Consider the following 60,948-nt stretch of genomic DNA (forward strand, 5'->3'; position numbering starts at 1 on the left):
TTCGGTTTTCGTCCACCCAGATTTCTAGGGGTCCTCTCCACAGTAGTGGGCCCAGAGCAGGCTCTGGTCATGGAGCAGGAAGTACTGACGCTTCTTCAAAAGGGAGCTATAGAGAAGGTTTCTCCTACCAGCAGAGAGTCAGGGTTTTACAGCCGTTACTTCATCGTTCCGAAGAAGGATGGAGGGTTGCGTCCGATTCTAGACCTGCGTCATTTAAACAGCAGAGTTCAGAAACTCAAGTTCAAAATGCTTACGCTAAAACAGATTGTGTCACAGATTCAGTCCGAGGACTGGTTTGTCACAATAGACTTGAAGGACGCGTACTTCCATGTGTCTATCCATCCTCATCACAGGAAGTTCCTGAGGTTTGCTTTCGGGGGCGAAGCATACCAATTTCGGGTTCTTCCGTTCGGCCTAGGATTATCACCCCGCACATTTACAAAATGCGTGGATGCAGCTCTGGCTCCTCTGAGACTCCAGGGCATTCGCGTATTAAATTACATCGACGACTGGTTGATTCTAGCTCAGTCCGAGCAGTTGGCAGTTCGGCATCGAGATGTCGTTCTGTCTCATATAAAGTTGTTGGGGTTACGGTTAAACGCCAAGAAAAGTGTGCTCCTCCCAGCTCAGAGGACCACTTATCTAGGGGTGGTGTGGGATTCGACAACCATGCAAGCACGATTGTCTCCAGCACGTATCTCTGCGATTCTCACAGCCGTAAAAAGAGTAAAACTAGGCCAGTCACACACTGTGAAACAGTTTCAGAGATTGTTGGGTCTCATGGCAGCTGCGTCCAACGTGATAACTTTTGGCCTTCTGTACATGAGACCCCTGCAGTGGTGGCTCAGGACCAAGGGGTTTTCTCCGAGGGGAAATCCTTTCCGCATGATCAAGGTCACGCGGCGCTGCCTACGTGCCTTGGTCATGTGGAAGAAGCCTTGGTTCCTCGCCCAGGGCCCAGTGTTGGGGGCGTCTTGTCGACGCTTAACGCTATCGACGGATGCATCCCTCACAGGATGGGGGGCGGTCATGAGTGGCCGCTCGGCGACGGGTCTTTGGCAGGACCATCAGCTCTCTTGGCACATAAATCGGCTAGAAATGATGGCGGTATTTCATGCTCTCAAATACTTCCTGCCGGACCTGAAAGGCCACCATGTGCTTGTCCGGTCAGACAACATGTCGGTGGTTTCTTACATCAACCATCAGGGGGGTCTGAGGTCTCGTATACTGTGCAAACTGGCTCATCAGATCCTCCTATGGGCCCAGGGGAAATTGCTGTCTCTCAGGGCAGTTTATATTCCAGGGCATCTGAATGTGGGTGCAGATATCCTGTCGAGGCAGGGGCTGAGGCCCGGGGAGTGGAGACTTCACCCCGAAGTGGTGGAGCTCCTATGGGAGAACTTTGGTCGAGCAGAGATCGATCTTTTTGCATCGCACGATACAACCCATTGTCCGCTGTGGTTCTCCCTCACTCATCCAGCTCCTCTCGGACTGGATGCCATGGTACAGGTGTGGCCGAGGTCACACCTGTACGCCTTCCCCCCGGTATCAATGCTCCCGGGAGTTCTGGAGAGGGTTCGCCGGGAAGGGGCTCATCTATTGTTAGTAGCCCCGTATTGGCCGGCCCGAGTTTGGTTCTCGGATCTAGTGTCTCTTCTGGACGGCTCTCCATTGGAGATTCCTGTCAGGAGGGACCTGCTGTCCCAAGCAAGGGGCACAATATTTCACCCTCACCCAGAGTTGTGGAGACTGTGGGCTTGGCCTCTGAGGGGGCCCAGCTCATAGAATCCGGTCTCTCGACTGAGGTCGTGGAGACCATCCTGCAATCCAGAGCTCCCTCCACGAGAAAACTTTATGCTTTGAAATGGAAATTATTCTCTACCTGGTGTGGAGAACGTAATTTGGATCCTGTTAACTGCCCGGTTGGTACAGTTCTCGATTTCCTTCAAGACCGTTTCTCTGCTGGATTATCTCCTTCCACCTTAAAGGTGTACGTAGCAGCTATATCGGCATATCTCACCCCTCTGGGGGCTACTTCTCTGGGGAGAGATCCTTTGGTTAACCGTTTTCTCCGTGGCACATTGAGGCTGAGGCCTGCACTGCACTCTAGAGCACCGGCTTGGGATTTGGCCATTGTACTTGAGGGTCTGGCCCTGGCTCCCTTCGAGCCTATTGAAGAGGTTTCAGAAAAGTTCCTTACACTAAAAACTTTATTCCTTCTTGCCATTTCTTCAATTAAGAGAATTGGAGATTTGCAGGCCCTGTCGGTTGCTCCAACATGCCTAGAATTTGCACCTGGTATGGTTAAGGCATTTCTTCACCCTAGGCCGGGTTACATTCCTAAAATACTGACTAATGTTGCAGGCCCAATTGTGCTGCAGGCCTTCTGTCCTCCACCTTTTAATACCCCAGATCAGGAAAGACTAAATCTGTTGTGTCCAGTTCGGGCTTTGGATGCCTACGTTCACAGAGCTGCCCTGTGGCGTAGATCAGAGCAGTTATTTGTCTGCTTCGGTTCAACCAAGAAGGGTTGCCCTGCATCGAAACAGGTTATGAGCAAGTGGGTAGTCGAGGCTATCTCACTTGCTTATCAAGCGGTCGGACAGCCTTCACCTTTGGCTGTCCGTGCTCATTCTACAAGGAGTATGGCTGCCTCTACGGCTTTGATTTCGGGAGTTTCCCTTCATGACGTTTGTAATGCGGCAGGCTGGTCCTCACCGCATACATTTGTCAAATTTTATGATTTAGACCTCTCCACTCCGGGGGCGAGGTTGCTCGCTTCTTAGTGTGCGCAGGACTCACACAGAACGGGCACTTGTAATTATGGCGTAGTGGGTATGGGGTTCCCATTGCGTAAACGCAGCGGGAGTTCCCTTGATAGGGAACGTCTCTGGTTACGTATGTAACCTTAGTTCCCTGAGAGGGAACGAAACGCTGCGTTCGCCTGCCATACTTCCTGCATGCCCTGATCGACTTGCTTCAGGTTTTTCAGAAGCTGTCACGCTCTGCGTTAAGGGGTGATTTATAGTTTCCTGGTCTATGACGTCACCTGACGTCCCGCTCATTCATTGGATTGATTATACATGTGCTTCATGACGACACACTTGGAAGTGTTCCCATTGCGTAAACGCAGCGTTTCGTTCCCTCTCAGGGAACTAAGGTTACATACGTAACCAGAGACGTTCATTTTATGGTTACTATGGTTTTACTAAAAAAAACATGGTTCATTTTATGGTAACTATGGTTTTACTAAAAAAACATGGTTCATTTTATGGTAACTATGGTTTTACTAAAAAAAACATGGTTCATTTTATGGTTACTATGGTTTTACTAAAAAAAACATGGTTCATTTTATGGTAACTATGGTTTTACTTTAAAAAACATGGTTCATTTTATGGTTACTATGGTTTTACTAAAAAAAACATGGTTCATTTTATGGTAACTATGGTTTTACTTTAAAAAACATGGTTCATTTTATGTTTACTATGGTTTTACTAAAAAAAAAAAAAATCTGATATCGTGGCAGCTCGAATGACATCAAACTGCAATATCATGTTTACCAGACATTACTGGAGCTTTCAGAGGGACTGGGTTTGATGGTCAGATGAGACCAAAATAAAGCTTTACACCCAGTGAATAAACCCTTAACGTTTACATCAAAAGCTCCCTTCATTTATTATTTTGACTCAGTTAGATATTATTTAATATATAATAAAATCTTATTTTTCACAGAGTTTGTTTTGCTGTTAATATTCAGCTCATTTTGTTACTTGATATCAGTGTCAATATGCATTTCCCAAAAGCATTGTGTGCCCAGGTTGATCGGGAAGACCATTGACACCAGTGCTTACGGTGCTTTTGGGAAACGCCATGGCATGAGACCAAACCAAGAGAAAGGGCACGGGATCGCTGTGATTTGTTAAAAAAGAAAAAAATATATAAAGGCAATTCAATTCAAATGTATTTGTAGAGCGCTTTTCACAATACACATAATTTCAAAACAGGTTTACAGAAAGAGATTTTAAGTACTTTTGTACCTGGCTGAAACATTATTATCTTAAAAAATAAAATACAAATCAAAGCAGCAGATGGCAGAATTATGCATCCAACACCTAGTTTATTATTCATAAACAACATTAATGTTTTTTCATTTTTTTTTTCATAAAAATGTAATATTTAATATGCATGCTAATGGTGTAGTTGAGGAATTTTGCAGAAAATAATTTGTGTAATTACCATATACTTCCAGCAGAGGCCCCATAGAGATCCATTCATTTCTCTGGATGTGCCTAACTGCTCTCATAACAGCTTTATATATATATATATATATATATATATCACTGATTCTTGAGAGTCGGGACAAAACACGTTTTAAAAAACTTTTTTTTTAAATACACACTATATCAATTAGAGTTATACGTTTCTGCAGAGAAAGGTCTTAGCTATTTAACCATGTAAAGGAACAGGTTCTAAATAAAAACACATTTTAAACAAATTTACATTTTTCCCTTCAGAACTGGATTTGTGTCAACTCCGTCAGACACACTAAAAAGTAAACATTTAAATTCTTCCAATCCAACAAGAATCTAAAGTTATGAAGTATATTGTAATAGTGTTTAGTTACTCTGATATGTAAACAAAATACAATATATAAACTTAAGTTGTGATTTCACACTATTCTGAAAACTCAGATTTCTAAATATTTGCATTTTCAAACTTTGATTTTAATTTCAATATTGTAAAAACAAATTCCTTAAATAAATAAAACCTAAGAGGATGTAGATCAGATGGTCCTTTATTACAAAAACAACACCAACTGAGGGAAGAATACTTTTTTCCCAAAAAAATTAACAAAAACATACATCCAAACGTCGAAGATCTGACGGTGTTGACGAAAAACTGACGGTGTTGACGAAAAACTGACGGTGTTGACACAAAATGTGTGCATTGCTGATTATTGAACAGATGTGCTCTTTAAACACTACTACTAAAACTACTCCTTGTTATTAGAGTATTGAACTTACTGTAAAGCAAACTATAATAAACATATTGCACATACACTGTTTCCAACTATTTTAAATTAAACCGTTTCCAACTATAAAAAACAAAAAAAAACAATAAGGGAAACCAGGGGCTACCCTCTGCCGTGATAATTTTTTTTGGCCATATCGCCCAGCCCTACACTGGCTTCTCATTTGTCTATCTGTCTCTATATTTATAAATATATATATATTAAAGTGCTGGCAAAGTTACACGTTACACAATAATAAGCAGACCACTGCCTGCCCATTCTCTACAAGTCAGATGCGTATGGTTAAATAATGTAATGCATGCTATGTATGTGCATTTATGTGTAAATAAAACCCTGAAATAACAGTTTAACCCTTCCCTATATTCACACATAATATTATATTCGCACATTAAGAGGTTATTGGTGGATTTGTCAACTCCGTCATCGTACAGGTCAACTCTGTCAGACATAGAACCTGACGGAGTTGACGTCTGACGGAGTTGACGTAAGGGCATGTATTTTCCGCCAAAACATGTATTGTACACTGCAGCTAGGAAGTTTTTCCTCAGTTGCTAGCTGTCCCAATAACCTCACTAAAATGCTTAAATTCAATCCACTATGGTTTAAAAAAAGTATATTAACAGAAAGATGGTATTGACATGGTGCAGCTGTGACCATAGGAATATTGACATTGTTTGTCTAAAATATAAAAAAATGTAAAACGTACTAGAGCATGTGTGGTATTGCTGCATTCACCACAGGCAGGGAGATGAAAAGGAGTCCTCAGGGATATAGCTGACCATGCTATTTCCTGATTTAAAGATCTTTATGAAAATATCTGACGGAGTTGACAGAAACTGAGGACACAACTTTAATAGGCAGATTTCTATGGAAAATATTGTTTGATGTTCACTTCATGCATTGTTTTTTATATGTATACCCCTTATTTTGTATTTGATATATATGTTTTCACAATTGTAGAGCTTTTGTAAAGTTTTTTGGGATGGTTAATGTTGTGACCTCTTGCTGAGGACAAGTGTAATAACATGGACCTTCTACATGGACCTGTAGAAAACCTTCAAATTTTCTCCAAAAAGATAAAAAGTTTATTCTAAAAATCAGATAGGTATATACAAATCCTTTAGATTTAACTTTGTAAGTATGCCAATCATGATGAATTTCTTAATTTTTGCTATAAATTAGACTTTTCTATGTGGGACATGTTTTGTCCCGACTCTCAAGAATCAGTGATATATATATATATATATATATATATATATATATATATATATATATATATATATTAGGTACAGTATGAACTATATGAATATATAATTATATGAATATTGAAGTGCTGCTTTTATATTAATGAAACATATATATTATTTGTTCTGTACAAATTAATGTTAAGAAATGGTGACTTCTAAGTTATGATTCGGCTGGTTGCTGATGTATTGTGCTAGACTTTATTATTAATGTATTTATGTGAAATAAATACATAATTTATTGATTACATAATTGATTATGTATTGATTACAATTATGTATTGATACGATTATGTATTGATTATGATTATTGATTTTGTATTGATTACAAAATACATACATTATTGATGTTTATTTGCAGGCTCACACATATAATGCTCCAGTATATAATGTAAACCCACCATCTCCATCAATATAAGCAGTGAGGCAACTTCTTTCTCCTAAACTCTCATTCCATTACCATTGATTTTTGGATGAAATTTAAAAAGTATTTTAAAACTAATCGCGGGTGCAAATGTGATGTGCCCACATGTGCTGGTATCCACATATATGTAATATTTCCCCCCTGTCTACATACCCTTGAATTTAAAACCAAGATTTCATATAATGTTTCTTGATGACTACTAGCTTTTCCAGTCTTCATACTCATAAGAGCTGATACAGAGTCACTACATACTAGAATGTCTTTATACGCTGAAGAGTCGGCGTGAGCGAGCACTGACGTCATCGGCCTCCAGCGCATGCGCGCACGGGACACCCCTGCAGCCAATCAGGGCCACGCAGATTCAGCTTTACTAGTAGCCTTCCATTATTATTATTTTAGAACGGAAGTGACTCCAGTTACTAAAGGTGAAAGGAACTTTTTTAAAGTTTAAAAAGGTCTAAAATGTATCAAATTCACAAATAAATAGATTAAGACCTGCAAATGAATGTAAAGAGTTTCACACACACACACACACACACAAATCTAATTCACAAATAAATAGATTAAGATCAGCAAATGAATGTAAAGAGTTTCACACACACACACACACACACAAAAATCTAATTCACAAATAAATAGATTAAGATCCACAAATAAATGTAAAGAGTTTCACAAAAATGTATGAAATTCACAAATAAATTAAATGAGATAAAAAATTATAAATGTTTTATTATTTTACAAACACAACTCTGCCTGGCATTTATGAACCTGTGCATTTGTAAATCGCTGCATGCATTTGTGGATTTTGAAACACTTCTAGCGTCCACGTGAAGAGAAATCCACAAATAAGTGGACTCCACCCACCGCGTACTCAAGCCAATCAGATAACGGCCACATTGAGCTGGCCAATCGCAGCACGTTCTCGCTACAACCAATCACGTTTGGCTTTACACTCGGGGTGATCTTGCTCTGAAATAACTGCTTCCTCATCCATCTGCATTGGATTATTTTAGAATTAGACCATTAGACTGTGTATCAAGTCAAGCCACAATTTTAATGAGCCTTGGAAAAAGCCAGAGCAACAGCGCTTTACTTCTCTGTTATTATTTGACATTTCTTTATTGAAGAGGAATAACCCCTTGAGATGAACCATCTCGTTTTCGAGGGGGTCCTCAATTCCAAGTACAGAGATTAACATTGACCTTACAGCAGCAGTCAAATAAAACATAAAACAACAACAACTTACTTTACAAAAATAGTAAGTACAGAAATATATAATACATAATTCATACAAACAAGACATTCACTCATACAAGACTCTCCAAAGGTTGCTCACTCATCTCTCAACAGAGTAAACTCATATAGTATATATGTACCGAAACATACATCTAGATACCAGTAAACACATTAGCACACAAAAGTGTAAAGGATTAATGCAACATGCTTAAAATAGGTTTCATTTAATCCCGTTTCAGGGTATCACCTCTATCAGTGGTAACCACTGTAGAGCAATAGTGCAGTAGTGACCACCATTTTTTTTTTTCTCTCTTTCTTCTTTTTTTATAATAATGATAATTAAAGACAATTGTATGTATTCTGAAGATGTTGAGCTAGGGCATTTTTAAACATGGGAAAGGAGGTCAAAGAGCGAATTGAAATTGGAAGCTTATTCCAATCATATGGTGCTTCATGTTGAAATGCATATCTTCCTATTTCTTTATTGATTTGAGGAATGAGAAAATAGATTTGGTTATTGCGTCGCAAGTTATAAAATGAGCTAAATGGGATTAGATATTGTTTTAAATAGGAAGGATAGTCCATGTAAATACATTTATAAATAAATTGTAACCAATGAAAACGCCTTCTATCTGGTAGGGTCAGCCAGGACAGTTGATGGTACATTTCACAATGGTGTGTTCTGTAGGGGCAGCGGAGGATAAATCTGCACAGGCTATTGTAGGCAGTGTTAAGAGACTGAAGGCAGGATTTTTGGTATATGATGTCGACATAATCCAAGATTGGCAATAAAAGTTGGGAAACAATTATTTTTCTGACAGGAAGATTAAAACAGTTAATTGATTGGTAAAGAATTCTAAGTGAGCAATTGAGCTTATTAGTTATATTATGTACATGAGTGCTAAAAGAAAGATCAGAGTCAAGCCAAAGGCCAAGATATTTGACCTGCCTAGTAGGTTTTATGGGAGTTTGATCAAGAAATTTAATTTTTAGTGAATTTTCAGATAAATTTTCAGGCTTTTTTTGAAAAAGCATAGAATATGATTTGGATTTGTTAAGTAGAAGCTTGTTGGACAATAGCCACCGCTGGACTGAATCAAAACAACGTGTTATGGAAGCGCCACGTTATTCAAGATAACAGAAAAGCATCAATAGCCCTGTTTCCACTGTCGGGCCGGGCCGGGCCGGGCTAGTGCGTGCCAGGACCAGTCGCGTTTCCACTGCCACTTCCGGGGCTTGATCGGGGCTTACCCGAGGCCAGCGGCCAGGATTTCTGGCCCGTCGAATACCTTGGTCCAAAGCGGTCCATACCTTGGTCCCTGAGTCGGGAGACGGGAGCGCCTGATCATTCTGTCAGCATTAAAGACTTTTAAAATAATTTAACTCACTTTCATGATTGAATGCCTTCTGTTTGTGATCCGATGTGGATTCTGATCACCGTATAAGGTAGAAATATTTAATATAGTATAAATACGCGATGCAAAAGACTATGTGCGCTAACCATTACCATAGTAAACGCTTGAATATACGCATAGTAAAAAAACAGTTAACGCTTGAAATCAGACCAATCATGAAGGCCATCACAATCATGTTTTTATTTTATCTGTCAGTAGCCTACTCATCTCGTTATGCCGGACTATCATAAAATAAAATAAAATAAAATCATAAAATAAAGCAACATTTTTTTGGGGGAGCTTCCTCTGTTTCTCTGACTGGAGATATCTGTATCCTACTGGGAGAAAGTGCTAAAGCTCCTCAGCTCGTATTTTTGGTGGCATGTATTTGTAGAAATTATCATTCTTTCTAAATGTGACTGTAACTACCAAATAAACAGAAACAGACGCGACTGAAGAAGTAGCTAAGTGTGTCCTCTTTCTTTTGTGAAATAGACCAAACGGTAATTTATTTCTGTGTGACTATGTGCGATTTTGACAAATAAAGGCGAGACACTACAGGTGAATAGGGTACAATTTTAAAATAATAGATATCACCATGAAACTTCCTCAGTTGGTTACTTACACAAGTTCATAAAAAAAAATTATTACAAGTTTTTGAAATGTGTATGTTTAATTATGCAAATTAGGCATTATCTCATGAAATATGCGCAATTTTGCATATATTTTCACGGGATAGATCTGAACATATGAATAAGCCAGGTGCAAAATTATTTTTTCATTTTGATTACACACAAGATGCAAAAAGATGTTCTGGAGATATGCTTTCATTACCTAGGAAATCTAAATTTACTGTCCATAGCCTTTAAAAATAGATTTTCGACATATTGTTTTTATTAAAATGTCACATTAATCAGGCCAGGAATGATTTATTAACAAATCCCTCTGAACATATCTTCAGAATACTGCTAAGTGTATTACTGGAGAGTTTGGTGTACATCGGTGCTTCATAGGCTGAGATGTGTCACTGAAGAATGACAAAAAACTCATTTTGAGAAAAAGGCATTTAAAGATTTGTAATGTAAAAAATCATACTTTTTAAGTGGAAACAACTATTTACTGACACAATATCTTATCAAATCATTAGCAACAACAATACAAACCACCTAAATCACATCAAAACTTATAAACACAGCATTTATGGCCTTTAACTGAGCAGAAAAACAGTCAAAAACACACATCTGAATGTCAGAGCGCGTCACGTGATGCATCTGAACCAATCACGGTGTCAGAAATTGACATCAGCCAATGAGATTTCGCTTTTAGGGTTAAATGCCCATTATTCTTTCACGATTGGTTGCTGATAAAAAGGAAATTACCATATTTGGATCCGACAGCAGTGTACAGAAGAGAGAGAGCTTTCCAGATGTGTGTGTGACTAAAGGAAGAAGACAGAGATCGCGGAGCAGCGCGTTGATTTAGAACGCCAACTTTTGTTGAATTTCAGAGAAATCTACAGACACAAACAGACGAAGTGTAGTAAAATAAAGACCTAAATGTGTATTTTGGACTTTTTTTCACCACAAGTCTGAAAGAAGACATGTTATTGAAGACAAATAGGTCAAAATATCAAAATTGACCAGTGAAAAAAAACGATGTTTTTGCCTGCCGTGTCTCGCCTTAATTCATTATGAACAATGTATCACTTTTTATTGTAAACTTGTGGTAAAACATTAATGCTTGGGTTTTAAATATTCAAGTTAACAACAAAAACGCTTTTATCATGTTTGTTTTGCGATGCACGCGGTTTCCAGTGATTTCTTTCTGATTAGTTTTCTGATAAAACTTGCATTTGTTGGTGAAATGATGGGTTTGTGTGACGTTGTTCCAGAGAGGCGTGTTACGGGCGTGTTTTAGTGAAGCGCTGTGGAGCTTCTGGCCCGACAGTGGAAACGCAGGCCCGGTGCTACTGGCCCGAGGCTATTAGCCCGGCATCAGCCTTAAGGGGAAGCCTATGGTTAACAATGGGAATTTACATTCAGAGTTAACACCTTTTTGGGGGTAGGAGACCATTTTATCTAGAGACCACCTTCCTTTGTGTGCCAGTTATCTCGAAACTCTTAAAAACCTTATTACCTTTTGTTTACTTATTTGGAAATGGGACATTTGTATCAATCACTCTGAGAAATTTCAAATGATACTAAACATAATACTCAATGATAATCATCCACATTAAACCCTATTTATATTATTGTGTGAGTTTTAGATGTGTATGAGAGAGAATGAAATGTAGATTAGGTGAGACTGCATGAGGGGGAGTTCAAATGTTAATTTGCAGCAATGTCCTTCGTCTACTTGAGGAGTGGTATCTCCACTGGTTTTTCCAGTCTTACATATCCATACATATGGAGCGGCGGCGCAGCCAGTAAACCACGCGTGTGTGTGTGTGTGTGTGTGTGTGTGTGTGTGCGTGCGTGTGAGAGAGTGAGTGCAAAAGTGAGTTTTGTTTCATTATATACCAAAATCAAAGCTGACACTGTATGCTAATAGATAAAGGAGTCATAATAACGTATTAAATGCTTTGAATTCCTATATATAGCTAATCAGTGTTCTAAGCAGCCTGGATGGGCCGCTGTACGTGATGCAACACTTATTATAACCAGAGACTTCTTAAAATAAAGAAACTTGAGACTTGACTTGGACTCTAGCTCAGAGACTTGAGACTTGACTTGGACTCTAGCTCAGAGACTTGAGACTTGACTTGGACTCTAGCTCAGAGACTTGAACTTGACTTGGACTCTAGCTCAGAGACTTGAACTTGACTTGGACTCTAGCTCAGAGACTTGAACTTGACTTGGACTCTAGCTCAGAGACTTGAACTTGACTTGGACTCTAGCTCAGAGACTTGGACTTGACTTGGACTCTAGCTCTGAGACTTGAGACTTTAACTTGACTTGGACTCTAGCTCAGAGACTTGAGACTTGACTTGGACTCTAGCTCAGAGACTTGGACTCTAGCTCTGAGACTTGAGACTTTAACTTGACTTGGACTCTAGCTCAGAGACTTGAGACTTGACTTGGACTCTAGCTCAGAGACTTTAACTTGACTTGAACTCTAGCTCAGAGACTTGAGACTTGACTTGGACTCTAGCTCAGAGACTTGAGACTTGACTTGGACTCTAGCTCAGAGACTTTAACTTGACTTGGACTCTAGCTCAGAGACTTGAGACTTGACTTGGACTCTAGCTCAGAGACTTGAGACTTGACTTGGACTCTAGCTCAGAGACTTGAACTTGACTTGGACTCTAGCTCAGAGACTTGAACTTGACTTGGACTCTAGCTCAGAGACTTGTGAGCATCTCGACGGATAATGATGTATCTGATTTAAGGTCTAAGTCTGATAAGACCCAAGCAGCAGATTTGACAGCGGGCCCATTTGTCACTAGACGTAATCCAGCTCCTGAAATAACATCTATGCTAAGTTTCATGTATATTTCTGATGATGACGAAAAAAGTGATGAAGACGATGATGATGATGAAAGCTGTGGATTGAAGGTTAATGTTGTACAAACAATGCACACAGAAATTGATCAACTAAAGGTGGATTTATTGGCCCTTAGTTCAAAAGTACAGTCTAATGAACAGGATGTTAAACAGTCTGTGGAAAGTTCACTTAATCGTGAAACAAATTTCAGGGAAGCAGTGGACGCTGGTTTGGCAGATTTGCTAGATTATTTTTTTGTAATCCTTAAGGTGTCTTAAAAATTAATTTTGATGTTCCCCACGCAAATTATTGCCCCATATGTGATTTTCTGTATTTTTTTTGTCCGTGCTTAATTTTCGGCTGTAAAAAATTAAAACTTTAAACCTACATAGAATCTGAACAATACATCCTACAGACACAATCCACCCCATTTTATCTTCATCTTTGCATTGATAGATATGAGGAATGTCATGATTAGATGATGTATAGTGCATAAAAACTCAAATAAACACCAAACAATTTAAAAAAAATGGTGACATTGGATCACTGGAACTCCTCCCCTATGGACCCTATTAATATATGTTTTCTACCTTTTGTACTTTTAGTCTGTAAGATGTCTAATAAACAAACGTTGATAATCCCCACCTGAAATATTCTCACATGTATGTCTTTTCTGGCTATATTGTTTGCCTCCCTGGATTTCCAAAAAAGCAAAAAAGAACATTTACATAATCTTTACATAATTACATGCAGAGGCGGACAGAGTACACAGCTTCATTACTTGAGTAAAAGTACAGATACCCCTTGCTAAATTTTAAAGTACTACAGTCAGATGTCTACTTAAGTAAAAGTACTGAAGTACTTGTTTTTAAAAGTACTTGAGTATCAAGAGTACATTTTCTAAATATTGCATTACTACTACCACAGTGCTTACATTTATGTACAGAAACGTCCTACATGGAGTTATGAAAAATGTTAATACTTTGGAGAATGTAAAAGGAATTGAAAGTGAAAGTTCATATTTTTACCATGTTGCTTTATTTAACATTAAATAAAGGCAATACAAGGCAATAGCACAATGGCAACGCTCTGACAAACCTCTGCTAGAGTTTTAATGGATTTTTTGCACCCACATTTGAACCCGACTGTGTTAAACACACCGCATACTCAAGAACATCAAAGCAAATGCTCGGCTTACATTAATGTGTAATATCAGAAAAGAAAATTCAGCTAACAATTGTGTGTACATGTGAGTTTCTCTGTTTTTTCATCAATCAAATCAATAAACCTAAACAAGCAAAGAAGGCAATATAGCAATGTTCTGACACACCTCTGAAAGGTGATTGCTGATAGGCTGTCCCAATCAGTGGCGCCTGCACAATCCAGTCACGTTTGAGAGGGAACCAACAAATTGAGGGTTTCCGAGATTTTTCTTTTTTCCTTTTTTTAGAAGAAGTAGTAACGGGTACTCAGTACTCACAGTTATGGATAGATATGTAGTGGAGTAAATAGTACAATATTTGCTTCTCAAATATACTTGAGTAAAGTCATGAGTACTCCCCAAAAATGATACTCGAGTAAAGTACAGATCCCTCAAAATTGTACTTAAGTACTGTACTCAAGTAAATTTACTCCATTACTGTCCGGCTCTGATTACATGACTCTTAACTGTACATTATGTAATGACAAATGTCTTTCAAACTGTTATATATTTGTAATGCTTTAGGTGTCTGATAAACATATTCCCCACTTAAAAATATTGTGCCAAGTTTTTAATTTAGATTTGAATCAATTTGAAACTTAGAGCAATAAGTGTGGTCGAGTCAATAACACTGAAGGCCATCAGAAAGTCCAGACTTAGCAAGCCTGTTGTGGCAAAAACTTTGTCTTTAATCATCATCACTGCGTAAGAGACACTCCGAGTCAAATTGTCTTTTATAAAAGTATTTATTCTCGCAAGAAGTTCCCCGTTACCACACAGAAATTACCATGTGAAGTCAGTGAGACCCAAATAGCCTAAAGTATATACTCAACCCAAGATCCCTGTGTCAAAAGAGAACCTACTCACTCACCATGATCTTGAAAAATGGCCTTATTTGAATATCAGTTATTTGGCATTCAGCTGATTCATGAGATTCTCAGTGCAGAACGTCACCAAACTGCCTGGATCAAGAAAGACGTAAGTTTTGATGATCTTATTGCCTTTAGCAACTTTAACTTGGACTGGCACGATTTCTAGTGCACATTCCCAACTGGTCCCTGTTGCACGATCAGCTGATAATAGTGCACTATTGACTGGCGTTTCTTTTGGTTCTGTGAAGTTCGGGTTTGGCAAAATCTGCTTTTTTGAATTTCCATTGACAATGGTAAAGATGTATGTGCATAGATATACTGGTTTGTCAACATCTAATCCTCAACCTCGATCAGAAGGTTTGTAAGCAAGAAGAGTTCATGACAGCTTCAATTCCCACGCATTGATTTATTCCAATCAATCCACAAGTAGTTTCTTTCAAATGTAGATTTGTGTGTGTGTGTGTGTGTGTATTTTGCAGTCAGTTAGTGCATAGTTACCTTGGCAAAAACTACATGAGGTCAAAACAGCAACATGGGTGCCTGCTTGCAGCTACACTTTAGATGCCTCTCTGCTAGTTTGGTCATCGGCTCGTTTCACTGTAGTAACGAAGCTGCTGCCCCTTGTAGGTATCCTCAGGCTGGTTGCTCTGAATTTTACAACTGTACCTTTAGCAGGAGTAGGATCTTTGATATCTCCGAAGACTGGATGGCGTGAAAATCTCAGACTGAATTTCCAGAAATTATACAAGATTTCTAAATCTAATATGAGTATTCATTCTTTGGAATGACTCAAAAGTTACTGTCCGCCACCTTTGCGGAGCTTGTATGGGAGTTTGGATACAATCAATTTCAAGTTTGATACAAAGTCCAGTTCATCCATGTACAGGTGCTCCATCATCCATGTAACGCATCTGCACTCTTGAGTATTGAAAATTCTATAGACTACCTATGGTTAATAGATAGGCCTGTTGTTGTTTCAGCATGTTCCCCTCTATGTGAAACTGTCTGTAGCCTACAGGCTAATTTCTATTTCAAATTCTTTTTTTCTTCCTTCCCTACAGGAGAATCTGGGTCCATCCACGCTCTCAGGATTGGTGGCAACTTATCAATAATAACTGGACTGACAGAGAGTGGTTGCTGAATTTCAGAATGAAAAGAGCCACATTCATTCATCTCTGTGGTATTCTTCGGCCCTATTTGACCCGCCAACACACCAGATACAGAAGACCACTCCCTGTAGAGATTCGTTTAGCAATTTGTCTGTGGAGGCTAGCAACTAACCTAGAATACAGGTCGATTTCCCACCTCTTTGGTGTTGGTACGTCCACTTGCTGCCTCATCACCCAAGAAGTAGTCACAGCCATAAATACAATCCTGAAACCACTGTACATCAAAACACCCTCTGATGCCGATTTAAGAACAACAGTAAAAGGTTTTAGAGATAAGTGGGGATTCCCCCAAGTTGCTGGAGGCATTGATGGCTCCCATATACCTATCAAGGCTCCACCCATCACACCAGCAGACTACTTTAACCGGAAGGGGCAATATTCAGTCATCCTTCAGGCTGTGGTAGACAACAAAATGAAATTTTGGGACATAAATATTGGACAGCCAGGAAGAGTCCATGATGCTCGTGTGTTTGCCCTTTCGTCTCTTTTTGATCGGGGCCAGAGCGGCAGACTGTTGCCACAATGGACTGAAACATTTGAGGGAGTAAATGTACCTCTAATGCTCTTAGGAGATGCTGCCTATCCATTACTCCCCTGGCTTATGAAGCCATTCCGAGAAGGCAGAGGTGTGACTGCTGAACAGATCAACTTCAACCACTGCCTGAGTCAGGCAAGGATGACTGTTGAGAGAGCCTTTGGGCGCCTCAAAGGTCGATGGAGATGCCTCCTTAAGCAACATGAAGCACACATTTCTCTGGTCAGCCAAATCATTTCAGCATGTTGTGTATTACACAACTTTTGTGAAGTCAACAATGAAATATTCATTGACGAAAACTATGAAGAGGATGAAAGTGAAGAGAATTAATTGGGTGACAGACAGAATCGTGAGGAGACCGGAGATCAGAGTGGTCAAGATATTAGAAAGGCTGTAAGGGTAATGTTAAGGTACTTAAACAATTGTCAGTCAATTTGAAGAAATCATTTGCTTGTTATTGTTTTGATTCTGATTTAAATAGTTCAATTGTTGTTCATCAAAGCAAAAGATACTTAACCAGCAGCCAAGGTTGACCACTGACAATGTTTTATGTGGTGGTTGACTTTAATGACTACAACTGAGTTTTGTAACAAAAAAAATACTTTATTGCTGAGATAGCAAAGTGTTATACATGTTTTGTTATTTATTTTACACCACTTTTCATTCTCAAGAAAGGTTCTTTAAAGCATTTTAAATAAACATGTTTATTTTTTTACATCGAAAGTTTTCTTTACTGAGAAAAGATTTTTAGAAAAAATAAAATTCTTTGTTGATGAAAATTTAAATGCTAAAATGTCTCTTCTTTGCTCATCTTTTCATAAATGTAAAGATAATTATAACAATAAAACAGTTTTCAACACTATAGATTGCTGTGCAACTACACTCACAGTAACACATGCAGACTCCTTTACAACAATGAGCTTAACGAACAAATGCATGAGGTAGATAGCTGTGCACCTTCACCATCTACAAGTTGTAGAAATGCTCACTGTCATTCAGTTGATGAAGTACAGCAGATATAGGCAGGTTGCCATGTGATTCAACAGATGAAACATTTTGAGCCTCTTCACCTGGTCTGATCATAGATGGTCGCATGAGCTGCAGGGCCATGGGCTGCTGTGGTTGGGCCCTGGGTGGATGAGGAATGGACCATGCACTGGTAGGGGTTGAATTCATTGGAGCTGGTGGAATCAACTGGGTTGGGGGTGGAATAAAGTGGGTTGGGGGTGGCATCAAGTGAGTTGGGTGCTGCGAGGGTGGGTGCTGCGAGGGTGGGTGCTGTGACTGACCAGAAGACAATGCATTAGCGAGAGTGGCCACTAGCTGTGTAAACATTTGACGATTTGCCTCTTGCTGAGCTTGCATAGCTTGAAATCTCCTTTCCTCTGCCTCCTGATGTGCCCTCAGCAAATTCTCAAGGACTGCGTTCTCCTGTGCTTGCTGTTTTTGCTCAGCTTCAAACATTTCATGTAGCTGCTTGCTTTGCTGAGCCATATAAGCCTGCAGCCCACTATCATCCAGACAATCTTTGGCCTTACGCTTCCTTCCCAGGTGCTTCCTAGCTTGAGCCCCAGGAATGGCCAGCCTTCCACTGCTTTCTCCACACTGCTCATCACAACTGGGTGTGGCATCGCTGTCCTCTATGTCAGTGGATGTGGCAAGAGGAGAATCTGTGGGGCCATTAGATTCTGGATCGTTGGGTGTTATTCCCTTTTCTCCTGTCAGTAAAAAAAAATTGCATTAAACTCTCAAAAAGGCAACAACATGCTAGCATGTCAACAACAATTTCAGCCGTGATCATGAAGCTTCTGATGGCAACATCATGAATGGAATACGCATATTAACATATTCCATTAGTCTATATAGCCTAGTCTAGAGTCAGAGGTCAGCATTTGTTCACCCAGTTCAGCCAATTCTACTGCAGGCCTACAGCATGTAGAATTGTGTTGCTTCTAGGTATGTAATACAGTCGAGTAAATACATTTTGACAGATTTAATATTCATATAAAAAATAGGGCATTTGACAAAATCCTTAAATAACCTCACCCTGACCTGCAGAGGGAAATATAATAAAGGACAGATTATTGAAAATTATTACTGTCCTTTGCAAACTCATGCTCATCATCGAAGTGTTGTGACAATTTTTGCTGCTGCACCAAAAATGATTACTAGGGGACAGCAATGTTTTAATGATGATTCTGGCCAGTGACATTTTTAACAAAATAATTGTCACTACATTGTTCAAAAGCAAAACGGTGGTGGCAGGTAATATAATTTTTATGATGTGCATTATTCTCACAAATTATGGTTGTTTCTTTCTACATAATTTAATTCAAAACTGAAAAAACTCATGTATTCTATTAGACAATACCAATAATATATAGTTTGTAACGACTACTTCAGATAGTCTATCAAATGTAAAGATATATATATATATATATATATATATATATATATATATATATATATATATATATATATATATATGTATTATTCTGACAGTTTGCCCACCTATGGAACAGTGACAGTTAACAGATAATATTACTAATAATTCAAACTTTGTTAACGCCATTCATCCTCTGCATTTTACCCATCCCTCTCAGGCAGGGAAATGGCAAGTCATGAATGTAATGAATAATTGTCACTTTTCAACCAAAATCATAAATCGTGCCGTTGATTGCATGTGTGTGTAGCCATTCACTCACCATTTACATCAAGCTTGGTTTCTCCAGAGTAGCTGCTAGAAGATGGTTGAGTCATTAGGCTTGATGAGGTCTTGTCTGTAGGGCTATATGACTCGACAATGTCAACGGGGCAAACTGTTGGTCGCGTTCCTAGGATTTTGTCCAGTTCGTCGTACCATTGACACTTTTCTTTCTCTTCTCCTGAATTTCCACTCTTGTTTAGAGCATCGCGCACTTTCATGTAATGTTGTCGAAGTTTTTTAACTTTAACGCGGCACTGTGCGGGAGACCGCTCATATCCCCTCTCCTTCATCCTTTCAGTAAACATGTTAAACACATCAGTGTTTTTATGTGTCCTCTCCAGCAGCTGTGCTACATGGGCTTCTGCCCAGATGTTAATAAGGCAGCTCGTCTCTTCGACGCTCCAGGTCAAACCACGACTCATTTTATCAAATGGACATCAACAACAGCGCTCACTTTCTCATAACGAAACTCCGACTACGGAAGCCTGTTAACTCAAAGGCGCAGTGCTTTCTTGCAATTGGGTCGGTTCATGTTCACACCGTAAACGAACCGTACCAGAGTTCGTTTGGAACCGTACCGAGACCACCTCTTCAGCTGGGTCTCGGTTCAGTTGTTTGGTCCGCACCCGAGTTCGATTGCTGTATTCACACCTGCCCAAAAGGTCTGCACCAAGGGGGGAAACGAACTAGAGTTCGATTCAATCGAACCAAACAAGGCAGGTGTGAATACACCCTAATATATTATATTCATTACATGCAAAGTGAGATATTTCAAGCCTTTATTTGTTATCATTTTGATGATTATGGCTTACAGCTTATGAAACCCACGAAATGAAAATCCCAGAAAATTTTAATATAACATGAAATCACACAGTACTTACACAGTAATACCATGGTCATTGAACCAGGTTTTGGTTCTTTGGGCAGGTGCAAATCCTGCTGTAAAATGAAGGAAGCATGAAGTGCTCTGAAAATGTCCTGGTTGACGGCTGTGTTGACTGCGTTGATTTAATAAAGCACAGTGGACCAAAGTCCTCTTTTCTGATGAGAGCAAATTTTGCATTTCATTTGGAAACCAAGGTCCCAGAGTCTGGAGGAAGAATAGAGAGGCACACAATCAACATTGTTTGAAGTCCAGTGTAAAGTTTCCACAGTCAGTGACTGTGACTGTTCCTGCACACAGTGCCAAAGCTACCAGTACCTGATGGTTTAAGGACCATGGTATCCCTGTTCTAAATTGGCCAGCAAACTCGCCTGACCTTAACCCTATAGAAAATCTATGGGGTATTGTGAAGAGGCAGATGCGATACGCCAGACCCAACAATGCAGAAGAGCTGAATGCCACTATCAGAGCAACCTGGGCTCTCCGAACACCTGAGCAGTGCCACAGACCGATCTACCCCATGCCACAGCGCATTACTGCAGTAATTCAGGCAAAAGGAGCCCCAACTAAGTATTGAGTGCTGTACATACTCATACTTTTCAGTTGGCCAGCATTTCTAAAAATCCTTTTTTTTTTTGTATTGGTCTTAAGTAATATTCTAATTTTCTGAGATACTGAATTTGGGATTTTCATTAGTTGTCAGTTAAAATCATCAAAATTAAAATAAACATTTGAAATGTATCATAGTCTGTGTGTAATGAATGAATGAATGAATATAATACAAGTTTCACTTTTTGAATGGAATAATAATAAATTAAAATATAGCTGCAAGCAGCGATTACGGGCCCAAGCCGGTGGCACCGCCACCCTGGTGCCTTTAGTTACACTAAAGCTGGCGCTGCCACCGGCTTGGGCCCTCCATCGCTGCTTGCAGCTATATTTATTTATTTATTTATTTATATTTATATATATATAAAGCCGCCACCCCCGTTGCCTTTCGGGTTCCTGTGCACGACGGGCAATAACGTAACCCCGCTTTGACTGTCGAGAAGAAGTCTGCTTTAGAGCTTGTATCAGTGCGAGTCTTTCTGCTCCCCTCCAAACACACACAGAAAAGGGGGGGCTGTCTGTGTGTGTGCCCTCCCTCCCTCCCTCCCTCCCCACACACACACACACACACACACACACACACACACACAGAGAGAGAATGGCAGGGGGAACTCTGTCAGAGAGAGACAGAACCACATTAAAGATTGCAATAATCCTTTCACAGGTCTACATCTGCCGTGTGTTTACATTATACAGATGAAGTTTGAAGCAAATAACTTTGACTCACAATAGTCACATCCATGTGATCGCCCTCTTACAACAAACACACTGCTGAAGTTTCATCAAGATCAATAAATGTATGAAGACGTTATAACACATTGTGTTTTTCTTTTCTCGCCATAACTTCGTTTCCTCGCCACGGCCAAACCATTCGAGATATCAAAAATCCGTCCGCAATTTAGCGTCCTCAATGTCTTTACTTCATGCATATCAAATTCCAGGGGCATGCGTTTTCATACAACCCATAATAGCCGACTTCCTGTTGGACTGGCGTAAAACTTAGAGCACGAAAGTTGTTCGGCCCGATGATATCTAAATGTGTACCGAGTTTCATACTTATTCATGCAAGCGTGTTTGATATATGGACAAGTGTTCGAATCCCATTCCAGGGGGCGCTGTCGAGCCCCCATGCCAGCTTCAACCCGGCCCTGATGGCCGTGGGTTCTGACCTGTGTGCAAAGTTTCAAGAGTTTTTGAGCACGTCAAGGGCCCCATAAGTGCCCGAGAAGTCGCACACAGCAGAGAAAGGGTTAACACAAAGCCCCCCTCCTCTCACACACACAGACACTGAGAGAGACTGGCAAAATTCTCAGATCTTCTCCCATTCAAACCAAAATATCTGACTTCCTGTTGGTCGGGGCTAATGAGTGTAAATTAGAAAGTTGTCCGGCTCGAGGAGAACAATATCCATACTGATTTTTGTTACTGTAGGTAAAACTAATACCCCATTTTTGACTAAAGGTGGCGCTACTGAGCCCCTCACCACGGCCGTTTCTGAAACGTTGCACGTATCTACTAGCTTAAAAATGTAAAGTGTCTGTCGAGTTTCATCCAATTTCAAGCATGCTAAGAGTCTCAAAAACATCAGGAAAAAATATTAAAGTTTGATGCGTTGCCATGGCAACAGTATTTAAGATATCAATAATCCTTTCACAGGTCCACATCTGCCGTGTGTTTACATTATACAGATGAAGTTTGAAGCAAATCGGGTAAAAATAAGAGGGTGATTTTAAAGCATTTTGAAAGTGACACACTTCCTGCTGCCAGTTGGTGGCGCTATAACTTTGACTCACAATAGTCACATCCATGTGATCGGCCTCTTACAACAAACACACTGCTGAAGTTTCATCAAGATCAGTTAATGTATGCAGAAGTTATAACACACTTCCTGTTTCCAATATTCGCCATAAATTCGTTTCCTCGCCACGGCCAAACCGTTCGAGATATCAAAAATCCCCTGGCAATTTATCATCCTCCATGTCTTGACTTCATGCTGACCGAGTTTCGTGGTGTTTGGATTAATTCTCTAGGAGGAGTATTTCAAATGCCAGAACATGCGTTTTTAAACTACCCTAAATAGCCGACTTCCTGTTGGGCTGGCGTAAAAAGTAAAAGCACGAAGGATATATGAACCGATGAGATCTATAAGTATATCGATTTTCATATTATTACATGCAAGCGTGTTTGATTTATGGACCAAGTTTTCGGACCCCGTTCCAGGGGGCGCTGTCGAGCCCCCCTGCCACGCCCGGGTCCCAACTTCCGCCCGGCCCTAATGGCCGCGGGTTCTGACCCATGTGCAAAGTTTCAAGAGTTTTTGAGCACGTTAAGAGACCCAAAAGTGCCCGAATAGTCGTAAGAAAAATAATAATAATAATAATCCGAAGGAAAACAATAGGGCCTTCGCCTTTTCAAGGCTTGGGCCCTAATAATAATAGTTAAGAAGAATAATCCTTTGGAAAACAATAGGGCCATCGCCTTTTCAAGGCTTGGGCCCTAATAATAAAGAAGAAGAAGAATAAATATATATATATATATAAATATAGCTGCAAGCAGCGATTACGGGCCCAAGCCGGTGCCCCCGGCTTGGGCCCTCCATCGCTGCTTGCAGCTATATTATATATATATATATATAAAGCCGCCACCCCCGTTGCCTTTCGGGTTCCTGTGCACGACGGGCAATAACGTAACCCGCTTTGACTGTCGAGAGGGCAATATAGCCCTATGTATCACTCGATTTTATTTAACCAAATATTTTTTTAACAAAATATGTTATTTATCTGATTCATCCAACCCTATACTGCACTCTTTTACTAATACTATATTATATTTCATCGTTTTCATGTCTTGCCCTCAAACATATCTGTTTAATCTGCTTATTTTTAAGTTACACAATACATTAAATGAAAAAGAAACTCAAACTTTTTGTTTATGGTAATATGATTTGATACAGAAATAAATAAGTGAGACTGTGGGAGTGAGGGGAGGGTAATGACAGCCAAAGGGAGACAGAGACAGATAACTTTTGAAACTAAAAAAATGACATCCTAACTTTGATAATGTTTAAATATACATAAAATGCAGCATATCATTAATTGAAATTAGTGTACTTTAAAACACTTGTTTAAAATAAAAAACACATTTATACATAGTATAAAACACTAGATGGCACAATTGTTCATAGTCTTTCTGCTCCCCTCCCCACACACACAGACAGGGGGGGCTGTAACTTCACACATGCCTAGTACCTAATAAATCTGATATGCATGTTGAGTTTCATGCAATTTGAAGCATGTTAAGAGCCTCAAATGCACCCAAAAAGAATATAAAAGTTTAAAGCGTTGCCATGGCAACAGTATTTAAGATATCAATAATTCTTTCACAGGTCTACATCTGCCGTGTGTTTACATTATACACATAAAGTTTGAAGCAAATCGGGTAAAAATAAGAGGGTGAATTCAAAGCATTTTGAAAGTGACACACTTCCTGCTGCCAGTTGGTGGCGCTATAACTTTGACTCACAATAGTCACATCCATGTGATCGGCCTCTTACAACGAACACACTGCTGAAGTTTCATCAAGATCAATTAATGTATACAGAAGTTATAACACACTTCCTGTTTCCAATATTCGCCATAAATTCGTTTCCTCGCCACGGCCAAACCGTTCGAGATATCAAAAATCCCCTGGCAATTTTTCATCCTCCATGTCTTGACTTCATGCACACCGAGTTTCGTGGCGATTGGTTGAATCGTCTAGGAGGAGTATTTTAAATTCCATTGCATGTGTTTTTTAAACTACGCCAAATAGCCGACTTCCTGTTGGGCTGGGGTAAAAAGTCAGAGCATGAAGGATATATGAACCGGTGAGATCTATAAGTGTACCGAGTTTCATATTATTCCACGCAAGCGTGTTTGATTTATGGACCAAGTTTTCGGACCCCGTTCCAGGGGGCGCTGTCGAGCCCCCCTGCCACGCCCGGGTACCAGCTTCAGTCCGGCTCTAATGGCCGCGGGTTCTGACATTTGTGCAAAGTTTCAAGAGTTTTTGAGCACGTTAAGGCCCCCAAAAGTGCCCAAAAGGTAGTAATATAATAATAATAATAGTTAAGAAGAATAATCCTTTGGAAAACAATAGGGCCTTCGCCTTTTCAAGGCTTGGGCCCTAAATATAGCTGCAAGCAGCGATTACGGGCCCAAGCCGGTGGCACCGCCACCCTGGTGCCTTTAGTTACACTAAAGGCACCGGGCTGGCGCTGCCACCGGCTTGGGCCCTCCATCGCTGCTTGCAGCTATATTTATTTATATATATATAAAGCCGCCACCCCGTTGCCTTTCGGGTTCCTGTGCACGACGGGCAATAACGTAACCCCGCTTTGACTGTCGAGAAGAAGTCTGCTTTAGAGCTTGTATCAGTGTGAGTCTTTCTGCTCCCCTCCAAACACACACAGAAAAGGGGGGGCTGTCTGTGTGTGTGCCCTCCCTCCCTCCACACACACACACACACACACACACACACACACACACACACACACACACACACAGAGAGAGAGAGAGAGAATGGCAGGGGGAACTCTGTCAGAGAGAGACAAAACCACATTCAAACCAAAATATCTGACTTCCTGTTGGTCGGAGCTAATGACTGTAAATGATAAAGTTGTCCGGATCGATAAGCACAATATACAGACCGAGTTTTGTGACTGTAGGTAAAAACAACCCCCCCACTTTAGTCAAAAGTATCTTGAAAGTAACACACTTCCTGCTGCCAGTTGGTGGCGCTATAACTTTGACTCAAATTAGTTACATCCATGTGATCGGCCTCTTACAAAAAACACGCTACTGAAGTTTCATCAAGATCAGTTAATGTATGAAGACGTTATAACACATCGTGTTTCTCTTTTCTCGCCATAAATTTGTTTCCTCGCCACGGCCAAACCGTTCGAGATATCAAAAATCCGTCCGCAATTTAGCATCCTCAATGTCTTGACTTCATGCTGACCGAGTTTGGTGGCAATCGAAATAATTTTCTAGGAGGAGTATATAAAATTCCAGGGGGATTCGTTTTTAAACAACCCATTATAGCCGACTTCCTGTTGGACTGGCGTAAAACTTAGAGCACGAAAGTTGTTCGGCCCGATTAAATCTATATGTGTACCGAGTTTCATATTATTACATGCAAACGTGTTTGATATATGGACCAAGTTTTCGGACCACGTTCAAGGGGGCGCTGTTGAGCTCCCCTGCCACGCCCGGGTACCAGCTTCAGCCCGGCCCTCATGGCCGCAGGTTCTGACCTGTGTGCAAAGTTTCAAGAGTTTTCGAGCACGTTAAGGGCCCCAAAAGTTCTGCCTTTTCAAGGCTTGGGCCCTAATAAACTTTTTCATGATATTCGAATTATATGACCAGCACCTGTATTCTAGATCTTGCATTACATTGCAACATTCCCTAAGGTATAGAGCCTAGGCATGAAGAGATTTTCCATCATCAGCTTTTATGGCTGTCCAATTCAATGCCTTTTCTATGTAAGCATTTGCAATCATTTAATTGCCGAAATGTTACTTTAAAAGTTGCTGAGCTTCAGTATATCCTCTAGAAGCTTCCATGTGCAGACAGCTACGAACAAGATCTCTGGCTTGGCCAGCAGTGAACTGTTCAAGAAAGTAGAGTCTATCCTGACTGCTGCTAGTCTTGTCTTCAATCAGATATTTAAAATCATGAAAGAAAGACTGATAGGACAGTGGATCTCCATCAAAAACAGGTACTTCTCTCTTAGGCAACAGAGAAAGATTTTGCTGCATAATCATAAGATCAGTCATTTCCTTTTGCCTTTGAACCATTAAGCTTAAGCCTTTTGTCAGAGCCATTACTGACCTCCAACTGTGGACTTGATGGACTTGCGGCTGCTGCTACTCGAGAGCTTATTTGCACGTGACAAACTGCTCTCTGGAGTGGAGGTTTAGGTATTGTTGTCACAGGAGCGAATTCTATTGCAGAGGCATCAGTACAGGTGGGTTCAACATTATCTTCCATGTTTGCATCATAATAGTCATTCATAACATCACCTTGTGACTCAGCATTATTTGTCAGCACTTTGATCTTTGCATCTGCCGCTGCCATTTGTGTTTGCAGCTCTGCTCTTTCAATCTTTGATTTTATAATGGCTTCTTCCATCTGCAACGCTAAATAATAATAATAATAATAATTCATTACATTTATATAGCGCTTTTCTGGACACTCAAAGCGCTTTACATAGAAGGGGGAATCTCCTCAACCACCACCAATGTGCAGCATCCACCTGGATGATGCGACGGCAGCCATATTGCGCCAGAACGCCCACCACACACCAGCTTACTGGTGGAGAGGGACAGTGATGAAGCCAATTAATATATATATAGGAGGATGATTAGGAGGCCATGATGGACAGAGGCCACTGGGCAAATTTGGCCAGGACGCCGGGGTTACACCCCTACTCTTTCGAAAGACATCCTGGGATTTTTAATGACCACAGAGAGTCAGGACCTCGATTTAACGTCTCATCCGAAGGACGGCGCTCTTTGTCAGTATAGTGTCCCCGTCACTACACTGGGGCGTTAGGACCCACACAGACCACAGGGTGAGCACCCCCTGCTGGCCACACTAACACCTCTTCCAGCAGCAACCTGGTTTTTCTCAGGAGGTCTCCCATCCAAGTACTAACCAGGCTCAGCCCCGCTTAGCTTCAGTGGGAAACCACTCTTGGGCTACAGGGTGATATGGCTGCTGCTTGTATATCAGGAAGAGTTTTGGCACATGCTTCTAAAGCAGCCTTTTCAGCGGCAGCTATTTTAGCTGCAGAAGAGGCCTTAGATCAGGGATGGGCAACTTCGGTCGTGGAGGGCCACTATCCTGCAGAGTTTAGCTCCAACCCTAATTAAACACACCTGAACAAGGCAATCAATGTTTTTAGGATTACTAGATAGATACAGGCAGGTGAGTTTTAATCAGGGCTGAAGCTAAACTCTGCAAGACAGTGGCCCTCCAGGACCAGACTTGCCCATCCCTGCCTTAGATGATGTAGACTTTACAGACACACTAGAAATGTTTGAAATACTGTCTTTTGATTCCACTGCTATTGGCTGACTTTGTTGTTCTTTTTTCTACACTCACCTAAAGGATTATTAGGAACACCATACTAATACTGTGTTTGACCCCCTTTCGCCTTCAGAACTGCCTTAATTCTACATGGCATTGATTCAACAAGGCGCTGAAAGCATTCTTTAGAAATGTTGGCCCATATTGATAGGATAGCATCTTGCAGTTGATGGAGATTTGTGGGATGCACATCCAGAGCACGAAGCTGCCAGCTCACCACATCCCAAAGATGCTCTATAGGGTTGATCTGGTGACTGTGGGGGCCATTTTAGTACAGTGAACTCATTGTCATGTTCAAGAAACCAATTTGAAATGATTCGAGCTTTGTGACATGGTGCATTATCCTGCTGGAAGTAGCCATCAGAGGATGGGTACATGGTGGTCATAAAGGGATGGACATGGTCAGAAACAATGCTCAGGTAGGCCGTGGCATTTAAACGATGCCAAATTGGCACTAAGGGGCCTAAAGTGTGCCAAGAAAACATCCCCCACACCATTACACCACCACCACCAGCCTGCACAGTGGTAACAAGGCATGATGGATCCATGTTCTCATTCCGTTTACGCCAAATTCTGACTCTACCATCTGAATGTCTCAACAGAAATCGAGACTCATCAACATTTTCCAGTCTTCAACTACCCAATTTTGGTGCAAATTGTAGCCTCTTTTTCCTATTTGTAGTGGAGATGAGTGGTACCCGGTGGGGTCTTCTGCTGTTGTAGCCCATTCGCCTCAAGGTTGTGCGTGTTGTGGCTTCACCAATGCTTTGCTGCATACCTCGGTTGTAACAAGTGGTTATTTCAGTCAAAGTTGCTCTTCTATCAGCTTGAATCAGTCGGCCCATTCTCCTCTGACCTCTAATAATAATAATAATAATAATTCATTACATTTATATAGCGCCTTTCTGGACACTCAAAGCGCTTTACATAGTAGGGGGGATTCTCCTCAACCACCACCAATGTGCAGCATCCACTTGGATGATGCGACGGCAGCCATATTGCGCCAGAACGCCCACCACACACCAGCTTACTGGTGGAGAGGAGACAGTGATGAAGCCAATTAGTATATATAGCTTTTAAATTCTAGCATCAACAAGGCATTTTCGCCCACAGGACTGCCGCATACTGGATGTTTTTCCCTTTTCACACCATTCTTTGTAAACCCTAGAAATGGTTGTGCGTGAAAATCCCAGTAACTGAGCAGATACTCAGAATACTCAGACCGACCCGTCTGGCACCAACAACCATGCCACGCTCAAAATTGCTTAAATCACCTTTCTTTCCCATTCTGACATTCAGTTTGGAGTTCAGGAGATTGTCTTGACCAGGACCACACCCCTAAATGCATTGAAGCAACTGCCATGTGATTGGTTGCTTAGATAATCGCATTAATGAGAAATTGAACAGGTGTTCCTAAGTAATCAAAATTTATAATTCTAGGTTCAAACCAATCTACATGATCATTTTCTTCTTCGGCTAAGAGCTCTTGCACTGCTTTATGCACACATTTGAAGTCGCGAATAAAAAATAATAACGTTGACATGCAATCATCTACCTCTTCAATGTTTCCACCTTCAGCAAGCGGAACTTTAATTTCCTTTAATTTCCTTGTGCATACTCCTAATTTGCCTCTAAGCGTTGCAATACGTGAATTTAAAAGCTTTTCGGCCACAGCGGCTGTCTCAATCTCTTCATCCATCATTTAATACAGGCCACAAATACTAGCAGCTCTTTTAACATTTAAACGCACAATCCAAACCTCTGTTTGTCTGTTTGTTTACATGCGTTTACTCAAACATTCAATCTGACCTTAAGCCGCGTTTCCACCACAGGAACTTTCCCCAGGAACTAGGAACTTTGGGCTGGTACTCTGCGTGTTTACACCGCAGGAACCAGGGTCTAAATGAAGTTCCGGGTAAATATTTCCCCGTCTGAAAGTCCCTGCTGGCGAGGTATTACTTTTTCAAAGTTCAGGAACTTTCGGGGATGGGACTTGTGAGCTGAACATGCTGATTGGTTGTGTTCATGCCGTATTTTGATTGGATGACACCACGCAGCATTTAATTTTAACCGCCATTAAAATATATTGCGGTTCGTGGATTCGTGCAGTATGAGTGTCTGTCTGCATATATGGAATTTAAAAAATAAAAAAACGGCCGCTGGACCGACGACGAGGTTCAGGCTTTATTAAGCGTATTAGTGGAAGAGGAAATTTTCTGCGCGTTTGTCCCAGCCATCTCACGGTCAATGTCCACCATAGCTGATAACATTTTATATCTAGCATTACGAGCTTTCTGAACACGCTTTAGTATCAGTGCTCGTCTCTTTTCTGCCGTTTTATTACCTCGTTAGTAAACCAATAGATCACAAACAACTGCAGCACAGCTTGAATCTACTCCATACTTATTATAAATGTGGCGCTCAAAACTGATTACTGTCCGTGGCCGACTGGGAGGAGCAGTCGTGCGCAGTTTACACAATCTTCCCGTTACTTTAGACCGCGGTGTAAACGCAGAAAGCAACCGGTCTGGGGTAAAAAAAGTTCCTGGGACAAATTTCCGGGTAATTTCGGTGTAAACGCGGCTTAAGATTCATTGATCAGTTGTGCTGCTTGTTTACACTCTCGTACTCACAGCTGATGCGTTGTTTATTCATAAATCGTCCTCCATTCATTTCGGCTGTGAACAGCACAGCTTCCAAGATTTCTTGAGAAGATAAGTACAGTCCTTTCGATCTCGTCGATCGATCTCTAGTGCGAGTTTTCTTCAATAATTGTTGAGGCTTATCTTCTTTAAAAATGTATTTAGCCCTTTGAGGTTAGCGGAGGAGTCTCTCCCGATACAGATGTCCATAAAGCATGCACGGAGATGCAGTCATAACAAAAACCTGCGGTTTATTGATCACTATCTCCGGTTTACATTCAAGCAAATACAGTGGGGATTTTGCAGGCTTTCCTACTTACATAGCATGTAGAGGTTTGTAATTTTTATCATAGGTACTCTTCAACCGTGAGAGATGGAATCTAAAACAAAAATCCAGAAAATCACATTGTATTATTTTTAAATAATTAATTTGCATTTTATTGCATGACACAAGTATTTGATACATCAGAAAAGCAGAACTTAATATTTGTTACAGAAACCTTTGTTTGCAATTACAGAAATCATAGTTTCCTGTAGTTCTTAACCAGGTTGTAGTTCTTATGTGGTTTCTCCACTGTATGGATCTTCATGTGTCGCTTCAGGTGACTTTTAATAGAGAAACTCGTCCCGCACTGATCACACTTGTACGGTTTTCCTCCAGTGTGGATCATCTCATGTGTTTTCAGATATGATGACAGACTGAATCTATTGTCACAGTGTGAACACTTGTACGGTTTTCCTCCAGTGTGGATCATCTCATGTGTTTTCAGATATGATGACAGACTGAATCTCTCGTCACAGTGTGAACACTTGTAAGGTTTCTCTCCAGTGTGGATCCTCTCATGTGTTTTCAGAGATGATGATTGACTGAATCTCTTGTCACAGTGTGAACACTTGTAAGGTTTCTCTCCAGTGTGGATCCTCTCATGTGTTTTCAGATATGCTGACAGACTGAATCTCTCGTCACAGTGTGAACACTTGTAAGGTTTCTCTCCAGTGTGGATCCTCTCATGTGATTTCAGATATGATGATCGACTGAATCTCTTGTCACAGTGTGAACACTTGTAAGGTTTCTCTCCAGTGTGGATCATCTCATGTGATTTCAGATATGATGATCGACTGAATCTCTTGTCACAGTGTGAACACTTGTAAGGTTTCTCTCCAGTGTGGATCATCTCATGTGATTTCAGAGATGATGATTGACTGAATCTCTTGTCACAGTGTGAACACTTGTAAGGTTTTTCTCCAGTGTGGATCATCTCATGTGATTTCAGATTTGATGATTGACTGAATCTCTCGTCACAGTGTGAACACTTGTAAGGTTTTTCTCCAGTGTGAATTCTCTGGTGCAGTGTTAAACTGCCCGCTGTAGTAAAAGTCTTCTCACACTCAAAGCACATGTACTCTCTCACACCAGTGTGTGTTTTCTCATGTTTATGTAAATATGGCAGCTGTGAAAAACTCTTTCCACACACAGAACATGAATGCGGCTTCTCCTTCGTATGAACTGTCAGGTGTGTCTTCACGTGTGATGCCCTAAGAAATGTTTTGCCACATTGATCACATGAGAACGGCTTCTCTCCGGAGTGGATCATCTTGTGAACATTAAGGTGTGATGATTGACTGAAACTCTTCCCGCACTGATCACATGTGAACGGCTTCTCTCCGGTGTGGATCCTTATGTGAAGATCAAGGTGTGATGATTGACTGAAACTCTTCCCGCACTGATCACATGTGAATGGCTTCTCTCCGGTGTGGATCCTCATGTGAAGATCAAGGTTTGATGATTGACTGAAACTCTTCCCGCATTGATTACATGTGAACGGATTTTCTCCGGTGTGGATCCTCATGTGAAGATCAAGGTTTGATGATTGACTGAAACTCTTCCCGCATTGATCACATGTGAACGGCTTCTCTCCGGTGTGGATCCTCATGTGAAGATTAAGGTTTGATGATCGACTGAAACTCTTCCCGCACTGATCACAAGTGAACGGCTTCTCTCCGGTGTGGATCCTCATGTGAACATTAAGGGATGATGATCGACTGAAACTCTTCCCGCACTGATCACATGAGAACGGCTTCTCTCCAGTGTGAACTCTCATGTGAATCTCAAGATTATGTTTGGTTGTGAAACTGTTTCCACACTGATTGCAGGTGAAAGATTTCTTGGCTCTTCTTTTCTTTAAACATTTATTTTTAGTCTGTTTAGTCTTTGAGCGACTCAAAGGTTTTTCTCCAGGTTGGACATGATGTTCCTCCTTCACTTCTCTCAGTTCTTCACTCTCCTCCTTCACTTCTCTCAGTTCTTCACTCTCCTCCTTCACTTCTCTCAGTTCTTCACTCTCCTCCTTCACTTCTCTCAGTTCTTCACTCTCCTCCTTCACTTCTCTCAGTTCTTCACTCTCCTCCTCCACTTCTCTCAGTTCTTCACTCTCCTCCTTCACTTCTCTCAGTTCTTCACTCTCCTCCTTCACTTCTCTCAGTTCTTCACTCTCCTCCTTCACTTCTCTCAGTTCTTCACTCTCCTCCTTCACTTCTCTCAGTTCTTCACTCTCCTCCTTCACTTCTCTCAGTTCTTCACTCTCCTCCTTCACTTCCATCAGGTCTAAAATCAAAGAAAAATTTAATTTTTAGTACATCAAAACAATTATCTTCAAAGAGAGAAATATAAAGTGAAAGGACATGAAAGTGAGCCCTGATGTAATGGTAGAAAGTAGACAACTGTTATAATAAATTATGATAATTTCATGCCTTTTTATAATTTGATTATATGTCCTTGAAACTTTCCATGAATGAGGGAAATTTATCTTCCAATTATTATTTTTAGGCACGGATCCCATGTTTCTTTAGCAAGAACTATTAAATATATTTGATCAATGACAATTATCTAACATATTAACATTAAAATATACAATACTGCCATGTTTTGACAGCAACTTTAAGATTGATATTTATTTTACTAAAAACTTTTTAATTATTAATGGCCATTCACACTAGACTTTTCCTTCATAGACTTCCATTCATGCGCATGTGAAAGTGGGACACCAGAAACACAAGCTCAAGTGAACAACCCTGTGAGAAATAACAAGCATTTAGCATTCAAGTGGCATTGTTTATTTTTATTATTTTTATTATTATTATACGTTCAATTTGTGTTTGTGAAAAAGCTGGCACATAATGTGACGTCATTTCACGATCATTGCAGTGTCTGTAGAAACTTCACATGCTCAAAGTGTAGAGTGGCTGTGGCTTTAACTAGTTTTAAATGAACATGTAAGTCCTACATGTTTCACTCAACACTGTTACTCCTGACATGATTTTCCTCTTTTCAAAAACAGAGCATTTCTTAAAACTGTGACACTCAGGAAGTGCCATCATCTGGGCTCTTTCTGATGCATGATGGGAAGACAAGAAAATAATCTCAGTCCATTTTACACAAACTGTATGTAACCCAGGTCACTGACTAAATTAAAAGTAATTATAATTATTTTATTTTTATTATTGGGGATATTCAATTTAATTAATCAATGAATAATACTATTCAGGGCTCGCAAAATTTCTAAATCGCTGGTAGCCCTTCGGGCAGGCACTCTTCAGATTTTGGTAGCCCGAAATGAATTTTACTAGCCCACATAAAAAGACAATTTTTAATGTAGAAAATTGGTTAGGAGTCAAACCATGAATCAAAACCTTTTTCAAAACACAAATATCTACAATTGGATATAAAATAATCAAATTAGAATCATCAATACAAATATACATCTGGTTCTCTGAACTGAAATGTGTGTGACCAGTATGGAACATGAATCTGTCTGTGGCTCAGCCCCCAATGAGGGTATGATAAAAAAATAGAAAAAAGGGTAACACTTTGGTTTAGGGTCTAACGCTCACAATTAACTAGTTTCATTAACATGCAGATGACAGGGTTTTATTATCACTGAGGTCCCAAATGTGAGGTAGACTAGTTAGGGGTGTTCGGGGGCCAATCTGCGATCATTTTCTCGGCGGCCCGAGAAAATTTTGATTTCTCTGATCTACATATGTGCATTTTAAGATGTTTTGAATGCCAAAAAAATTGGACAACAATAGCTTTAAAACCATGTCACACAGCTGATTATTGTTCTCTCCTCATCAGCATCACACTCTTTTTCTCTTTGTTTTTCTCTTGCCCTGGCTCTTCCCGTCCTAAAGCTGAGCTTTGACTGATAGGCTTTTCATTTTTGTCCGTCAATGACGAAAGTAAACTTGGGGTCAGCTGATAGGTTGATTTATGAATCATTTTCTCAGACACCTTCATTTACTGAAAGCTACTAGGAAAGCTAGGTAGCCTAACTAAGTTTATTAAATTTATTCACAATATGTACACATTCATTATTGATCTTAATACAGGGCCGTAGACAGGGCTTTATAATCAAATAGGTCCTAAATTTAAGGTTGTTAGGGGGTTAAAAAAATTTATTTCTCTGATATGTGCATTTCAAGACGTTTGAAGGCCAAAAAAGGATAAGAAATAGCTTTAAAACCATGTCAGCGGGCAGTAGATTTGTCAATACCTGCTCTCACTATCCATCACTCTTTCTTTTTCTCTCAGTCTCCTCATCTTGCCCTGTCTCTTCCCCTCCTAAAGCTGAACTTTTTTTAATTTACTGAAGGCTACAAATTGTACTATATTAATTCTCAACATGTACACATTCGTTATTAATATTGTGCCTAACAAGATGAAAACGGCTTTGTTAATGTTTCTCGTCCCCTCACAATGACAGTAAACTAATTACATTACATGAGTCACGTTACAAAGGCCTATTTTCAGTTAAAAATGGCGAAATTAGACAAGTAAATTCGTTTGCCTGATAGTATCGTTTGTCAAATGTGAAATATTTAGTTTAGCTACTTACATCTTATCGCACTTGACCGTAAACTGAAGCGTCGAGTCGCTCTGCTCAAATTCGCGCTCAGCCGCTTCTGTGAATATAAATCCCGCCTACTTTGATTTGATTGGTAATCTCTAATATTCTGACATTGACGAGCAGTGACAGACCAATGAGGCTCAGATACACACACACACACACACACCCTGTCCTCTGTTTCTGACGTGCGCTCTGTTCGGCGCCACTGCGGATTGAAGATGAAGAACGCGCTGAATCTGATTATAACAAGACTGAAGCGAACACTATTTCAGATAGCCCGTCGGGCAGGCCGGTTATGCATTTTGGTAGCCCGACTGGAAAACACAATAGCCCCGGGACGTCGGGCGGGCGATTTTGCGAGCCCTGCTATTGATTAGCATTACCAAACATGGACGTTGTATTATTATTTTAATTAATACTGTGAAGCTGCTTTGATACAATCTGTATTGTGAAAAGTGCTATACAAATATTCTTGACTTGACTATTAATATCTGTTTAGTATTAATAACAAAAGAACACAGATAAGTAATTTAAGATTTATATTATATTACAAAAGTAAATCTAGAAAAAGAAATTGGCCAAAGAAAGATTTGATTGGATGAGGTCGAAGGTTAGTCCCGCCTCCGGGAAGTGAGTTCGTTTTTACAGCGCGAAGAAACCAAAACGAGAGCAGCAGAGAGTGTGACTAATGAGAAAAAGACGCAGATTGCCGCTAGACAGTGCATCGTGTTCATAACTCATGAAAGACAATCGAAATAATCTAAAAATAGATTATTTTAGTGAAAATTATCCTTAGAAGTCACTCTTTAAATGTAGTGGAAGCCGACAGAAGAAGAGATCGAGACGAATGGGAAAAGTTAGAAACGCACATTAAAAGAAGACTGAAACCATCTAGATTAAGGCCAAACCAAAAGAAAACTATTTTATTTTTCTCTTTCACTCACTTTTTCCTTGGCGAGTACCATTTTTGCTATTATAGGCTATATATATATATATATCAAGTGGTTTTGAAATATGGAAAGTTATCATTTGAAATGTAATGTGACAGACATGCATCTAAAGACGGTAATGTAAATAATGTTTAACGGTTCATATTATTATGTATATTTGTTTAAGAAGATTGAAAGAGAAAAGAAAGTTGATAGATGGAAGTCGTAAGAAGATTGAAAGAGAAAAGAAAGTTGATACATGTAAGTCATAAGAAGATCCTTTTAAAAGAAAGATCTATAATAGCTACCGGTTGATGTAAAATACGTCCGACTGTTTGCACTGTTTTTTGTTGTTGTTTTTTCCAAACTGTGATCAGGAAGATTTTATTAATTTTTAGGGCTGTCTGATTGGAAGAGATTTTGAAGGGGAACGGGAGAGCTTCACTCCGACGAGGCGAGTGAAGATTAGCTATACTACGGAGAGTATAGAGATTCGCTGTTTGTTTAAAACAGCAAAAGTGAAACGTGCTCTATGGGGGCCCCACTGGGCTATAAGACACCACCCCAGCAGAGGACGTCCCTGGATTGTAGGTCCAGTGGCACCGCAAACCTGTGTAACATAGGTATTTTTCTCTATGGGGACTTTTATTTTGACGGGTTTTCCTTTCTCCGGTGTGTGCGCGGGAGATGAAAAGACGTCTGGGAGAAAGAAGAGTGAGCAGTGTTACGAGGCAGACACGCCATGATCGCTGTATGAGAAGTCGACATGTTCTACGCTGAAGCTGTAATTTAGGACAGCGGTGCACGGTCAGATTACGTTTCGTGAGTTTAGTGTACACTTGTGTGAAACTGGAGACTCAGTAGTTAAAGCAGAAGTTCGGTTGATTGCGTCATCGGATGGAGAACGGTGTTCGAGACTGGGCGAGAGCACGAGAGAGAGTTGCAAGTTTCAAAGTTGTCGTTTCCACAGACTGGTACAACAGTTCCATACGCACACACAAACACGAACGTTTCACTGAACCGAACGAGTGTTCGCATGAACTGTACATTTGAACTGTGTTTGTGATAACTGAGTCAAATGGGAACTGAATCATAAATTGTAAAGCACTTTGAATTACCACTGTTTAGCTTTGCATTTACTAAATGAGCACTGTGCCACTGTTGGTCCGACTGTTTGCACTGTATTTTATTTTCTAAACTGTTTTAATTATTCTTATTTCTTTTATTATCTATGTAATTATTTTAATTTCTTTGAAATTTCTGATTCTGATTCCCGAAGTTGGTTTTCTTTTGTTAATCTGGACACAGTTTTTTGAATTGTGAAATTGGTTTTAAATCTTGATTTTTTAAATCTAAATGTCCAAATTGAACTGAGGTGTCAATTGTGAACTGAACTACTGTTTATTATTGCTGTTTATTTATATAATTTTATTTGTCAAAAGATTCAATTCATTTTTTTTCCGTAATAACAATACATTTAATTTCTTAGTAATTAACATTTACATTTGAGTCTGAGTTTCTGTTATAAATTTCATATACTCCAGTGAGTCGAACCTACCGTCTGTAATCTGGTCCGAGACACAAATAGATCACATGTACGCAAGTTATTACGCCATAAAACGGGTAGCTGCGGGTTACATGTAGCATTGACTACATGGATCGACCCTGTTACTGTTGTGGAAAAGTCTTCAAAGTCTGGTTCAGGTTTCAAAGAAGTTCTGGCAGAGTAAAAGTTTCAGGTCTCAGAAGAGTCAACTTTATTGAGCAGTTCAACAAAGTGAGATGTTAGCTAGGCATCTGGATTTTACATGGGCCAGTTTACAGGTCTTATACATTTTCTTATCTCTAGGTGTCCAATTGGTGGTCTTCCCGCTATCTTTTAGCGGTTGCTCCTCCCCACTATTTCACCACCATTTTTCTCATTTTGTACCATTGCACCTTAGACACATGTATTTGATAGATGGATTTCTCCCACATTACCAAAGTTACTGTAAGAAGAATCTCTATAACTATGAATAACTTGTATGATATTTGACAAATAGAACTTTATCAGTAACTTGGTGTTTACTGATTGTTCCTAAAAAATAATGTTGAAAATGACTAAAATTCTGGTAATGCTGTTGCAAATTGGAAACCAGATATAAAATAAATGTTAAATAGTATTTAGCCTGATCTGATATTGACAGGGTCTCTGCACATTTTTTTAAAGTCAAATTTAAGGCTTTTTAAGACCTTTTTAAGACCTGAAGAAATCTAAATTAATACCGTATATTAGGGGTGTGCCATATTAACAAAAATGTATCTCGATATTTTCAAAGTTTTGTTGATAATAATTAGATTATTCGATTTATTAGATTGGATTTAGATTTTGGGTAACACTTTATTTTGATGGTCCCTTTTGAACATTCTGTTAACTATAAGTAACATTGCAACTACATGCCAACTTATTCTAACCCTAACCCAACGAGTCTACTAATGCTCTACTAACACTCTAATGATAGTTAGTAGACATGAAGGGGCAATGTTACTTATAGACAACAGAATGTGTTAAAGGGACCATCCAAATAAAGTGAAACCAGATTTTGTACTGGTACCATGGCTGGTTTAGGCCTGTTGTTTTCACAGCAGACTCACAAAGATATTCATATTTAACATATTCTATGCAGTGGTCAGTTTACAGTAGTGACTGAAATTAACAATTTTATTATGGGGCAATATTTACCACCTTAAATTGATTTCCAGGGGCATTTTCACCTAAATATGGAAATTATTTCTAAACGTATTTAGAGGCATGCATCACCTTTTATGTCAAATTCTAACATTCAAATTAAATTCTATTAGAATAACACAGCACCACTGTCAAATTAAATAAAAATCCATCCTCGCAGTGCAGAGGTGACACAGAAGCGGCATCCGAACTGGCATTACTATATTTACACTTAATTTGCAATTGCATAAATAAAGCTATTCAATATTTAAATATGAAATTATTTATAATTTTAACATTTTAATTAAAGCGTACTTTAAATATGAAACTAAACCCGCCAGTAGGTGGCGGTAAGTCACTGTCTTAATAAGCGAGTTGTTGGAGTCATTTATTCAACCGATTTGTTCAAACGGCCGATTCATTCATTGAATCAAATAATTCGTTCAAAACGCGGATTTCGGTATGTCTCCAAATTAGTTTTTGTCTTACTATATTTATATCATATTATTAGGGCTGTAATCAACCAAAGGAAATCTTGGTCGACTGAAGTCCTGAAGTTTTCGACTAAAAATCGACTAAAAATGACGTTAGAAAAAAAAAACGTTAAATGAATTAGCTGCGCACTGTGCGCAGTACTTGGTAGCCTTGTTGTCCGCCTAAATGAATTATAAATAAACATAAAAAAATAGTAGGCTATTTGCAGTATATTAAATCGTTTTTGACCTAATTATTTTGCACTGAAATGAGTCTGACACACGAGTGTGTCGCCTCTGACAGCGTTGCATCACGCGCACCTGCGCAATATCATAGCCTATGATTTCAGAAAATAGTACTGTTGTCAACTAGTGATATCATCACAAGAACTTTTGAGGAATATGCAACATAATTTAGACAATTGTTTTTATCATATGTATTATAATAACTGACAGCTCGAAGCAGCTCGCAGAGAGAGGCTGAACACAGGAGCGCAGCTTCGCGGCTGAGACACGAATAGACTATTAACTTAAAGCTTTACTCTTAAACACAAAAGGCACGTCCATTTTAATAAATAAAAAAATATTTATTAAAGAAACCAGATCAAGAGCAAAAACGAAATAAAGTGCATAACTGAAAATAAAGCATCTAGGCTCAAAACTAATACAAACAGTGGCACAGCGCATTGGGCTCCAATCCTTTTTTCCCGTTTTCTATAAAAAAATAAATTAAAAAAATGCTGCCACACTGCCGATGTCTTTGTTGACATGGTAGAAGAGGACTGACTATGAATTAAACGCTCACAATTAAATAAATAATATTCAGCTAACCTTCTAGTAGCCGTCTCTCTTCTCCGATGGGTTGGGCTAATCCAAAAGAAGTGAAAACAAGGGGGGTGTTCTGAAGACAGACTGTTACCTGTGGAACAGGGGTGCTCTGAAAACACCCCCATTAGCAATTAGTGCTTTCCACCTGATGAGACGAACGCGGCAAAACCATAGACAGCAAAACTGATGAAATGGACGCGGCAAAACTGATGAAACGAACGCGGAAAAAAATCGACCAATCAGAATTTTGGTCGAGCCAGAACCTATCGACCAACAATCGACTAATCGACTGGGAGATTACAGCCCTACATATTATGGTGTTATATTAGGATTTCACGAGCAAGAGTGCCGTTTTCCTGTGCACAATTGCAAATGTGCTATTTATTTTATACAACAGTTAAATTAACAATAAAGTTAACATTGTGTGTTACATTTTAGACACAATATTGTCTATTGTTTGTTTCCCCCTTTATTTCGCCGACGAGAATTTCATAATGAAACTGTAGTCCAACAGACAGCTATAACTGCACTGACACATCACGCAGTGAAAGCATGAGAGACATGCGATGTCGGCTCGCAGTGCCTCGTACGTAGTTTAAACAATGATTACAATATCATCATCGTTCATAGACAATCCTGAGCACAAAGAATGAACTTACTATTGAACTGACATTTACTCGTTTTCTTCTCCTCTCGCGTGCAGGAGACAGACGTAGGCTAATACTGCCGTAAATGACGCGAATTGTCACGTGAACAAGCAAATCCACAAAGATATAATAATAAAAAAATAATACGTACGCTAATTAGATAGTGTTAATTTGGAAAGCATTTAGATACGTCTAAGTCAAAGTGTCATCGATAATTTAAGACCTTTCATAGGTAAAAATAAGTAACTATTCCAGAGTTTGGGACCCACCACGGAAAAAGCGCGATCTCCTTTGGATTTTAAATTACAACGCGGTACCTTTAAAAGTCGTTGATCGGAGGACCTGAGAGCTCTAAAAGTAGAGTAAGGAACTATAAGATCACTGATGTACTAGGGGGCAAGGCCTGACAATGCCTTGTAAACAAACAAGATAATTTTAAAATCAATCCTAAATTTGACCGGAAGCCAATGTAGGGATTGCATTACCGGAGTAAAACCGGTACTGCACAGTTACATAGTGTAACTTTATCTAAATGTGATGAAGTGCTTGAATGTTTCTAACATGAATGTTCTCCAGCATCATGAATGAATGAAGAATAAACACCAACCTCTTTGTTCTTCAGGATCTTCAGTGTGTTTCATTCTGCAGGGTTCTGGATCACTCGTGTTCTCACTGTCCTCTTTAATAAACTCAGTCTCTGCAGATTTCAGCTCTTCCTGATGCTTTCATGCTCGTCTTCACTTGCAGCTGATGGGGATTTACAGCATTTATTGGAGAATTACTGTTGGAGGAGCTGATCTGATGATGTGATTCAGGAGATCTAATAAATAAGGAGAAAACAAAAACTATTGACATGAAATAAAGCAGATCTGTTCATATTGATGAGCCTCAGACTATCAACACTCATTCAACAAAACATTCAGGATCATCAGCAGATCATCTCACTTTATTCTGAGTGTTTGCTGTTAGAAACACATTATTTGAGTCAGGATACATGATAAAAGCCTGTAAAACGGCTCTACTGAAAGAAAAAATATGACATTGATAAAACATCAATCACTAATATGATATTTATCTTCATAAACCACTACAGATAATCACAGCAGCATAATATGTACATTTGAATCTAAATATAGTTAGATTGTATGACAATCACGAAGTACTTAAATTAACCCGTTTAATCCCACCGGTCACAATTGTGACCGCATATTTTTTCTTATTTCTGGAAGCTCTAAAAGTGTTGTTATTGGCTTTGGGCAAGAAATTCAACTTTTAAAAGAAAAAATAGATTGTTTTGATTAAAATTTATAAATGTCATGTGACTGGTGTGAAAGGTCACATGATCAGTTTATTTCCTGCTTGCACATCTAGAAGAAGATGTCTTCCTCACACTACTACAAAAAGTAGTAGGCCTATATAAAACACCTTAATTAACAGATAGAACTATCAAATTTTGTACATATATTCTTTAAAGGGTCTACTACTGATATATTTTGAGAATTATACTCCTGCATATATATTTTGCTCGTAAGACACGTAAATTTGTTAACGGTCACAATTGTGACCGGTAGTATAACACAGTGTTTCAGTTGAAAACACAGGTTTTGGCTGTTAATCCTAGTTATCAATTGTTTATTATCACACAGTTTAAAACTATCAGATGTGTTGGACCTTCTAGACGTACGTGACATTTATTAACGCTAGTCATTTATTAATATTAACATTTAAGAGTTGATTTAAATGTCTCACGTTGGCTCAATCAATGTAAAGTAACTTATATCAGTGTATAACACTTGAGATCGTTTCCCATCAATTCCCCTCACAGATCTCAAACTTTACCTCTTGACTTGACATTCAGTAACAGTTTTCACTCCAAACATCGAGACAATCACACAAACGAACACAAACTCGCTCAGGTCTGAATGAACTCCACATATTCTCCTCATGCTCGCTGCTGCTGCACTAACGCTACATGTTTATTTCAGTGAAAAGACGCTCAAGTATCGCTGTGATCGATGAAAACAATACAGAAATGTGCCTGTCGCTTAATCAAACTGTATAAAGTGTGTTTATGGTTGTGTAAATATGAGAAATACCGTGAACTGCTCTCCTCGCCTCAGGAAGACTCGACGCTGAAACTCAATGACAAAAGAGAGTAGACTCTAGACTGCGCGAGCGAGCACTGACGTCATCGGCCACCAACGCACGCGGTCACGCGCGCACGGGACACCTCCGCAGCCAATCGGGGCCACAGCTTCAGTTTTACTAGTAGGCTCCCATTATTATTATTTTAGAACTGAAGTGACTAGTGATGGGAAGTCTTTCTTTCGGACAGTTCGTTTCAATGAACCGGTTAAAAAAACTCGTTCATAAGTTCGCCTACGTCATCACGTAATGACGTCATTCAGCGTGACGTAATGACGTAAATTATTTCAGCCCGATACAGATCATACACAACACATTTAAATAAAGTAATTTGTAAATAACGCAATTAAATAATAATCATCATAATCAGTTTAGCTACTTAATTGTCCAATACAGGCACTATAATGTTCAAACGTGGATGTTTTACATATCTTAAATATAGTTAATAAACTATAGTCTTCATCAACTTTTTACAGAAACTAGGATGCAGCTCATAAAAACAAAACTTACAATATAACCTGCATTCACAATAGTACAATTAATTTTCATGTTTGACTTAATTGTTTAAATAAACGTACATTTCGCCAAATTCGCCGCCTCATTCCTCAGTCCTCAATCACCAGTGCTCATAGTTGGTTATTCAGAAGCACACCATCAGTTCAGTTGTCCAAAATAAACAGTTATGTTCAGCAGTTTTGCCACTATCATTATGTGTGTGTGTGTGTGTGTGTGTGTGGCGTGACGTCTGGCGTGTGTGTGCAGTGCACTGTGCATGCCTGGCCTCGTGCTGCGTACTCTGCTGCCTGCTGTACTAGCCAGGTTCATCACGCGCGACACGCATGCTCAGTCAGGATAAACTCATGATCATCGGTTCTCAGGTGGTCGGACGTGTCCGAAAGAAACAGTTTTCGGTTCAGTGTACTGGTGTTTCGAGACTGCAACAGTTCTTCTTGAGAATCGCTCGCCACAGCAAAACGGCGCTGATCGCTTATGCACATGCCTATTTAGAAATAATCTGTTCCTGAAAATGTCAGGAAGCTTTGCAACAATATTTTGTCAGGTCAAGGAGGAACAACTTAAAATTTCAGAAGACATCTTCAGACAAAACAACCAGCTACATTGCTTGTGCAAGTTAGGCAAGAATCAACAGAATCTGCATCAGAATCAGGTAGTAGTGCTTCTACGGCTGCTGTCTCCTCTGTTACTGCCTCTGCATCTTCATCTGGCACCAATGTCCAAAGGACAAGACAAAGTCAGATGACAAGCTTTGTGAGAACACCTATTGGCCCTGTCAAACAAAGCAAATTGGATTAGGAGTTAGTTAAAATGATTGCTATGGATTTTCAACCTTTTTCAATCGTCAGTGACACTGGATTTAGGAGATTCTTGAAGGCAATTGATCCATCATACATTTTACCAACCCGAAAGACTATTTCAAACACTCTGATGCCACAGCTCTACAGCAAAATTAAAGAAGAGGTGAAGGTGAAAGTCAGTAATGCCTCTGCTGTGTGTCTGACAACTGATACCTGGACGTCACGGACAACTACAAGTTTTATGGCAGTCACTTGTCATTTTATCAATGACGATTTTACTCTTTCATCACCCCTTCTTGACTGCTTTTCATTCACTGACCGACATACTGCTGACAACCTGACAGCCGAACTTAAAAAGATATGTGATGAGTGGGGAATTACAAACAAAGTGGTTGCTTGTGTAACTGACAATGCCAGCAACATGAAAGCAGCTGTCCGGAAAGCCGAATGGAAGCACTTCCCATGCTTTGCCCATACATTGAACCTGATTGTGAGGGAAAGCTTAAAACACATTCAAGGGACAGTGACAAAAGTCAAGAGTGTTGTTGAGTATGTCAACAGAAGCACTGTTGCAACAGAAAGACTAAAGGCAACACAAAAACAAATGGGCCTTGAAAAGGAAGCAATCATTGCTACAATTTCACTGGTAAACCCCAGCCTTCCAACCCTGACACTTGACGAATGGGACATGATTAAGGATGTTTGTGAGATTTTGAAGCCCTTTGAAGAAGTCACTGTTGAAATTAGTGGTGAAAGGTATGTATAATTTACTTTAACATAACTACTTTGTGAAAACATTTTTTTAAATAAGTGAATGATTTTGTCATATTTCAATCCTCTTTTTTTTCTCATAAACAATGATAAATTATTAGATCTGACTGACTTAGTTCTTTTTTGTTTTTATTGAAACAGATTTGTGACTGCATCCAAGGTCATTTTGATTGCAAGGGGCCTGCAAAAAGTTGTCCAGCGATTGCGGGGTGCAGTGTCTAAACATGCCCCAGTTCTTTCAATGATGTGCTCACTGGCTGAGGAGTATGGAGACAGATTAGAATCATTAATAATTCACGCAGAAAACCTGATTTACACATGCGTAGACAATTTCACATGCATGAAACCTAATTCACGTACACACAAAAAAAATTTCACGTGCGTGGAAAAAATTTTCCCCCACAAAAACCAATTCACATGCGCAAAATAAATTTATATATTCATAAAATACATTTCACAAATGCAAAACACAATTCGTAGATATACAACTGTGTGCAAAAACCTTTGAGTGTTTAAAATGTACGAGTTTATCCCTGAATGTGGACGTGCAATCGTCATTCACGTGTGAATCGCCTCGGATGTGTGTGTGTGTGTTTTTGAGACTTTCCTGGCAGAGCTCTTGACCCACGCGGGTCAGTCGTAATCTTTAGCCAATCAGATGCGAGCTTACCATTCAACCAATCATATATGGAATCCCCTGAGAGTGCATTCGAGGAGCACGGTTCTGCGCACCATATGCGCAATACGGATTAATTAGAACGAAGATGAAGCCTCAATGAAGCTTTCAATCCAGCATGGCGAACGAAGAACGGGTACGAGTTTAGTTTATTTAATAAAAGTCTGAGTATACACGGTTTATCGTTTACACCAGGGGTGCCCAATCCTGCTCCTGGCGATCGACTGCCCTGCACAGTTCATCTCCAACCCTAATCAAACACACCTGAAGCAACCAATTAAGGTCTTCAGAGAACGTCAGGATCACTTGAAAATTAAAGACAGGTGTGTTTGATTAGAGTTGGAGATGAACTGTGCAGGAGTAGTGGTGGGCAGATCGAGGCTTCGTGAAGCAATGAAACAGTTGAACCAAATGTGCCATATTTTTTCGAGGCTTCGAAACAATCCGACACCCGTCTCCACGGTGACACCTAGTGGTCACTTGCAGGTGTTGATCTGAAACAACCTTGACGAGCCATTAAAAAAATTTGTTGTTTTTGTATTATTATATATTTCTAATATGTGACGCTTGTAACCTATAGGCTCATCACTGTGCATAATGTTATTTTGGTCCTGCAAAATGAATATTAATAAAGGAAATCAAGCCACAATGTCTCACTTTTTTAGAGATTTTTATTCAGAAATATTAATTTCTCTGCTGTGGAAGGACTTAGCTTACTTCTTTTTTTACAGATAATTTCTCCAGCCTTTGAAAAAATCCTCTCACAAGGGACACTTGTTGCTGGAATGCAAAGATATTTTTTAGCCATGACATACAAATGAGGAAAGATTACTGCTCTCTCTTTCCAGTAAGTTAGTGGATCATGAGTTCTGGGCATCTATCTATCCAAATCTATCTATCTATGTATCTATCTATATGAATCTATCTATGTATCTAGATATGTATCTATAATCAATCTATGTACCTAGATATGCATCTATAATCTATCTATGTATTTATATATGTAGGCTATCTATAGCCTATATGTATCTATCTATTAATCTAGCTGTCTATATTTATATCTATCTATCTATTGATGTGTCACTATGTAGGCTATACTCTGTCTGTCTCTAGCCTATCAGTCAATGTGTTGTGTAAATTTAAATGTAAGCCTAGCCTATAGCTAACTAATCAAATCGCACTATGTCACTATATCACCAAAAATCCGCTATCTCAAAATCAAACTGTAAACGATAAACCGTGTATACTCAGACTTTTATTAAATAAGCTAAACTCGTACCCGTTCTTCGTTCGCCATGCTGGATTGAAAGCTTCATTGAGGCTTCATCTTCGTTCTAATTAATCCGTATTGCGCATATGGTGCGCAGAACCGTGCTCCTCGAATGCACTCTCAGAGGATTCCATATATGATTGGTTGAATGGTAAGCTCGCATCTGATTGGCTAAAGATTACGACTGACCCGCGTGGGTCAAGAGCTCTGCCAGGAAAGTCTCAAAAACACACACACACACATCCGAGGCGATTCACACGTGAATGACGATTGCACGTCCACATTCAGGGATAAACTAGTACATTTTAAACACTCAAAGGTTTTTGCACACAGTTGTATATCTACGAATTGTGTTTTGCATTTGTGAAATGTATTTTATGAATATATACATTTATTTTGCGCATGTGAATTGGTTTTTGTGGGGAAAATTTTTTTCCACGCACGTGAATTTTTTGTGTGTGTACGTGAATTAGGTTTCATGCATGTGAAATTGTCTACGCATGTGTAAATCAGGTTTTCTGCGTGAATTATTAATGATTCTAATCTGTCTCCATAGAGGAGATGCACAATCGTTTCCACAACATAGAGCAAGTTCGTCTGCTTTCTGAGGCTACCCTGCTTGACCCCAGATTTAAGCAAAGGGCCTTTCGTGATCCAGCAGCTGCAGATGAAGCTGCAAAAAGTATTACTGCAGCTGCTGCAAGGGTTTGGTCCAGTGATGAGCAAACTCAAGCTGAGCGCACAACCCTCCCAGCTCCTCCTCCTCCATCTGAACCGACATCTTCAGTCTGGGAGGATTTTGACGAGAGAGCGGCTGATGCAGTCAGCATCAGCAACCCATCATCCGCCGCAGTAACCGCAATGAGAGGGTATCTCGCAGAGACCTTAATCCCGAGAACTGAAAACCCACTGGCCTGGTGGAAAGCAAAGCAGGCCGTTTATGAAGGATTGACTGCCGTGATGAAAAGAAGACTATGTATTGTAGCTACGTCTGTGCCTTCTGAAATAATTTTCTCCAAAACAGGGCAGATTATATCAGATAGAAGGAGCAGACTGAGCCCGAACAAAGTTAGGCAGATTGCTTTACTGTAAAAAATTGTGCTGTAAAAAAACAGTAATCTACTGGCAGCTGTGGTTGCCAGCAAAGTACTGTTAATTTACAGCCCTCTACCGTTATTATACAGCTCTCCTTTTTTACAGTATGTTAATGTAAAAATACAATGGAAGGTAACTCGTATCATTTGGGAAACCGATTGCTTCAAACAGTTCAAGTTTAAAAACGAGTATTTATACTGATAGTACTGTGAACTTACTTTGAGTCCACTGAAAATGAATATCTCTTAATATAATACTGCAAACATCTAATGTGCAATCGTGAATGAATTAAAAACATGACATTAACTAGAATCTTTGCAATTCTCATTTAGCGAACAGTAGCACACATGTATGTGCTAAAGTATTTAGAATCGAGATTGTCACTGCATCAGCAACTACACAATTCCCGCATTTAAATAAAGCAACTGGCAGCATAACATTAGTGTAACTCTGCTCATCTTTGACTGAAGCTCTACTCTCCAGCACAATGGTGACCCACAAAACTTATTATTTAAACTAACAGATCTCTCCTGTATCATCTTGTGCAAAACACATAAAACACTTCAGTTTAATATTTACTCTCTTTATCAGTTATTGACTTCGCATAACTTTTTTCTATGAACTTTTACTAATATTTCAGTGAAATTAACTTATTTTGTATAGTAAATCTGACTGTTACATTTTACAGAATATTGCTGTTTTTCCTTGATTTTACGGTAATCTACTGGCAGCTGTGGTTGCCAGTAAAATGCTGTTTTTCTACAGTTTTATGCTGTAAATTAGTTTACAGTTGACTACCGTTAAATTACACTTCACTCTGTTTTTTTTTAATTGACACATTTAACCCTTTAAAACCCACTGCAAAAACTTCAGTTTCAAATGAACACTTGTATGTCCACACTACAGGGTGTTGGAGTAACACTGAAGCAGTGTTGAAGTTAATTATATAATTCAGTGATTAATTAACTGATGATTAAGCATTAGTGATGAACACCTGACAAGGACAGAGGAACAACAAGAAGATCAAAAAGCGAAACACAAGAACTACAACTGACTTCAGCCACAGAAGACATGAAATCTCTGAAGATCTCAGCAGAGAAGGATTAAACAACTACAAAAAATAGCATTACCAGCTTCACTTATTATTAACCAGATTGACTTAATTCATTTTTTCATACGTCTACTGAAATTCCTATTGAGAATTAACAGAGGTTTAGATGTTGTTTTGTTTCATTTGACATTACCATTATGGAGATCAGTGTTTGCTTTTGTTGGGCTCCTGACCCTTGATTTTAACGTTAGTTTTTATTTGGCTGCTTTAACTGTGTATGTATAAGACACATTTTTTGTGGCAGAAGCAAAGCCCTTCTGACCTGATGCAGCTCATGGGTCAAGTCCTCTTGATCACTGCCATACAAATCACCTAATTCGAAGACTTGAGCCTTGTCTAGGAATTCATGAGTACACAGTTTGACTTTGAAAACCTTCTGTCCATCTCACTCATGATGGAATCTAGGATTGGGTACAGTAACCTTTGCCTGAATGAGTTTTTGTCCTCATCACCCCTGTGTAGGCCTATAGTACAAGTTATATGAGATCCACCCAGTTTTGAGCTCACTCTCTGTTCTCTCTTTTTTGTGACATTTTCAACTGCTACATTACACAGCTTGGCTGTATCCGATATTTCTTGCCACAAATCATGTGCAAATGTCTCGTTCCTGTACTCCTGAAATGTAGCATGGTGATTCAATCAAATCAACTGCTACGGCTAAGTCAAGTGAGGGGGCCTGTAGCAGGTCAGAGAGGCGCTTTGTGGTTCCAAGTAGTTTTTGGAAAGTTGTCAGTAAGGCTATGAATGTAAGGTCAATCTGTGCTAATAAACCTCGAGCATCAACAGCTCTGTCCCCATTGTCCTCTGAACTGATCTGCTCAAGAACATGCAGGACGGTTGGTAATCTATCCAATAAGTTCCTGCAAGCCACCGCTCTACACGCCCATCGTGTATCACTCAGTTTTTGCAACTCTCTGCATTGGCCACCATACATATCTTTTTGAACCTCCAGCCATTTTTGATGTGCATAGGAACCGGTCATATACACATAGAGTCTTTGGAGGAGGGTGAAGAAACAATCTACCTCTGCCACTGACTTCACTGTGTCCACTAAGACTAGATTCAGGCAGTGGGCATTACAGTGGACATAAAATGCCTGTTTAGCCTCTGCCTGAATTCTGGCTGCCACACCAGAGTGTTTCCCACTCATCACAGCTGCTCCATCATAGCCTTGCCCAATCAGGTTATCCTTGTAATTAAGCCCATATTTTTCAAGGCATTGTATGATTTTATCACCAAGTCCCTTAGCATCCAAATCCTGAGCATGCTGAAAGTCAAGGAAACTTTCATGTATAGCCCCTCTGTAGTAATATCTCACTACCAGCAGCCATATCACCCTGTAGCCCAAGACTGGTTTCCCACTGAAGCTAAGCGGGGCTGAGCCTGGTTAGTACTTGGATGGGAGACCTCCTGGGAAATCCAGGTTGCTGCTGGAAGAGGTGTTAGTGTGGCCAGCAGGGGGCGCTCACCCTGTGGTCTGTGTGGGTCCTAACACCCCAGTATAGTGACGGGGACACTATACTGACAAAGAGCGCCGTCCTTCGGATGAGACGTTAAACCGAGGTCCTGACTCTCTGTGGTCATTAAAAATCCCTGGATGTCTTTCGAAAGAGTAGGGGTGTAACCCTGGCGTCCTGACCAAATTTGCCCAGTGGCCTCTGTCCATCATGGCCTCCTAATCATCATCCTATATATACTAATTGGCTTCATCACTCTGTCTCCTCTCCACCAGTAAGCTGGTGTGTGCTGGGCGTTCTGGCGCAATATGGCTGCCGTCGCATCATCCAGGTGGATGCTGCACATTGGTGGTGGTTGAGGAGATTCCCCCCTTCTATGTAAAGCACTTTGAGTGTCCAGAAAAGCGCTATATAAATGTAATGAATTATTATTATTATTATTACCAACGACAGCTGCTCCTTTTTCTGGAGGTCTTTGCTTTCATCTGCAATTACTGAGAAAACCTCACTCTCCTTCACCTCCTTTACAATGGCATCCCTCACCATGTTTGCAAGACACTCCAGAATTTGATTCTGTATTGTTCCAGATGTGTACTTTGCATTCCCCTTTTCCCTCATTTTCTCACTTATAAGGGCATCATGATTAGCAATCACAGTTAGAGTTTCTAAGAAATTCCCCTGAAAGTCCTCTGACACCCGATGGCCCCTCTGAGCCTACTTCTGAGTTGCTGTTAACAACAGAACCTCTGCAATCTCCTGTTCTCCTCAACTTTTCTTTTGTACTCTTGATCAATTAAATCCATTAACCCAGAATCAGACAGCATACGATTCTTATATTCTCGGCAAGCAAACATTGCATTAACGTGACTGTCAGACCGGCCATGCAATGTAAGGCCTCCATCTTTATACAGCGCTTTCTTCCAATGTGAAAAACCTGCCTGGGACGTAAATACTGATTCTGACGCTGAAGGGAGTGAGAAATGTCTACATGCATAACAGTAAGCTGAATCTTTGCTAACGGAGTACTCCAACCAAGAATACTTGCTGTACCACTGCGGGTTTAATGCCCTTCTTCTCTGACCTTGTGTGGTCTTGGGAAACATCCTCAGCACAGGTTGAGTTGGATCTGCTGCCCTTGATTGGGAGATGTCTGGAAAGAACAAAAGTAATTCAGCATATCATACAAACATGTGTTTTCTATATATATTTTTTTAACCAGGATAAAACATACAGTACACACCATGAGGTCCAGGGGTTGGGTTTGTAGCAGCAAGTGGAAAACCAGTGAGACAAGATGATGATGATGGACCTAAATTTAAATGTAAAATACATTTTGTTGCATTAACTAAAACAAGTGCAATTCAATCAGATATAGCTGAGATGTCATACCCGTATAAGGATCTGAAGTGTCTCCAGCACCCTTGGCTGAATCTGAAATAGCATTTAGAATAATTTCACATGATTTCACTTAGATGCCTAAACATTTTTATTTTGTGTAGGCTAAATAAAAATGCTGTTAATATATATATTTTTTTCCAAATACATAGCCTATTAAATCAATGATACCACAAAATTTAATTTTAGATTTTACATACCCAGGTAATCAGGTGAAGCTGCTAGCTCAGTCGCTTCACCCTGCCTATCATCAGTCGCTTCACCCTGCCTGTCATCATCCTGATCTGACTCGCTAACATTATCTGAACCACTGCTGGTACTGCTAACGTCAGCTGCTCTGATCAGTTCACTGTCTTTTTCATACTGCAATGAAGTCAGATTTCCTTCAGAACAGTCCAACCAACCCCTAGGCTACATAAACACCAATTAAACACTTTTTTCCCATTTACATTATTAGTAATTATTACTTACATTATTATTACAAATTGAAATGAAACAAACATGAAATGACACAATGCACAACAAAGAACATATTATTTACAATTAATTACACAAAATTAAAGCTTAATCAAAGGCCACATCGGACCTGTGAGCTAAACTATTACTATTTATAAAGTTTAAACGATATAGACTACTCTTTCATGTCATTACTGCATTGGTGATGTGCAAGTCGAATTCAGTGCCTGTCACTTTAAGGCCCTGCCCCTAACGGCCGTGAGGTTTGCTTGATTCTCACGGATTAAGCTAAATTGTTGTGCATTGTGCATAAGGATATGTGGATGAAATTAATTATGTTTTCCATGTCATTTATTAAAATAAATACCTCTAAAGCCTAACAACTCGAAGAAAATCTGGCTTGGATTACAGGAGATACTGTAAGTGTCTTGTAATGATAATTTCTATGATTTTGGCAAGCACAAATAACTATCTCCAGATGTAAATGGTTGCATATCCTATTACTCAAATTCAATTAAACCCACCAGTAGGCTAGACCTTAATTTCACAGCCTACTGTAGGTATGTTAGCAACACAGGGCTTGAAAACATTGCCTGTATATATAGAACAAACAAAAACGAAACCTTGGCCTGGGTGGAATTTATCTGGGAATATAGCCTAAGCCTAACTTACTGAAGGTAGGGGCGAGCTACCTTGCTAGCGTGTTTAATTTGGTTCCTTGGTTAAAATATAATGTAGGCTACGTTTCTTTGCACAAAATTGCATCTGCTAATCTGCTAATGATAAATCATTAAATGCTTTTTACAAAAGTAGCCTACAGTTAACAGTTAATTACCTAGAAAATGTCGATTGAGTAGGCAGAATAGGCAGGTACACTAGATAAATTAGCCTACATGACGTGATTCAACAGACGTGATACTGGGCTGTGTGTGCGATTAGATATCAAGGCAGGTGTGATAGGTAAATAGATATCTTTGCGTGCTAGCACAAGTAGTAGTGCTGTAAACTCACATGCTAAAAAACAATAAAGCCATGTATCGTTGGTTAGCTTATATCAAACACTTGCTACTTACATTTCTGAGTTCTGGTCTGACTGTGACTGTCCAAGCTCCCGCGCTGATTTAAAGGCAGCAAGTGCGTCAACAAAGGTTCCACCTTTGATCACGTTAATGGCCAATCGTAGAGTAGGATTTTGGGGTGGCACCTGGGGTGGCCAATCGAATTTCAGGGATGGCTTGTGTGACGGTCTTGCCTGGGCGGTCTTTCTGCACAATGAGGAAACAACACATCGAAATAAGGGATCCAGTTCACTGAGAATAAATCAGTTCCACAGCATGTCTCGTTATCTCTGCTATTTATTTGAAACAGTACTCTTTCTTTTTAATTAATGTAATCTTTTTGCGTTGTGATCGTATAGTGAGTACAATTTTGCAGATTGACAATTATAATACATTTTCAGTGAATTAATAACAAAGCAACTCAATGAAAAACAGAAGAATTCAATATAAATTCAATATAAAGGGAAACATCCCCACCTAGTGGTGAATATGCAGTATTCTATATGAATAAAGCAATTAATACATATAACAAATTATAACATTTTATACACATTACCTGCACAATGAGGAAACAACACATCGAAATAAGGGATCCAGTTCACTGAGAATAAATCAGTTCTACATAAAACACAAAACAATGCACCAATTAATTACAATTATGCCTCCTAATACAAAGTCAAAATAACTCCATATAAAATAACACACTCGACGCCAAACACACATCAAAAGTTGCCTGACAAGATCATTGTAGGATAAATCCACAATAAAGTGGTTATTTATGCGTTTTAGACATTTTTAACTGATAATTCTCGACAGCTCGAAATGTGCAACTTACCCACAGCATGTCTCGTTATCTCTGCTGTGGGCGGTCCCTATTCCGTACACTAAATGCCATCACGCATCAGACAGATGGCGCTGTCCCCATTTATGCAGTAATTGAACATTTTACACTCCGTTACATGCACCCCCCTTAAATTACGCTAAACTGGGGAAGCGCCTGAACAATAGAAAGCTTAACATTACTAGAACCAGAAAAAGGAGGAGTGAAAAAAAACAAAAATGACAAGAAAAGAGAAAAAAAGTGTGAAACACCTTGACACATTGCAGCGTAAATATCAATTACAAAATTCCTCCATAGGAAGTATGCAAGTATGGACCGGTACCAAAATCCAGACTTAACATAGATTAAAGAGATGCCCCAAACACCTCTCTTCAAATACACAATTCAAGGATTGAAATGACTCAAGAGACAAAATCTCCACTGAAAACAAAGTTTAACTCCTAATTTACCCATGAAAAAGGCTTTTCACCACATCAAAAAGAGAAATCACTGGTGGTGACGAATCATGGACAAACTGACTATTCATCTCACAGATCAATCTTTGTGGGGGCTTAATGGTCCTACCAGCCCTAGTACTAAGTGTGCCTGTCTGAAAGTGTTCTGGTTGATTGCAAATTACAGGGTCAACTGTATCCGGAACAGGGTTATTGACTACATGTGAAAGTGGAAAAATTGGCGTTGCCAAGGAGTGCTGAGAGGAACTCTGATCTAACTCATCGTCAGTAAGTAGTCCTTCATCTAACAAGTGCGGAACGTCACATCCCAGTTCAATGTTTACAGAGCGGTCACAGGTATCAGAGTCTGCCTTCGAATGGGAATTCTGCACATCCAAAGAACACTGAACTCTGGACAAGGCAACTGAGTCACTGTCATTGTCAGGGCAGTCGTGCTGATCAGACTGCATAACCCAGTGAGCCGTTCTTGCATCACTCTCAGGAAGATCAGGTAAGTTTGCCGTCGAAACACTTGAATGAGACTTAGATGGTAATTCGACTCCATCTTTGTACAGAAAGTTAACAGGGAGTAAGAGATTCCGGTGCACAATCTTTTCTCTGCCTGTTTCAGTGTCTCTTATCCGATAGACATTAATGGGCGATCTCACTGACACCACTTCGTAGAGGTTGGACTCCCATTTGTCTGCAACTTTCCGTTTGCCACGCTCACCGCGATTTGCCAGAAGGACTCTGTCACCCATGGTCAAAGGTAATCCCTTCACTTTACGATTGTAGATCCTTGCATGTCGGGCTTGCTCAGTTGAACTGTGCTTCTGTGCAATCTTTGCAGCTTCACCAAGGTCACATTTAAGCTTGGATACAAAATCTGAATACTTCACAACAGCATCGTCCCTCAGGACATGTTGGAACATCACATCTATTGGAAGACGCGGAACTCTCCCGAACATCAGATAGAAAGGCGCAAAGCCTGTGGTCTCGTGAACGGTGCAGTTATAACAGAATGTCAACATCTGCAAAGACTGTGGCCACTTGGCTTTGGACTGGGGAGGTAAGGCTCTTATCATGTTCCCTAAGGTTCTGTTGAAGCGTTCAGTGATCCCGTTTCCCATTGGGTGATAAGGAGTGGTGTGTGATTTATTGACACCTGCCATATTCAGCAACTCCTTCATCAGTTTACTCTCAAAACTTGGACCTTGATCTGAATGCACACGCCTAGGGAATCCATAAATGCAGAAAAGTCCGTTCCATAAATGATGAGCAACCTGCTTTGCTGACTGGTTTTTACAGGGAAAAGCGTAGGCTAATTTGGTGAAATGGTCCGTTGCTACCAGGACATCCACACTCTTATCACCCTGCTCTGCAGTCCAAAAATCAATACAGATGAGTTCCATCGGCTCAGAAGTGCGTATGTTCTCAAGGGGAGCACGATCTTTCGGTTCAGGTGTCTTGCCTACAATACAACGCATGCAGTTCTTCACATAATTCGCTATGTCGTATTCCATGCCTGTCCAAAAGAACCTTTGCCTGGCCAATGAGAGAGTCCTGGAGCGCCCTTGATGACCAGCCGCATCATGCAAACCATGGAGCACTTGTTGTTTTAAAGCATCTGGGACAATGAATTGATGCAACTTTTTGTTCATTTGATTGTCTCTTTTGACTTTAAAAAGCATGCCATCTCTGATGATAAGTTTAGTCCAATGCTTAAGTAGTCTCAGGACAGTACGAGGCTCACTAGCACGTTCACGCTTGTCAGGGCGACGGTGTCTCTGAACGTAAAAGAGCGCTCTACTCACAGCAGTATCCTGTTCTTGTGCGGCTGAAAGTGTGCTCACGTTGAGTGCAGCAGTCTGGTCCACATCAAGGGATTGCGGAATGGATTCCACGCCCATGAATTGTCCTACACCACCAGAACAATGTGCGTCCAATACTGCAGCTACATCCTGTGAACTCAAAGCATCTGCAGACCTCTGACATCGACTACCAACTACAGCTGCACCAGAAGAATCATCAGCAGGACTCAGTACTTGACAGTTAGTGGTAAGTCGGAAAGAATCTTGGACGACTTGATCTATAACTCCATCAACTTGATTGAGCAAAGACTGGTAAGGTTCTGTCACGAGTCGATGAATTACACTGGATTGGACAAAAGGTTCCCTGCTCAACGCATCTGCGACTATGTTTTTAGAACCAGGTACATATTTCAGGTCGAAGCTGAAGGAAGCTAGCTTAGCAACCCAGCGCTGCTCGCAAGCATCGAGTCTTGGCTTGGTAAGTATATAGGTGAGGGGATTATTATCCGTCCAAGCTGTAAAATGACGCCCCTTTAACCAATAATGGAACTTGTCGCATATCGCCCACTTAAGTGCAAGGAATTCCAACCTGTGAGCTGGGTAATTCATCTGAGAACGTGATAGCGTCTTGCTAGCAAACGCCACCGGCCTGGCCATGGTGCCACCCTCTGGGATCTGGGAAAGAACAGCACCCAATCCATCAAACGATGCATCCACAGCCAGTATGAAGTCACGTTCGAAGTCTGGGTGTGCTAGCGTTACACTCGTGAGAAGATCCTCCTTCAAAGTATTAAATGCTGTCTGGCATTTGTCCGTCCAGTCTGTTGGTGAGAGTTTAACGCACACAGCCTTTGAGGCGAGTTTCCTCCTCCTGACTCTGGAGCCCTTAGGGTCGGTTTTTGAGATAAGATCAAACAAGGGTTTGGCTTTAACAGTACATCTCTCTATAAAATGTTGGTAGTATAAAACCATACCTAAGAACGATCGGATTTTCTTGTGGCATGGAGTGATCCCATCAGAGTCCATTAAGTCCACTGCTTGAACATCTGTAATGGCCTTTACTTTCTCAAAGTCTGTCTTAACACCATCTTCACAAATGACATGTCCAAGAAATTTTACTGACTTTCTCAAGAAATGGCATTTTTTAGGGGAAAGTTTGAGATTGTGGGCCTTGAGTCTTGAGAACACCATCTCCAGCCTGTTAAGTGCAACCTGCTCGTTGGGAGCAAAGACCATGAGATCATCAAGATAGCATAGTAAACTTGTGAAGTTCTTGTCACCAAAGATTGACATCATCATGCGCATGAATGTAGCTGGACTATTGCAGAGGCCCTGCGGCATCCTGTTATACTCATGCAGTCCAAACGGCGACGAGAAAGCAGTATATTTCTTATCGTCCTCGTGTAACGGTACATTATAGAAGCCTGAGGTGAGGTCCATAGTGGAGAAGAAAGCATTCCCCCCAAGAGCAGCTAAGGCGTCTGACTGGTGTGGCAGAGGATGGGCGTCTTTCACGGTCCTGGCGTTCAACCATCGAAAGTCGGAACAGATCCTCAGATCACCGTTCTTTTTCCACACCAGGACAAGAGGAGAAGCATACTCACTATTTGATTTTCTGATAATACCCTTCTCTTCCATCTCATCCAGCGCTACTCTCAGCTTCTCATAATGACTTGGAGGCACACGACGGTAGGGGAGACGAAAAGGTTTGTCGTCCACTAGGCGGATACGATGTACAAAATCTTTGGCTTCACCACAGTCCATCTTGTCCCTCGAAAATATGGACTCATATTTCTCAATGAGACGAAGTAATTCAATTTTCCATGCTGATGACACTTCACACGCAGTCAGATCCAGGTCTTTCAACCCCAAGTCATTCAAGATATGCACCATCTCATCCTCAGATCCCTGAGAAGCTTCCTCATGTTGAAAGTGCTGAACTTGAGACTTAATATAGACACTCTCTGGAAGATCTTCCACTGCAATGCATGGAGAAACGTCTGCGATCTTTGCATTTCTTCTTAGTGTCAACACATTATTCGTAGGATTTATAACTTTCACAGGTACCCATCCGTCGCCCCATAAAGGTGTAATGACTCGGCCCACCATGATCTGTTTAGGGCTACATTTGGATTGGGTGGGTTCCACAAGCACTGTACTTCCCACAGACATTGCGGCATTGACAGGAAGCTTGCCCCAAACAAGATGTTCGCTCCGAGGCCGCAGTATCACACAGTGCTTGAGCTTAACAGTACCTACTTTTTCAGGTGCGTGATCACCTCTCCATCTCTGTGTGTTGGACAGCAAAGAAATGAACTCTAAACTCTCATTCTCTCCATTACCGCATGGAAGTGAGATCAATTTCCAGTAGTCATTTGTATTCTTCAGGAGAGTCAGCATGCTTTTGATGGCATTACTGCCCAAGATCATCTCATCTGTCTGTCCTGGAACAATCAGCACAGGTATTATCATTTTACATCCGTAAACACAGACAGACAGATCATACATTGCAGTTGGTGTAACTCGATGACCACCACATCCAATAATCACAACATCATCGGCAGAACACTTTGTCAACGTGGGAGCACTTGCCAACAAACTAGCTTCAGCAGCCTCGCTGAGAGTGCAGGCCATTGAACCACTGTCAAGTAATGCAGTGAAAGACAGGCCATTCTCTACAGATACAGTTGTGTAAAATAATGAATCAGCTCTGGGGACTCGTTGTATTCCTTGAAAGACAGCAGTTTTATCAGGAGAGACACTGGGTTTGTGCTGCTCATATACAGACTCATAATCTTGTGTGTCAGAGATGGGAGGATTATCAATCTGGTCTGTACTAACCTCCCTTGCGCACAGACCTGCTAGTTTTCCTGATCATGCTGAGGCGATTGTCTCCTCCACTTAGGACAGAAACGTCTGGAGTGACCCGGTGACTGACACTGGAAACACAGTCGGTGCTCACGACAATGTGTTAAGGCCGAGTGAGCAGCATCTTTGCATATAGCACACGGTAAAGCATCAAAACCTTCGATCCTAGGGAGACTCCTATAAGGCTGGCGTTTTGGATGAGACTGAGGTCTGTTAGTGTTGGTCAGCAGGACTTTTTCAAGCATGTCAATGACCTTTTCGAGAGCAGAGAAATCTGTACTTTTCGGTTGTTGGTCGCACACTGTGGGAGCGGGCACTGGAACTGTATCAAAATCAATCTTGTTGACTGAAACTTTTTCGCTTTGGCTACGATGCACTGTACTGCTGGCTCTGAAAGACAAGTCAGACTGATAGTCGTTAAGTACAGCCTGTACTTCATGTGCTGACCACTTGTCAATCGGTTTGGACCTGAAGGTTAGGGCTAAGTCTTTACTCGGGCAGTGTCTGATAAACATGTGGACCACTTCCACACTGGGCTTGTCAAGTGTTTTACCTTGCTCTCGCAGACATTCAGAAGCAACATCCGCTGCCTTGTTGAGCCTCAGCCAGTAGTCGTATGGATTCTCATCCTCCTCGGGCAAGGTAGTGTAAAAATCAGCAAGCGGGACAGGTGAGTAGTGACTACAACTGAAATGTCTGCGCAACAGGCTATAGACAGAGTTTGGACAGACAGTGGTGGCAGAATCACAGTTCCTGATCCAGAATTTGATCACATCTTTTGCTTTACCACGCAGGTGCACAAGGATTTCCTCCACATGTTCATCAGCATTCATGTTGCTCTTTTTAACAAATGTCCTCATCAGATCTTCCCATTCCTCAATTTCAATTGTGTCAGAACTATCTCCTCTGAATGAAGGTGGCTCCTTGACTTTTCTGTGCTGAATTACTTGATTTTGCGACAGATTTACCATGCTTGATGGGCTACTAATAGCCTTAGAATCGTCAGGTAGTTTTCTATTTGGCATGTCAGTGTCCAAGCTAAAAGGACTAAGATGGGACATAATGTTGTCTGCTAACTGTTGACCAATCTGATGGACAATTGAACTCATTTGCCCTAACATATCAGGCACACCATGTTCAGCATTAGGTGTTGACGTGCTGAAATCTCTAGACTTTTGATTGACATTTGACT

General features: G+C 40.2%; 1 protein-coding gene across 3 annotated transcripts; it reads right to left on the reverse strand.

Moving 5' to 3' along the window:
• Window positions 1-30,980: 30,980 nt before the first annotated feature.
• Window positions 30,981-52,331, reverse strand: LOC306999828 (uncharacterized protein; the record flags this gene model as incomplete). Of its 3 annotated transcripts, XM_079614852.1 has the most annotated exons (5): window positions 52,283-52,331; window positions 52,134-52,202; window positions 51,975-52,043; window positions 41,660-41,872; window positions 31,083-33,166 (listed from the first exon to the last, which is right to left on the reverse strand). In XM_079614852.1, the coding sequence occupies exons 4-5, from the start codon at window positions 41,691-41,693 to the stop codon at window positions 31,083-31,085; spliced, it is 2,118 nt and encodes a 705-aa protein (XP_079470978.1). In that variant the 5' UTR covers window positions 41,694-41,872; window positions 51,975-52,043; window positions 52,134-52,202; window positions 52,283-52,331. The 3 variants fall into 3 exon arrangements, with proteins under 3 accessions (XP_079470976.1, XP_079470978.1, XP_079470977.1); XM_079614850.1 differs by lacking the exons at window positions 51,975-52,043; window positions 52,134-52,202; window positions 52,283-52,331 and adding an exon at window positions 43,149-43,292 and having other exon boundaries at window positions 30,981-33,166; XM_079614851.1 differs by lacking the exons at window positions 51,975-52,043; window positions 52,134-52,202; window positions 52,283-52,331 and adding an exon at window positions 43,149-43,180 and having other exon boundaries at window positions 41,660-42,014.
• Window positions 52,332-60,948: the final 8,617 nt, after the last annotated feature.

This window comes from Phoxinus phoxinus (assembly GCF_949152265.1).
Source record: "Phoxinus phoxinus genome assembly, chromosome: 1".
In the NCBI taxonomy this organism is placed as follows: domain Eukaryota; kingdom Metazoa; phylum Chordata; class Actinopteri; order Cypriniformes; family Leuciscidae; genus Phoxinus; species Phoxinus phoxinus.